Consider the following 72,089-nt stretch of genomic DNA (forward strand, 5'->3'; position numbering starts at 1 on the left):
GTAAAGCACAGTGATGCAAAATGCAACGCACACGGACAGATTTACGCGTGTTTTTTATGCATGTAAGGCCTAATTCACACGAGCGTGTTAAACGTCCGTGGGACGGCCGTTAAAACAGCAGCCGTCCCATGGACCTATGTAATTGAATGTGGCCGTTCACACAGCCGTTGTTTCAACGTGTGAAGGGTCCGTGGGATAATAGGACATGTCCTATCTTTTCATGCATCACTCCATAGACTCATTTATGGGGGATGCGAGACATTGCGTCCCGCAGCGCTGAGCACAGATGCACCTCGGACATGGAAAACTGCAGTTTTTCACGTCCGAGATGCGCCACGCTCGTGTGAATTAGGCCTAAGGGCTTATTCAGACGAACGTGTAATACGTCCGTGCTACGCGCGTGATTTTCATGCGCGTCGTACGGACCTATGTTAGTCTATGGGGCCGAGCAGACTGTCAGTGATTTTCACGCAGCGTATGGCCGCTGCGTAAAACTCACGACATGTCCTATCTTTGGCCGTTTTTCACGCATCACTCACCCATTGAAGTCAATGGGTGCGTGAAAATCACGTGCAGCACACGGACGCACTTCCGTGGGACGAGCGTGATTCGCGCAACAGCAGTAAAAACTATGAATGAAAACAGAAAAGCACCACGTGCTTTTCTGTTTACAAACATAAAAACAGAGTGTCATAATGATGGCGGCTGCGCGAAAATCACGCATCATACCCTGCTGACACACGCAGCTGTTATGTACCTTTTGCGCGAGCAAAACGCACACGCTCGTGTGAATCCGGCCTATGTCTGTCATGCTCGTGTGAATGTAGCCTTAGATACAGGGCCCCAGCAATAAGTATCCTTGTACTAACATATGTTCACCCCCCCCCCAAAAAAGTGTGTGTGTGTGTGTATATAGCATACATATCTAGCAGAATATCTATAACACTACGACCCCATAGCTATGGATAGGATTAGATACAGTGGCTCAGCAGACAGTATCACACATGATAGGATTAGATACAGTGGCTCAGCAGACAGTATCACACATGATCGGATTAGATACAGGGCTCAACTCGCTGACATTGCGGCTCCAGTGCTGGACCCAGGAAAGGTAAGAATAATAATTGTTTTGCTTTTTTATGTGTTACTAATTTTTTTGGTGTATTTGTGTTTTTTTACAGGTTCGGTCGTTGGACTACGTCGGATTCGAGGACTACTTCGATGACGGCTTTTTTTATTCTCAATAAAATTGTTAATGAGGGTTGTGTGGGTTTTTTTTATTTCAATTAAATATTTTTTTCTATGTCCTTGTATTTTTTTAAGCTTTATTACTGCCGCCTTATTAATAGCTGCGGGCTGATTATGAAAAATGGGGACGACAATGTTTATTCCATTTAAAAAAGAAAAAAAATTGATGTGGGTTCCCCCCCCCCCATTTTTGATAACTAGCCTGGTACAACATAGCAGCAGGCTAGCATTACCAGGGTGGGAAGGGCCACTGTTTTTGGCCTTTCCCAGCAAGGGAAAACAGCTCCTGATTTTCAGCCGTTTTTTATTCAAAGTTGCGTTTTTTAAAAATGGCTCCAAAAACAGCTGAAGAAGTGACATGCACTTCTTTTCTGCGGCCGTTTTTCCCATTGTTCCCAAATCAATGGGCAGATGTTTGGAGGCGTTCTACTTCCAATTTTTCGGCCCGAAAAACGGACGAAAATAAGCCGTGTGAACATACCCTTAGCCTCTGCATCGGCTAACACTAACCCCACTTTAGTAATGGACGCTGTCAATCAACCAGCGGCCATTACTAAGGCGGTAGTAATAGAAAATACAAAGACAAAATATTTTATTTAAATAAGCCCCCCCCCACACAACCCTCATTAACCATTTTATTGGAAATAAAAAAAGCTGTCATTGAAGTAGTCCTCGAATCCGACGTAGTCCAACGACCAAACCTGTAAAAAAACACAAACACAAAAGAAAAAATATTAGTAACGGTCTGATACTGTCTGTTAGACCATGTATCTAAGCTTACCACATGTTAGGCTTAGATACAGGGCCCCAGCAGACAGTAATCTTATACAGTATAAGATTACTGTCTGCTTGGGTCCAGTATCTAAGCCTGCCGTGTGGTAAGCTTAGATACATGGTCCAATAGACCGTATCACACATGGGCCCTGTATCTAAGTCCATGTGTGATGCTGTCTGTTGGACCCTGTATCTAAGCTTACCACAGCAGGCAGTAATAATGTGATACTTACCCAGCTCTTCGGTGCAGCGGATGTCCCGACACCATCCAGCATCATGACGCGAGAGGACGTCAGGACTTCTGCTGCGCTCAGGAAGGAGGGTAAGTATAGTGGTGTTACTATAGTAACAGGGGCCCGTGTATTTTATGACATAGTCCCCAGTTACTAGAGTAAATTTGTATAGACGCGGTGCGAGGGCTGCGAGCCCTGTAGCAGCAGTCGCTCGGGGTTCCGGGCCACAGATCCGGGGCTCGGGCCCTGGAGGTCCGGTGCTAGAGATGCCCCTGCCTCTGACGTCATCCAGTCCGGCCTCCTGGGATGATGTTTCTGGACGAAGAAACACAGACTTCTGGGTAAGGCCCCATGCACACAACTGTAAAAATAGTCCTCAATTACGGACCCATTCACTTCTATTGTCCACGGACACCTCCCCGATTATTTATGGGAAGGTGTCGGGACCGTAGAAAGCCGCGGCAAAAGATAGGACATGTCCTATCTTTTGCTTTTCACAGAACGTGATCCCATACTTTATATGGGAGCACGACCCGCAAATGCGGATGGCTGTCCGCAGCCGTCCGTGCCTGAAATTGCGGGCCGTGATTAGCAGCACGGCCATGTGCATGGGGCTTTAGTATGTTTTTTTTACTTTTTCCGTAGTTGCGATTTTTGCGGCGCAATCGCTGCAAATATGCAGCAAAAGTCGCAACACATTGCTCTCTGTTGAATTCAATGGGGAAAACCTGCAACGGAAAACAAACTAAAACGCAGCATAAATTGACATGCTGTGGAATTAAATAATGTTCTATAGCAGTGGGCACACAACTGTATAATACGCACTGCAGCTGCTAAAGAACCTCTTTTTTTTATCAGGAGGGGGTGCTCTAAATGTTAGGCCCCTTTCACAAGAACGTGCTTTTGCGGCCACAATTCTCCCGAAAATCCACGGGAGAATTACGGCCCCATTCATTCCTATGCAGCCATGCACACAACCAGGCTCATCAAAAATAATGGATAATGTGCACGGCCCGCGATTTGTGGGTGGCTCGCGGGTGACACTCCGTTGCCGGCCAACCCGAAAATCATGGCTGTGCACATGGCTACGGTCGTGTGCGTGAGGCCTAAGTCAGTGGTTGACACAGGAGAAGGAACTTGCTGCAAAAGTGACAGACTGTTTATGTAGGAAGAGATGAGCAGCGCCTATGTAGCACCGCTCATCTCTGTATAATTGTCCGCTGATAGCTATACAAATATTATGCACAGATATGTCAATGGAAAGTTTGCAATGCAGTACAATATATTATAACATCATATTTGACAGTACAATTCTAAGGCTGGATTCACACGAGCACATTAACGTCCGTAATGGACGGACGTATTTCGGGTGGAAGTCCCGGACCGAACTCAGTGCAGGGAGCCGGGCTCCTAGCATCATACTTATGTACGATGCTAGGAGTCCCTGCCTCTCCGTGGAACTACTGTCCCGTACTGAAAACACGATTACAGTACGGGACAGTTGTCCTGCAGCGAGGCAGGGACTCCTAGCATCGTACATAAGTATGATGCTAGGAGCCCGGCTCCCTGCACTGTGTTCGGTCCGGGACTTGCGGCCGAAATACGTCCGTCAATTACGGACGTAATTAGTGTGTGTGCACATACCCTTAGGCTATGTTCACACGGAGTATTTTGGGGGAGGAATATCTGCCTCAAAATTCAGTTTGGAACTTTGAGGCAGATATTCCTCTCCCTGCACACCGATTTTCGCGCCGTTTTTCGCCCGCGGCCATTGAGCGCCGCGGGCATAAAACAGCGAGAAATACGCTTTCTCCTGCCTCCCATTGAAGTCAATGGGAGGTCAGAGGCGGAAGCGCCCGAAGATAGGGCATGTCGCTTCTTTTTCCAGCGAGGCAGTTTTACTGCTCGCGGGAAAAAGACGCCGACGCCTCCCATTGAAATCAATGGGAGGCGTTCTCGGGCCGTTTCTGCCGAGTTTTGCGACGCGGTTTCCGCGTCAAAATACCCCGTGTGAACATAGCCTAAGAGTGAGACTGGCGTCTGAAATGTCAGTTTTAACAAATCCCCCGCCCAATTTTAAGACATGCGCAACTCCTTAAAGAGGACCTGTCACTAGATCGAGCAGTGAGTTACTAGACTCGTGTAATCGCCGCTGTGTTTGTTCCTGACTTGCGTCCCCCCATTGCTGAGATATTGCCCCCTCTTTATTTATTAAACAATATGTAAATTAACCGCTGGCTAGCCAAGTGGGTTTGGCTGCCAGTGATTCTCAATGGGCGGAGCTAGGAGAGAGCCTCTGACGTTGACCTATCAGCATGAGGCTGTTTCCTCCAGACACTCCTAGGCCATCGTTTACACAGGGAGATGTGCCACTAAGTAAAACGATACGATCAGCAGATGAACCAGCGTTTGCTCGTTCATCAGCTGATCGTTGCCCTGTTTACACAAGGCAATGATCGGGAACGAGCTCTGTAAACGCTTGTTTGCCCGATAAATGGTCAGTGTAAAAGGGGCTTTGAACGCATAAACTTTTATCGTTGTTGGCAGCAAATATCGTTGTGTAAATAGGGAGACGTGCTGCCGACACGATACCACTGTAGGGGGACGAGTAACTACATAGGTCCTTGTGAAAGGAGCACAAGCAGCGATCAACGCGTTGTCTCGTTGATCGTTCACACGGCCCACCACCTCTACACCTGACTGGAAATGCTTACACGACAGCGCAGCAAGGACCCTCCCACCGACAAAGGCGCAATAAAAAGAGTGAATCAATGCACCCGAGGGGCGTGGCTTAATCCACAGTTGTGTTTCCTGCCTCACAGGCAGGGCGGAAGTCTGTGCATATTTGGAAGTTTTCATTTGTCAGCACATATCACGTGATCGTCCCAAGTTGCAAAACACGCATGTACGGCGGCTGAGCCCGCAGCATTGGCTGCGTGGTTAATAAACTCTGCCAATAGGAGCGTTGCTGTGCTACTGCTTAGCCAATAGGAGATCTCCGCATGCTGGCTTAGCAGCGAGAGGTTTGGTGACGTGTGTGGACACTTCCCTGTATATCAGTGTGCGGGATGGCGCCGGTGTTCGGGGTGTATTGATGGTCTGTACCCTGGGTGGGTGTGATGGCGGAGGAGAAGCAGGAAAACCGGGGGGCTTCCCCGCCATTGTTGGTGCTTCTGGAGCCATCTGCTGAGGCTGAAGGGGCGGCAGCGCCACATACTCCAGTCCCCACACAAGCGGGCAGAGCGGCACCGGGAAATGCAGTGAGGTTTTTTCGGGAAGACGCAGGGGAAGAAGAGCCGCTGCTTAAGAGGTCTGGTGTAACTTCACCGAAGTCTGGGAGGAAGGGGAGACCACGTCTCAGCTCATCCTCAGACCGAGACAGTCTGCTGAGTAGTGCCGGTAAGTGCGCTGCTTCTGTGTCCGCCTGCAGCGCGTCACGTAGCCGGAGTACACAGCGCTGTGGAATATGTGGGCGGGGCGCCGACAACTTCCCGGCGAGACATGGAAAGTTGTCACACCTGTCTCCACCTAGCCCTGCCGTCACTTATACAGACGCTTCCTATACCGTCTCTGTACAGCTCAATGCGGGTTTTCTAATGTAAATGCCTCACGTTAGTAAGCAGCAGAGCGGTCCGGCTGTGTTCACACGTTAGTTTCCATCGGTAGACCGAGTAGAGCCTCCTGCGGCGCTATTATATCCAGATAACGCATGTTATAGGCTCTGTTCACATCTGCGTTTTGGCTTCGGTTTATAACTGGATCTACAACTCTGACGGATCTGCTGCTTGATAGATCCCAGCTGTGCTGCCGGCCCCCGTTTACTTATAACAGGGTCTGTTTGAGGCTCCCACCTGACCAGAGTTTTATATTGGGGTCTGCCAGGTTTACGGGATTTCTGATGACCAGGATAGTGCTGCAGACTACGCTGCTCTTCGGGTAAGGCCACGCTGAGCGGCACGGAGTCGGTCGTGATGTGGCCAACGACTGCGCCACGTTCGGCGTGGCTGTCAAATAGCCTGTCCGGCCGTGCGTTGTTGCAGGTAAAGCGTCCCTTTAACTGCAGAATTGTATGGTATACCCTCTGTCTGCACGATTTTGGAGGCAAAGGGCCATTTTACCCACAACACATGGCCACTAATTCCGGTTTTCTGTTCTGAAAAATTAGAAAAACTAAATTTAATGTTGTGACAGATCCGTCACATGACATAAAATAACGGCACCTGACGGATACTACTGACTTATCGGTTCTGTCATGGTGTCCGTAGTTTTACTGGGGGAAGAAAAAAAATGCAGCAATCTGCACAATTTTTTATTTTTTTTTAATAAGCAAATTTGACCAAATTTACTACGGCGTTCAAGTCGGTGGCATTGAATAGAATCTGCTAGAAATAAAATCATTGATGTTGGTGCGTCCAGGACCTGATCTCTGCTCGTCCGGCCGGTCACGTCACTAGTCCGTAACCAGGATCACCCCGACACTTCATATACTGCGCTTCTTTCACATGTACGGTTCCTCGGTCAGGGGTACGTTTTTATGAACTTTTTTTAGGATTTGTTGAATGTGTATGATAAAAAAATATGTGCAGAACTGACGCCACTGTGTGTATACGTAAGATTTTGGGTCACATGTCTAGTAATGATGCTAGCCGTATACAGGGTAACTATGATCTCGCCTGGTGAACATATCACTGCTTGCTGTCTTACTTTGACGTTTTTACACTGGTCTCAATATCCGCTGACGTTTGCAGAACTCCTAGAGAATCTCGCTGCCAAACACGGCGGCAGAATGTGCACTGGCGAGGGGGAACTTCTAGGGTATTTTTGCCTCTTACATAGTTGTATGGGGAGAGGCTGACTGTAGTGTTTGCCTTTGAGGTTACTGACCGGAAGGCCAGACTGATGCCGCCACCGCCATCATACTATATTATCTCTAGAATTCCATTGAGTATTTGCAAATATTATATGACCTGCACTTTCAACCTTCATTGTATAAACTAAAGCGGATAAATGAACATGGGTGACTTGTAGCTATGGGCGGGGAGGGTGATGATCTATACGTTTTGTGCTGGTATAAAGGTCTGCATGTTGTCGTCCGCAGTATACGTTTTCTTAAGCGTAAGATGGATGCCACTTGTCAGCGGTATATGTTACACACGTACCTTGGATAGCTTTCCCAGGGCCCGGCGTATACCTCTGACGGACGGCAACCATGTATCACACTGTATAGGCGTAGTGCTGGGGCCGGGGAGTTCGGGTGACGTATCCCGCTGTTTGATGTATACATTGGGACTCCTCCGAATTACGACTAGGACTTCAGACTGGGGTCAGAACACTTGTCAGACTCTGAAGTGCAGATCAGGAGAGGGCTGTGTACTGCAGATTATGGCCTAGTCTGACAATCTCAATATAAAGACTGCTCTGGAGTAAGAGGTGCGCTCAAATAATTAGGCACATCTGCTGTCCGCGCTACAAGCTGTAGAAGGCCGGGTTCCCACGTAGCGTGAACGCTGCGAAATTTCCACAACAAAATTGTGTGCGGACATTCCGCAGCGTTTACAGCAGCAGCAAAGTGGATGAGATGTTGAAAATCTGACGCCCGCGCCGCGGAAAAAAAAAGAAGCGGAACCGTTTATTGACCTGCGGTGCAGAATTGAATTCCACAGCAACTCCATTTATGCTGCATTTTTCTGTTACGGGTTTTCCCAACTGAATTCAATGGGGCCGCAACAGAAAGCAAAGTGTTGGCACTTCTGCGGCATAATCACAACAAAAAACTCCTGCACATGTGGACGGCCCCATGGAAATAAATGGGGTCTGCGTGCGGTGAGCGATTTCCATGTGCCGCACACGGACCAGTTCTACGCTCATCTGAATGAGCCCTTAGACGTCTGTATGAAATGACTGCGTTTCGGTTACGTCATGGAGGACACCACGGGTCTGCGTAGTTCCATCAGGACCAGGGGGGCTTGGCATCCAAATCGGTGACTACAAAGAACATACTTGTCATTTAGTAAGTAAAATATCGTCTGACCTTTTAGTTCATGTTACTATGTAGTGGCCGTAGACCTTACATAACCAGTCACGAGGAGCGGATGCGTCATTATAACCGGTCACGAGGAGCGGATGTGTCATTATAACCGGTCACGAGGAGCGGATGTGTCATTATAACCGGTCACGAGGAGCAGATGCGTCATAACCGGTCACGAGGAGCGGATGCGTCCTTATAACCGGTCACGAGGAGCGGATGCGTCCTTCTAACCGGTCACGAGGAGCGGATGCGTCATTATAACCGGTCACGAGGAGCGGATGTGTCATTATAACCGGTCACGAGGAGCGGATGTGTCATTATAACCGGTCACGAGGAGCGGATGTGTCATTATAACCGGTCACGAGGAGCGGATGTGTCATTATAACCGGTCACGAGGAGCGGATGTGTCATTATAACCGGTCACGAGGAGCAGATGCGTCATAACCGGTCACGAGGAGCGGATGCGTCCTTATAACCGGTCACGAGGAGCGGATGCGTCCTTATAACCGGTCACGAGGAGCGGATGCGTCCTTATAACCGGTCACGAGGAGCGGATGCGTCCTTATAACCGGTCACGAGGAGCGGATGCGTCCTTATAACCGGTCACGAGGAGCGGATGCGTCATTATAACCGGTCACGAGGAGCGGATGCGTCATTATAACCGGTCACGAGGAGCGGATGCGTCGTTCTAACCGGTCACGAGGAGCGGATGCGTCATTATAACCGGTCACGAGGAGCGGATGCGTCCTTATAACCGGTCACGAGGAGCGGATGCGTCATTATAACCGGTCACGAGGAGCGGATGCGTCGTTCTAACCGGTCACGAGGAGCGGATGCGTCATTATAACCGGTCACGAGGAGCGGATGCGTCATTATAACCGGTCACGAGGAGCGGATGCGTCCTTCTAGCGTCATATAACATGTCGGGTGGATTGTCTCTGGTATCGCCTTCTCCTTCCTCCCGCAGGTGGCGGACAGCGTTACTATTACACCTTTTTACTGTGTGAAATGTTAATCAGGATTCTGCTACAATCCAGGATGACGTCTGACACACCGGGGAGAATTGGGCCTTTTCTCTCTGAATATATCAATTCTTCTACTCGAGAGGAACGCTGTTAATTATAAGCTATTAATAAGATTCCTTCTTTCCAGCCCCCGTGTTGCCCCCATGGCTTGCGTTGGCTTCATTGCAGGCTTTTTTGTGACATTTCCATTAAGTCGCATTTCTGGTGATCGCAGCTAAAAACTTTTCTGGTCGTAGCTGTAAATCGATAGAATCTGCACAGTGACCGGAGGAGTCTAAATCCCCCTGCGTGCACCTGCCGCCTCTATCACTGAACTACATTTCCCAGCATGCTTAGCCACTAGGTGATTCACTAGGGAGCCCTGAGTGCGCACGCTCATGATGTACTCGGTTTGTTGGCGGTTCCTGAGATGGTTTTTATAAAGTTGCAGATGTTGAATACACTCGTATTTCTGGTCTCGTGATTAGGGATGTCACGATACCAGGATTTGGACTTAGATACCGATACTCCGTGTAGTATTTGCGATTTCAATAGCAAAACGATACTTTGCCAACTGTAATAAAAAAAAGTTCTTCCGTTTTCTGATGTGAAGCACGTGGTGTGATGATGAATTTAACCTCCACGTGCCTCACATTAATAGTAATTCACCCCATCATGTTTCTCAGTCATAATGGGTTAATATGTGAGGTACATGATGGGGTTAATTACTATTAATGTGAGGCACATGGAGGTTAAATTCATCATCGCACCTCGTGCCTCACATTAATAAGTGATAGCAGTTTTTATTTTATTTTTTTTTACAGCGCACACGTCATAAATGATGCAAAAAAATTGTTGTGCAGGTTATTACGGCCGCGCCAATACGGAATGTGTATTTTATGTATTGAGACTTATTTTAAAGTTTATTGTAAAAGAAAAAAGGTGTCTGTGTATTTTTTTATTTTTATTTTTTAAAATGTTACTTTGTTTTTACTTTTATTTTTAAACTTTAATGTACTGGCATATATCAGATATACGCCAGTACATTAACCTGTGTACGGATAGTACACAGGCAGTTGTTAGGACATACCTCAGTATGCCCTAACAGGAAATATGGTAAGACAGCCCTGGGGTGTCTGTCCATATATGGTATGGCCCTCCATCGTGTCACAGGGATTCGTGTGATGTGATCCAAGGGGCACACCCCCCCCCCCTTCTCACTTCCTCTGGAATGCTGCAGTGGTGGTCAGCTTTGATCGCAGCATTTGGGAGAATAGCAGCGGAGATGAGCGGTTTCTCTGATCTCCGCCGTTAGAGCGGGGCTGCGGCTGTGTAATACAGCCATTGCCCCGCTCCTGACAGCAAGTGCGAGCGGTCAGCCTGAGGTGACTATAATAAGCGGGGCGCAGGCACTGAAGACAGAACATGGGGGTGTTTTGCAGCGCGCGCACTTGGTGTCAGGAGCGGGACAATGACTGTATTACACAGCCACAGCCCGCACTCGTGTTAGGACACTGAGCTGTGCGGCGGCACAGCTAAGTATCGAAATACGTGAAACAACGTTATCAAACCGTTTGGGGATGAACAGTATCGAAGTTTCGATGCATCGTGCATCCCTAATCGTGATTAGGGTGGAAGTTTTTATTCTTCAACTAACAGGTTAACCAGAATCTGAGAGGTAGGAAGGTTGTCTCGGTGACTGGTTGCTGGAGTGAGGTGGAAGATGAAGTCCCATGTCGGCTCCTCACAACGACTATCTGCATCAGGAGAGCTAATATGGCGGACAAGACACGGTGTAAAAACTGGAGGCAGACGTGCGGAGTCCAATGGCTGAGCGTATAAATGGCAGAAACCATCATTTAGGTGATGACCAGTTTTATAAGGGACATCGGGAATGTGAAGGTGATTAGAATATGTTTGAAAGATGACCTTTTGCGTGGACTCCATCTTGTACAGTTGGCGTCCATTTTGGATGGTTGGAATCCATCTTGTGGCCGGACGGAGCCATTTTGAGATTAATTAGTTGTTGCTTTAAGGCTAATCTATCTGTCCGCGCTGTCTGAAACCATCCTTGGTTCTTTGTTTTTGAGATGAATGTTTTTTATTTAGTCTCTCTAGTATGGAGAATACGCACGAATATTTACCTATTTTTGTGTGACAAGGAGCCGCTCTACCTTGAAGCCTATGGAGAAAGATCATGTTTACTATAAGGGGGGGGGGGTAGTCTGACTCCTGGTATGACGTGGTGTATTTTGGGAATTTATGGTTTACATTTGAAACTCCTCCTGAGCTTATGATTGGTTCAGGACAAAACATGTTGTCATTCTATGCTATTGGTTAAAGGAAATCCAAATTAACGTCATATTGTAAACCATTGGCTGGAATTGCGCCGCTCCTACTGCTAAATCTATCTTTGTAATGGTTTGAATAAACGCCAGAGGATTCGAGCATACAAAGCATGGTCTCTATATCCATCTCTATGAGTGAAAAGACTACAATCGATCACCTATGATTTGGATCTGGATAAAGGGCGGGTATCGGTTGACGTACCCAACGCAAATTTCAGTCTAATATATTTTGGCCCATGATTGCGTCAACTGAGAACATAGCCATTCGTCTCAAGCTTGGAGGGGGTACTAGACTGGCCAAGGATTAGACCAGTCCAGACAGTTTTTTTTGTCCCCCCCAATGGGGGTGATACAATTTAGATGTCCCCATAGACCTCGGTGGACTTTATGGAAATAAGTAGGGTTTACTGAGAAATCCTGTCTGGGCAGGTAGGACAGAATGCAGCTCAAGGGGTTTTTCCACCATGGTTTGTCATTTACATGCTAAATAAATATGACATTTACATCTTCATGGGTTTCTTTTTTTTTTTTTTTTTTTTTTTCTTTGCTTGGCATGTGGATTTAGATGCACATTTTCCCTATCAAATAAAATGGGTTAAATCCACAATGATGACTGTAAAGTGGGTGTAATATCTCACTTCTGCTACTATCCTATCCTGCAATGGCCTTTGGCGCAAAGTCCAGACTTAAAGAAAATGGCTTATTTTAATTAACCCCTTAAGTGTCCACCAATACGCCTTTTCATGGCGGTCACTAACGGGCCTTGGGCTAGGCCGCCGCCTTTCATGGCACCCTAGTGTAAGTTTTGCACGGATGTACCGTGCAGGCTGGAATGGGTGCTCAGCTGTCTGACCGCCGGACAACTGCTCTAGTGATCAGTTTCCTTGGATCGTGACCGTTTAACCACTTCAACACTGCTGTCAATAGCAACTGCGGCATTTGTGGTTTACAGAGGGAGGGAGTTCCCTCTGTCACCCATCAGCGGTCCGCAAATGCAATCGCGGGCCTCCAATGGGTTGCCATAGCAGCCGAGGTCCTAACAAAGTCCCCCAGGCCTACTCTATTATGCTGCCTAAACTATACAATCAGACGGTGAATGAGCATTTGCCCGTTCATCGGCAGATCGTTGACCTGTTTATACATGTAAAAGGGCCTTAAAGCGGATCTGTCCCTAGTGTAAATCCCTATCGCCTAAGGGTATGTTCACATGGCCCATTTTCAGCCGTTTTTCGGGCCGTAAAAGTCCTGAAAAACGTCTGAAGACGAGGGCTGAATGCCTCCAAACATCTGCCCGTGGATTTCAATGGGAATAACAGCGTTTCGTTCCCACGGGCGTTTTTTACGCGCCGTTTCTAAAAACGGCATGTAAAACGCCCTGTAAAAAAGGTGCATGTCCCTCCTTCAGCCGTTTTTTGGAGCGGTCTTTCATTGTCTCAATAGAAAAATATCCGTAAAAATCGCACCAAAAAGCACTTCATGCATAAACGCCTGAAAGTCAGAGGCTATTTTTCTCTTGAAAACTGCTCCGTGTTTTACAGCCGTTTTTGGTTTGCCGTGTGAACGGACCCTTACTAATCTAATAGACGATATGATGATAACTACAGTGTAATCTTTTTCAAAAACGTTTATTTGCAAGGTTATGAAAATCTTTAGCTATACTTGCCAAATATAAGGTGGTTCTTTCTTTTCACTCTGGGCGGTGTAATGTTTTCTGTATGACGCTGTCCAATCAGCTTACAGCTTCTCCAACTTTCCTGCCCAGCAACACAGATGATCATATAGTATACGGCTCCCATTCCCGACTGTGTTTTCCACTGGTGATTATCTCCGGTTGTGTCACAGCTAGAACTGCGATCCCGGTGTCATAGGAAAGATTAGAATCGCCTCTTTCATATGGCACCATATGACTGTTCTAGGTGGTCCACAGCCTGAGATGAGGCTGTTTGAAGTGATCCCTCCAGCCTCAGTCTCTCACACGGTGTGAAGCAGCTTCATGCTGATAGGTCAGGGTCAGAGGATGTGAGGAGGCTCCACCTCAGGAGAATCGCTGGTGTTGACACCCACTTGTCTGGTATAGCCTCATTTACAGATCTAGAAAAAAATCTCATTTTTAAAATCTTTTTGGGACACAATTTTCACTAGTATTATCAGTGTGACCGCGCCTATTAGATTAGCGAGGAGATAGGGCATTACTAAACTATGACAGATCCTCTTTGAGGCTTAGTTCACATCTGCGTCATGGCTCCGTTCTGATGGAGCTTTCCGCTAGAACGGAGCCCTGACTGAAACCGAAACCAAAAAGGTTTCCGTTTGCATCACCATTGATTTTAATGGTGACGGAACCAGTGCAAATGGTTTCTGTTTGTCTCTGTTGTGCAAAGGTTCTGTCGTTTTGGCTGAATCAATACTGTAGTCGACTGCGCTATTCATTCCGACAAAACTGCGGAACACTTGCACAACCGAGACAAACGGAAACCATTTGCACTGGGCAATGAGTGTTCTATGAACGCTCGTCTACGTGATAATCGTCATGTGTAAAACCCCCTTTAGTCTTGTAGGCAGGCTTTGTCCCAAATGTCTGATATCCCGGGGAGTGGGTTGTATTTATGACCCTACTTAAAGAGGCTCTGTCACCAGATTTTGCAGCCCCTATCTGCTATTGCAACAGATCGGCGCTGCAATGTAGATTACAGTAACGTTTTTATTTTTAAAAAACGAGCATTTTTGGCCAAGTTATGACCATTTTCGTATTTATGCAAATGAGGCTTGCAAAAGTACAACTGGGCGTGTTTAAAAGTCCAAGTGGGCGTGTATTATGTGCGTACATCGGAGCGTTTTTACTACTTTTACTAGCTGGGCGCTCTGATGAGAAGTATCATCCACTTCTCTTCAGAACGCCCAGCTTCTGGCAGTGCAGACACAGCGTGTTCTCGAGAGATCACGCTGTGACGTCACTTCCTGCCCCAGGTCCTGCATCGTGTCGGACGAGCGAGGACACATCGGCACCAGAGGCTACAGATGATTCTGCAGCAGCATCAGCGTTTGCAGGTAAGTCGATGTAGCTACTTACCTGCAAACGCTGATGCTGCTGCAGAATCAACTGTAGCCTCTGGTGCCGATGTGGCCGACACGATGCAGGACCTGGGGCAGGAAGTGAGTGACGTCACAGCGTGATCTCTCGAGAACACGCTGTGTCTGCACTGCCAGAAGCTGGGCGTTCTGAAGAGAAGTGGATGATACTTCTCGTCAGAACGCCCAGCTAGTAAAAGTAGTAAACGATGTACGCACATAATACACGCCCAGTTGTACTTTTACTTTTCAACACGCCCACTTGGACTTTTGCAAGCCTCATTTGCATAAATACAAAAATGGTCATAACTTGGCCAAAAATGCTCGTTTTTTAAAAATAAAAACGTTACTGTAATCTACATTGCAGCGCCGATCTGCCGCAATAGCAGATAGGGGCTGCAAAATCTGGTGACAGAGCCTCTTTAACAATAGCTGTCCATTCCAAGCTCCGGTATGACCTTCATTGATATTAGTGAAATGTTTGATACCACAGGGGCTGTTTCTATGGCCCTTCCAAAACAATAGCTGTCCCTTCTACGCACAGATATGCCCTCCATTAGCATTATTGACAATAAGGTACAGTAACCTCCAACACCTCAAAGGAAAGCAAGATTATCCTGCTGATGATCAGATACCATTTACAACAGGCAGCTGTCCGTACAATTGATATTCCAGCAATTGAGTTATAGATTTACTTTCTGATATTACGATTGCTGCCCATGTTGGCTTCCAACAGGGTGGGGGAGGGGTCAGATCCGGCAATGTTAGAGGCTCTGTCACCAGATTATAAGTGCCCTATCTCCTACATTATCTGATCGGCGCTGTAATGTAGATAACAGCAGTGGTTTTTATTTTGAAAAACAATTTTGAGCAAGTTATGAGCAATTTTAGATTTATGCTAATTAGTTTCTTAATAGACAACTGGGCGTGTTTTTAGTCAGTGACCAATCAGCGTCATACACTTCTCATTGCTCCAGCCCGGCTTCTTTCACTGCACAATCACACTGGAACAATGGGCTGGAACAATGAGAAGTGTATGACGCTGATTGGTCACTGACTAAAAACACGCCCAGTTGTCTATTAAGAAACTAATTAGCATAAATCTAAAATTGCTCATAACTTGCTCAAAATTATCGTTTCTAAAAATAAAAACCACTGTTATCTACATTACAGCGCCGATCAGACTATGTAGGAGATGGGGCACTTATCTGGTGACAGAGCCTCTTTAAAGGGGTTTTACACTGGATGATTATCGGGCAGACGAGCGTTTACAAAAAGCTTGTTGCCCATAATTGTCATGTGTAAATAAGAAACGATCAGCAGATGAACGCGCAAACGCTCAATCATCTGCTGGTCGTATCGTTTTTGAAAAAAAAAAAGTAAAATATCGTTGTCGGCAGCACATCTCCATCATAAGGAGTGGCGCTGCCGACATGATTATGTATGGGGGCGAGCGATCGGGGTAATAGCCGCTCATCCCGATCCATAGCTCCATGTGGCAGGAGCAAACGAGCGCCCATCAATGATGTCTCTTTGATCGGCGCTCGCTTTATCGGACGGTGTAAAAGGGCCTTTATAGGCCTGTCTCCAAAGATGTGTTTTCAGGGCATGCTTAACCCCTTAAGGACGCAGCCTAGTTTGGGCCTTAAGGCTCAGAGCCCATTTTTCAAATCTGACATATTTCACTTTATGTGGTAATAACGTCGGGATGCTTAAACCTATCCAAGCGATTCCGAGATTGTTTTCTCGTGACACATTGGCCTTCATGTTCGTGGTAAAATTTGGTCGATATATTCAGTCTTTATTTGAGAAAAATTGCAAAATTTAGAAAAAATAGAATTTTTATGAATTTAAATGCATCTGCTTGAAAAACAGACGGTTATACCACCCAAAATAGTTACTAGTTCACATTTCCCATATGTCTACTTTAGATTGGCATCGTTTTTTGAACATTATTTTATTTTTCTTGGACGTTACACGGCTTAGAACATAAACCGCAATTTCTCATATTTTTAAGAAAATTTCAAAAGCCTTTTTTTTAAGGTACCTGTTCAGTTCTGAAGTGGCTTTGAGGGGCCTATTTATTAGAAACCCCCATAAAGCACCCCATTTTAAAAACTAGACCCCTCAAAGTATTCAAAACCGCATTTAGAAAGTTTTTTTTAACCCTTCAGGCATTTCACAGGAATTAAAGCAAAGTGGAGGTGAAATTTGCAAATTTCGTTTTTCTTTCTGAATTTCAATTTTATTCTATTTTTTTTTCTGTAACAAAGAAGGTTTTACCAGAGAAACACTACTAAATATATATTGTCCAGATTCTTCAGTTTTTAGAAATGTCCCACATGTGGCTCTAGTGCGCTCGTGGACTAAAACACAAGCCCCAGAAGCAAAGAAGCACCTAGTGCATTTTGGTGGTGCTTTTTTATTAGCATATATTTTAGGCAGCATGCCAGGTTTGGAGAGGTGTTGAGGTGCCAAAACAGTAGGAATCCCCCAAAACTGACCCCATTTTGGAAACTGCACCCCTCAAGGAATTAATTTATGGTTATTGTTACCATTTTGACCCCGTAGTTTTTTCACAGCGCGTATTTGAATTGGGCTGTGAAATTAAAAGAATGACAATTTTTCCAGTAAGATGTAGTTTTGGCTCAATGTCTTATTTTCACAACGAATAAAATACCCCATTTTGTTGCCAAATTTGTCCTGAGTGCTACAATACCCTATTTGTGGCCATAAACTGCCGTTTGGGCCCATGGGAGGTATTAGAAGGAAAGGAGCGCTATGTGTTCTTTGGAGCCCAGATTTTGCTGGATTGGTTTTCGGGTGCCATGTCGCATTTGCAGAGCCCCAGAGGTATCAAAGCAATGGAAACCCACCAGAAGTGACCCCATTTTGGAAACTACACCCCTCAAGGAATTCATTTATGGGTGTTGTGACCATTTAGACTCCACAGTTTTTTCACAGAATTTATTTGAATTGGGCTGTGAATTAAAAAAAATTTTATTTTTTCCAATAAGAGGTAGTTTTGGCTCAAAATTTCTTATTTTCACAAGGAATAAAATACCGAATTTTTGTTGCCCAATTTGTCCTGAGTGTGGCAATACCTTATTTGTGGTGATAAACTGCCGTTTGGGCCCATGGGAGGGCTCAGAAGGAAAGGACCACCATGTGGCCTACTGGGAATTTTCTGGTGCTAAGTCGTGTGTGCAGAAGCCCCTGAGGTATCAGTACAGTTGAAACCCCCGAGAAGTGACCCCGTTTTAAAAACGACACCCCTTAAGGAATTCATCTAGAGGTGTAGTGAGCATTTTGACCCCACAGGTATTGTGTAAAAGATAATGCGCAGCAGATGGTGCAGAGTGAGATTTGCAATTTTCTATACATATATGCCAATTCAGTGTCCGATATATTGTGCCCTGCATGCGCCACCGGAGATATACACCTCATAAACTGTAATGTTGGCTCTCCTGGGTACGGCAATACCCTACATGTGGCTGTTATCAGCTGCCTGGGCACACAGCAGGGCTCAGAGGGGAAAGATGAGGGGGGATAAGCTGTGCGAAGTGGATCAGAGCGAGTAAAACTGGGGTAAAATTAAAAATAAAGGGATGGATGATAAATTTTAAAACACTTTCATACAGAGCTCTGGTTTTTCGGGACACGCGTCACATTGATATATTGTGTCCTTCCTTATCCCCCTCTTATAGCAGACTCTGCACCTCTTTTGACTTTTTCCCTTCTTGCCAGTTTGGGGAACTTCTCCTGGAAAGTGTTGCCCTGGTACGATGCGTGTGGCCTCGCCTCCAGAAGTACTGTAGGGCTTCAGGACTTGATCTGACAAGTCCACCCCTCCCATGTACCTATTGTAGTCCAGGATACAGTCTGGTTTGGGGGTCTCTGTACTGGTACCTCGTACAGGTACATGGGTACTGGTGTGGCATCTCTCTTGTCCTTGTACTTGACACACAATATGTTGCTGCTAGATTGTGCCCTGCTCTCACCCCTTCTGAGTGTTTGCCCAAGCAGAGTCTTAGGGAGGCCTCTCAGATTTCTTCTAGCAGTGGCGCATGCCGCAGGACTTCTGGAAGTGAGGCAGTTGAAGAGTGGGACGCCGGTATAAAAATTATCCAGGTAGAGGTGGTGACCCTGGTCCAGCAGTGGGTGCACCAAATCCCACACAATTTTTGTATTAACTCCCAGTAAGGGGGGGCATTCTGGGGGCTGAGAACTGGTGTCCTTCCCTTTATATATCCTAAATTTGTACATATACCCTGATGCACTCTCTCACAGCTTATACATCTTCACGCCATACCTTGCCCTCTTACCCGGCAGGTACTCGCGGAATTGAAGCCTCCCTTTCAAATGTACCAGGGATTAATCTATAGAAATACACTTCTCGGTGGTGTATGCTGGGAAAACCGGGCACTGAAATGGTCTAATAGGGGTCTCCGTTTATACAAACGGTCAAAACTGGGGTCATCTCGGGGTGGGCACGGCTCATTATCAGTATAATGTAAGAAGCGAAGTATTGCCTCATTTTTATTTTATTTTTTAGTTTCCAGCTCAGTTCTGAAGTTGCTTTGAGGGGCCCATATATTAGAAACCCCTATCAAACACCCCATTTCAGAAACTAGACCCCTCAAAGTATTCACAACAGCATTTAGAAAGTTTATTAACCCTTTAGGTGTTTCACAGAAATTTAGAGCAAAGTAGAGGTGACATTTAATTAATTTAATTTATTAGGCACCATGTCCGGTTTGAAGAGGTCTTGGGGTGCTAAAACAGTGGAAACCCCCCAAAAGTGACCCCTTTTTGGAAACTAGAGCCCTTGAGGAATCCATTGTAGTTTTCTTGGGGTGCATGCGACTTTTTGATCAGTTTTTATTCTATTTTTAGGTGGCGTGGTGACTAATAAACAGCAATTCTACTATTTTTTATTCAATTTTTTTTACAGCGTTCACCGTGCGCTATAAATGACATATTCACTTTATTCTGCGGGGCGATACGATTACGACGATACCAGATGTTTATAGTTCTTTATGTCTTATGGCGTTTGCACAATAAAATACATTTTGTAAAATATAATTTATTTTTTGTGTTACCTTATTCTAAGAGCCAGAACTGTGTTATTTTTCCATCAGGAAAGCCGTGCGAGGACTTATTTTTTGCGTAACGAACTGTAGTTTCGATCAGTACCATTTTTCGGTACATGCGACTTTTTGATCTCTTTTTATTCCATTTTTTTGGGAGGTGAAGTGACCAAACAATTGTGATTGTGGTACGGTTTATTATTATTTTCTCTTACGGCGTTCACCGCGCGGGATAAATAACAACATCGTTTTGTAGTTCAGGCCGTTACGGACGCGGCGATACCAATTATGTATAGTTTATTTGTTTATATATTTTTATTAATAATAAAGAACTGATAAGGGAAAAAGGGGGACTTTTAAATCTTTTATTTTCTTATTTTTTCACACTTTTTTTACTTTGTCCCACTAGGGGACATGAGGGCAGGTGGCTCTGATCGCTATTCTAATACACTGCACTACATACGTAGTGCAGTGTATTAGAGCTGTCAGCTGTTCGCTGACCGCAAGCATAGTGGGTCCTGATTTTGTCGGGACCCACTAGGCTTCCGTCGATGGCGTAGCCAGAGTCCATTGTTAGGATTCTGGATTCCATAGTAGCCATCACGGCCCGCTATCGTGTAGCAGGCCGGCGATGGCAGCTTAACCCCTAAGAAGCCGCGATCGCTATTGAACGTGGCTTCTAAGGGGTTAATCGGAGGGGACCACCGCGATCGGTCCCTGCACACTAAGCTGTGATAGCCTATCACAGCTCAAACACGCGCCGGGATTAAATGGCGCCGTGTTTACTCAGGTCAGTACTATTACTGACCTGAGCGCTAATGATGTACTTAGCGCGACGTAATAGTACTGACCTGAGCGCGAAAGGGTTAAGGCTTCATTCACATCTGCGTTGGGGTCCCGTTATGACATTCCGTCAGATTTCTGTCAGAACGGGACCCTGAACAGACGCAAGCTGACACAAACGGAAACCAGAGGTTTCCATTTCCATCACCAATGGTGATGGAAACGGAAACCTCTGGTTTGTTTCTGTTCAGGGTCCCGTTGTGATGGAAAGCTCAGACGGAATGTCCGAACAGGAACCCAATGCAGATATGAACGAGGCCTAAATAGGATCTGTCACTAGATTAGTAATGCCCTATCTCCTAGCTAATCGAATAGGTGCTGTCACACTGATCACGCTAGTGAAAATTGTCTCCCTAATTATTTACAATTATGAGCTTTTTTCTAGATATGTAAATGAGGCTATACCAGACAAGTGGGAGGTAACAGCAGCGATTCTCCTGAGGTGGAGCCTCCTCACATCCTCTGACCCTGACCTATCAGCATGAAGCTGCTTCACACAGTGTGAGACTGAGGCTGGAGGGAAGGGGGATCACTTCAAACAGCCTTATCTTGTGATGTGGACCACCTAGAACTCCGGTTCTGAGGGCCTATGGAAGATAAGATTCTAACACCGTTCTAGTTGTGACACAACCGGAGATATCCCCAGTTGAATACAGTTCGGAATTGAAGCTGTATACTATATGATCACACTGTTGCTGGGCAGGAAAGAGAGAGAAGCCTTATGGCTATTAGGGCCACATTAGCATATTTAGAAAAATGCTCATAAATTTGCAAATGTTTTTGAAAACCAATCACACTGTAGTTATCAGCATCATAGATTAGGAGATAGGGCATAAATAAACTAGTGACAGATCCTCTTCAAAACTGTGGATGTTGGAAATAAATCTGATTTGTTTGGGGTAGTGCATTCCAGGGAACTGGTGCAGTGTGAGAAAAATCTTTGGAGACGGGAGTGGAAGGTTCGGATTATGTAGGATTTTTAACGTTGGCAGAACATAGGGCATGGGTAGAGTGGTAGACAGAGATGAGGGAGGAGATGTAAGGAGGTGCAGCACTGGGGAGAGCTTTGTGGGTCAGAGTAATACGTTTTAATTGAGTTCTGAAGGGAATGGGCAACCAGTGCAGTGACTGGCACAGGGTAGAGGCACTGGTGTAGCGGTCTGGTGCAGTGACTGGCACAGGGTAGAGGTGTTGGTGTAGCGTTCTGGTGCTGTAGCTGGCACAGGGTAGAGGTGTTGGTGTAGCGTTCCGGTGCAGTGACTGGCACAGGGTAGAGGTGTTGGTGTAGCGTTCCGGTGCAGTGACTGGCACAGGGTAGAGGTGTTAGTGTAGCGTTCCGGTGCAGTGACTGGCACAGGTGTTGGTGTAGCGTTTCGGTGCAGTGACTGGCACAGGGTAGAGGCGTTGGTGTAGCGTTCCGGTGCAGTGACTGGCACAGGGTACAGGTGTTGGTGTAGCGTTCCGGTGCAGTGACTGGCACAGGGTACAGGCGTTGGTGTAGCGTTCCGGTGCAGTGACTGGCACAGGGTAGAGGCGTTGGTGTAGCGTTCTGGTGCAGTGACTGGCACAGGGTACAGGTGTTGGTGTAGCGTTCCGGTGCAGTGACTGGCACACAGGGTACAGGTGTTGGTGTAGCGTTCCGGTGCAGTGACTGGCACAGGGTAGAGGTAGAGGATTTTTAACGTTGGCAGAACATAGGGCATGGGTAGAGTGGTAGACAGAGATGAGGGAGGAGATGTAAGGAGGTGCAGCACTGGGGAGAGCTTTGTGGGTCAGAGTAATACGTTTTAATTGAGTTCTGAAGGGAATGGGCAACCAGTGCAGTGACTGGCACAGGGTAGAGGCACTGGTGTAGCGGTCTGGTGCAGTGACTGGCACAGGGTAGAGGTGTTGGTGTAGCGTTCTGGTGCTGTAGCTGGCACAGGGTAGAGGTGTTGGTGTAGCGTTCCGGTGCAGTGACTGGCACAGGGTAGAGGTGTTGGTGTAGCGTTCCGGTGCAGTGACTGGCACAGGGTAGAGGTGTTAGTGTAGCGTTCCGGTGCAGTGACTGGCACAGGTGTTGGTGTAGCGTTTCGGTGCAGTGACTGGCACAGGGTAGAGGCGTTGGTGTAGCGTTCCGGTGCAGTGACTGGCACAGGGTACAGGTGTTGGTGTAGCGTTCCGGTGCAGTGACTGGCACAGGGTACAGGCGTTGGTGTAGCGTTCCGGTGCAGTGACTGGCACAGGGTAGAGGCGTTGGTGTAGCGTTCTGGTGCAGTGACTGGCACAGGGTACAGGTGTTGGTGTAGCGTTCCGGTGCAGTGACTGGCACACAGGGTACAGGTGTTGGTGTAGCGTTCCGGTGCAGTGACTGGCACAGGGTAGAGGCGTTGGTGTAGCGTTCCGGTGCAGTGACTGGCACAGGGTAGAGGCGTTGGTGTAGCGTTCCGGTGCAGTGACTGGCACAGGGTAGAGGTGCGGGTGTAGCGTTCCGGTGCAGTGACTGGCACAGGGTAGAGGCGTTGGTGTAGCGTTCTGGTGCAGTGATTGGCACAGGGTAGAGGCGTTGGTGTAGCGGTTGGTCAGATAGATGAGCCTGGCTGCTGCATTCAGGATAGATTGGAGTTGGAGAGTTTAGCAAAGGGGGAAGACAAATTAGTAATGAGATACAGTAGTCAAGACGAGAGTAAATTGGTGACCATGAGAGTTTTGGCTGTTTCCTCAGTAAGAAAATGGCGGATTCTGGAAAGTTTGAGGTGAATGTGAAAGTGATTGAATGTGTGAAGATGGACAACTAATGATTTCCTGAACTATGAAGCATCTATACAAGAAAATGTGCTTTCTTTTCGGATTCACGCTTGTCTGTCTGATCGCTGGTATATGATGTGAGCCTTCCCACCTTCTCACACCGTTGCCTAGAATAGTTGTTTTACAATAGGTTTGCGCCTGAGGACACTGGTCACTCCATTTTCGTATGGCAATGCCAACATATCTGTCCGGCAGTGCCGCTATTCAGTGCTTTATTCTTTCTTGTAGGTCACGGTAATGAGGAGCTGAACGTCATCCTGGATGATATTGAATTTGCTGATATAATTCACAGAGCGGAGCAAGCCACTGACAGCGGGGTCTTTCCAGAAAGAATCTCCCAGGGCTCAAGTGGAAGTTACTTTGTTAAAGATTCAAAGGGGGTGAGTACTTCTTGAGCGTTCTCCTGGAAACCGGTTATTTAAGTGGTCAATGGTAAAGACATGAAATAAACTTCAGCTCACCTGTGACCGCTCTTCTGGCAGCTGAAGGTGACGCACCTGGTCTCCCTTACCTGTCCAACACTTCTTGCATACGGGAATAAGGTGTTACTGGTGTATGGGAGACGAGGCAGGTTACCCTCAGGCCTTAGTCACAAGCGTTGAAACAACAGCCGTCATATGAGGACTCGTAATTCAGTGGGGCCGTCATTTCAACGTTGCTCATGTTTGAGGTTTGCGATGGCTGTGTGATTCTAGCATTAGGGTACGAGCACACACCGCGTATTCAGGGTGAATACGGTGTTAATCTCCGCAGCTTGTCTGCCCTGAACACAGAGAATGCCGTCTGAAAAATCGCACCACACCATGGTGCGTTTTTCTGGTGGAATTTACGCTGCGTAAAGCCGTGCCGGGGGAAAAAAAAACGTTCATACTTGCCCCCACCCTCTTCTCTTCGTGCAGTCCGGCCTACTGGGATGACGTTGCAGGTCATGTGACCGCTGCAGCCTGTAATTGGCTGCAGCAGTCACATGGGATGAAATGTCATCCCAGGAGGATGGACTGGAGAAGCAGCAGGGAGCTCTGGGTAAGAACTATTTTTTGTAATTATTTTTTTTTTTCTTACTTGCGTTTTTTGCGGCGGAATCGATGTGATCCCGCCGCAAATGTCGCAACACACACCGTTTTGTTGCAGGTTTAAGCACCCCATGTAATTCAATGGGGGAAAACCCGCAACCGAAGAGCTGCGATTCTGCAGAATTAATTGACATGGTGTGGCTGAAGAAACCGTGCCGCAGGTCAATTTATTGAGTGTATTTGACGCGCTTTTTTGCCGCGTTTTATGCGCCCAAAAAATGTTTACGCTTGATTAAGCTTCCCATTTACCTCAATGGGAAGCGTGGCGTTAGCACAAACAACGCACTGTTTTACGCAAGCGGTTTTGAAAAAAAAGTGTTGGGTCAATTCTTTGGCACGTAGAAGCGCTAAATGTTACCATAGTCAATGGGAGTCCTAATTACGCGCAAAACAAAACGCGCACAAAAAAAGCTTGCTTAAGCTGTGCCGTTCGTACATACAATGTGCCTTTTCACACAAGCATTTTTTTTATAAAACGCGTTGCGGAAAAAAGCGTTTGTCAATTCCTACTGTGAATCGCCCTCTAGCGGCGGTTCACAGTATTACAAGTCTTCTCCCATTCACTTGAATGGGAGAAGGCTGTGATACTGTGAGCCGCCGCTACACAGCGTTTCACATTAGGAACGGGGTCTGAAGGGTGCAATGGCGTATTAGAGCTGCTGTTCCTTCAAAACATGAATTCCCGGGTGGTGACTGCAGGCCGCTCTTTGTTATAATGGCGCCTCTTCCCTCTTTAAACAAGGGTCACTGTGTACTGCGCATGCCACAGAGCATAGGAGGGCACCAGCATAGGAGATGGGGTGGGCTCCCGTCCTTAGTCTCCTATGCTATGGGTATGCCGTGTAGCACCTGTGTATGTGTCGTGAAGACGCATACACAGATGCTAATAAAGATGGCCGCCCCCACAAAATTAAAAATGCAAACATAAAGTTAGAACATTAAAATAATTTTGAAAAAATAGGCCCGTAAACACAACAAATTAAAATAAAAATTGACGCTTTTCCTTTAAAATGGAGCGGCGGTCGAGCATGTGCACTGCTGCTCCATTTAGAGTATGAGGAACTGACGCAGATAGCGGAGTGCAGCGCTCTTTACAACCTCTTTAATGGGCAGAATGCTTTGTATCATCACTGTTTATTACAGTTTAGCACTCCTAGCCGTGTTCACATGTGACTTGTGTAACATATGTAACGTGACTGCTGCCGGTTTCCTGTGTGATGCCCCATCTTACAGACCTGTTGCGGTCGCAGACCATAATTTACGTGGGGGCCTGGTGAAAGCATACGCAGGGAGGTTATACCGATTAAGGTAGAAGCAGATATAGAAGATGGATCATGTAGGAGATTGCATGCCAGGGAGTACTATAGCTTTAGGGTACGAACACACTAGGCGTAAACACTGTGGATTTTCCACAGCGGAGTCATTGCGGAAAATCTGCAGCGTATTGAAGTGTGGGTGAGATTTCAGCAAATCTCATCCACACGCTGCGGAAAAAAGCGCACAAATTGACGTGCGGTTTCTTTAGACGAAGCATGTCAATGCTGTGGAATTGCTGTTCTTCTGTTGCGGGTTTTTCCCAATTCAATGGGGTGCTTAAACCGGCAACGCGTGTGTGTTGTGAAATTTGCGGCGGAATCTCAGCAATTCCACCGCAAAAATCACAAGATAAAAAGAAACAAAAAAAAAAGGAAAATGTTCTACTTACCCAGCGTTAACCGCTTCTTCAGGCCTGCCTCCTGGGATGAATTTTCATCCCATGTGACTGCTGCAGGCAATCACAGGCTGCAGCAGTCACATGGCCTGCTGCATCATCCCAGGTGGCCGGACCACACACAGAAGGGAGAGAGTAAGTATTTTATTTCTATCGGCGCTGCTTTCCGTACGGGAGTTCCGCCCAAATTTCTGATGGCATTCCCTGCGGTGTTCAGGGTGGATACACTGTGCAGCTTGATGCAGCGTATCCGCCCTGAACACGCCGTGTGTCTTCCTACCTTTTTAAGGAGGTAATGTGCAGAGAATAAGGAGTTTTGTGCAGGAATTGGGCTGAGAGCATCCTGTTTATTTAGAGATATTCTTGCCTTATGAACAAGATATGTGGAAATGTCAAAATCCAGTTCAAAATGCAGATTCTTGTTGGGAATGGAGTCTCTTGTAAATGGCTTTTTTTGTATTTTTATTTTTATTTTTGTCATTTTTAATCTTGACTTTTTTTTTTTTGACCAGAAAATAATTGGAGTATTTAAACCAAAATCCGAAGAGCCTTATGGTCACCTTAACCCAAAATGGACCAAATATTTTCACAAAGTCTGCTGTCCCTGCTGCTTTGGCCGTGGTTGCCTTGTTCCAAACCAGGGATACTTGTCGGAAGCTGGAGCTTATCTAGTAGATGAAAAACTTGGATTAGGAGTTGTACCCAAAACCAAGGTAATGGCATTTGTGAGTCCGTTCACACATTGCATAAATACGGCGTATACCTGTATGATAATACCTGTATTATGCTGCAGAAAATCTGCAGAATACAGTAGCAGCAAAGTGGATGAGATCAAACAAATCTCATCCACACGCTGCGTAAATACTGGCGGGAAAATCGGCCAGAAATGGACCTGCGGTGCAGAATTTTATTCCGCAGCAAGTCAATTTTATCTTCCCCCTGTTGAATTCAATGAGGAGGTAAAATCCACAACAAATGGTAGCAGGGGCGTAGCTAAAGGCTCGTGGGCGATGGTGCAAGAATTCAGCTTGGGCCCCCCCTACCCCACCCCAACACCTCCAAACTAATGCCCCCCCTTAGCTGCCCCATACAGTAAAATGCTCCCACAACTGCCACCATATCGGCCCCCCTCCCATACCCAGTATAATGCCCCCATATGTGCCTAATAAAAAATAACATAATTACTTAACTATCCCCGTTCCCATGACTGGTGGAGGATCCTTCTGCTCTGTGCTATGAGTGACTCGGCGCAGACAGGCGCGATGACTTCAGTACATTCTCCTGCCTGCGCCAAGCCGCTCACGGAAGAGTGAATGCTGGGGCGGGGCCGTCACTCCTTGCTCCAGCATTCAATTGAACTGTGTCTGCATCCTAAGGATGCAGATGCAGTTGGAACTGGGACCAGTGGTGGTCATATGGGATGAAACCTCATCCCAGGAGGCCGGCCTGGATGACGTTAGAGGGCCGGCCTCCTGAGATGACGTTTCATCCCATGTGACCACCGCTGCAGCCAATCACAGGCTGCAGCGGTCTCCTGGGATGAAACGTCATCCCTGGCGGCCTGCTCAGCAGTTTTCTGCAGCGGACATTCCCGGTGGAAAACTGCACCACAGTTTGGTGCGGTTTTTTGCCCAAAATTCCCTGAGGCCACTAGGATGGATGCCAGATAATGCGGCCCGGTACCAAATGATCCGTGGCCCGGTGGTTAGGAATCACTGGTTTAGAACACACAACACACACCCGTGTGCTGTCCGTGTCTCACGGAACCGTCATTATTTGCCGACGGAAGTGTGCATGCAGCCTTACGAGCAGCTGACAGCACAGGCTAAAGACAGTCCGTGCTGTATTCAGAAGCAAAATCGCTAATACAAGTCAATTAGGATCAGTATAACTGGGGGTAGGGCTGGGGAAGCGGCATTGTTGTCCTTCCCTGTGTACGTGTCCTGCTAGCCCTTGCGTTCGTCTATAATTGGTTGCCTGTAGTTTTGTTTAGCGGCTCTCTGCAGAGCCAATGAATACTTGGTGGTGTAGCCGGTTTCCCAGGTGGCCAGGTAGGAGAAGCGCAGCCTCAGCTCATTTGCAGCCCGGCACTGACGTGGTGGGTCAGGGGGTGCAGTGCTATTTGGCTTTATTTTAGATGCCCTAATGTACATGTGATTGTGCTGGTGACTGATTCCCCCATAACTGGCCCTGCTTTACACCACATAGAAATTGGAATTTTGCTTAATTTGATCTTTAGTAACGTAGCCTGGTTTTACCTGTTCTTTGTTTTCTTTGTTTTTTTTCTTAAGGTAGTCTGGCTTGTCGGTGAAACGTTCAACTACAGTGCAATAGATCGTGCAAAGTCACGAGGCAAGAAATACGCTTTAGAAAAAGTGCCAAAAGTTGGTCGCAAGTTTCACCGTATAGGTTTACCACCTAAGGTAAGGTTCTCTCCTTAAAGGGAACCTGTCCTGTTGAAAATGCAGGACAAACTGCAGGCAGCGTGTTAGAGCAGGAGGAGCTGAGCAGATTGATATCGTTTTGTGGGACAGGATTCCGTATAACCTGTAATATATTTATTTTCAACCTCTGCTCAGTCTGGGATTAGGAGTCCAGTGGGTGGTGCTACTCGGTGATTGTATACGCAGAAAAGGCTCTCAAAGATAGCTGTCAATCACTGAGTAGGACCGCCCACTGAACTCTGAGCGGAGGTTTCAATGAATAAAATTGCACGTTTAGGGTATGTTCACACGATGAGAGGCAGTTACGTGTGAAAAGACAGACTGTTAACAGCTGCCTCGTTTCACACGTAAATGCTCCTCGTAATTTACGAGGCATCTGAGACGCTCGTAAATATTGAGCTGTGCTTCATTGAGTTCAATGAAGAACAGCTCAAATTACGTGGCAAAGAAGTGCCCTGCATATAATGTATATAAGTGTCCTGCATATAATGTATAGAAGTGTCCTGCATATAATGTATAGAAGTGTCCTGCATATAATGTATAGAAGTGTCCTGCATATAATGTATAGAAGTGTCCTGCATATAATGTATAGAAGTGTCCTGCATATAATGTATAGAAGTGTCCTGCATATAATGTATAGAAGTGTCCTGCATATAATGTATAGAAGTGTCCTGCATATAATGTATAGAAGTGCCCTGCATATAATGTATAGAAGTGTCCTGCACTTCTTTGCCGAGGCAGTCCATTTACGTGTCGTCGTTTGACAGCTGTCAAACGACGACGCGTAAATTACAAGTCGTCTGCACAGTACGTCGGCAAACCCATTCAAATGAATGGGCAGATGTTTGCCGACGTATTGTAGCCTTATTTTCAGGCGTAAAACGAGGCATAATACGCCTCGTTTACGCCTGAAAATAGGTTGTGTGAACCCAGCCTTATACTAAATCCTTTCCCACAAAACTATACAGATTGGATTGCATGTTCAGTGGGACATGTTCCCTTTAGAGTGGTTCTAACTTAATACGATATGACTTTTAAATAGTCTGGACTCCTATGTATTAAAACCTGCCTGTTATCATTTCGCAGACCGAAAATATGTCCGTATGTGTCCTGTGATCCATATGTTCTTATTTAAAAAAAAGTCTTCAACATTTTAGGCCAAATCTAAGTTTCTTTTGCTGTCTCCTACTTTGTGAAGGAGGATGGATGGGAGGATGGATGGGAGGATGGATGGGAGGATGGATGGGAGGATGGATGGGAGGATGGGTGGGAGGATGGATGGGAGGATGGGTGGGAGGATGGGTGGGAGGATGGGTGGGAGGATGGGTGGGAGGATGGGTGGGAGGATGGGTGGGAGGATGGGTGGGAGGATGGGTGGGAGGATGGGTGGGAGGATGGGTGGGAGGATGGGTGGGAGGATGGGTGGATGGATGGATGGGAGGATGGATGGATGGGGGGATGGATGGATGGGGGGATGGATGGATGGGGGGATGGGGGGATGGATGGATGGGGGGATGGGGGGATGGGTGGATGGGAGGATGGATGGGAGGATGGGTGGGAGGATGGGTGGGAGGATGGATGGATGGGAGGATGGATGGGGGGATGGATGGATGGGGGGATGGATGGGGGGATGGATGGATGGGAGGGTGGATGGATGGGAGGGTGGAGGGAGGGTGGATGGATGGATGGGAGGGTGGAGGGAGGGTGGATGGATGGATGGATGGATGGGAGGATGGATGCTTACTTGAATTTCTAGGCCACCATTCCTGTCCTTTGTCACACACCAGGACATTCTTGCACAGGATACATTAGCATGTTCTGTCCGCTCACTTACTACCTATACAACATTGCTGTAAAATTCTAATTATTGTATAATTGTTTGCAGGTCGGCTCATTTCAGCTTTTTGTGGATGGATATAAGGAAGCGGATTACTGGCTGAGGAGGTTTGAAACCGACCCTTTACCTGAGAACACCAGGAAGCAGCTTCAGTCCCAGTTTGAGAGACTAGTTATTTTAGACTATGTCATTAGAAATACTGGTAAGTCATGCAAAGCCTCACCATTAAAGGAGTTTTCCCATCGGGGACATTTATGACCTATCCACAGGATGTCATGAATGTCCGATGCGGTTCCCACCTCTGGAAACCCCTAAACCCTGTTCTACTGCTGTGTTGTAGCTGAAAAATGTTATTTCCGACTATGGAAACTGGGTAGCTCGCTGAACTACGCTGCTTCTGTAACTACTGTTCAGTTCTATAGGACTTGTAGAAACGTTGTAGCTCAGCGAGTTGCGTGGTTTCTGTAATTCATGGTCGGAAATCACACTTTTCAGCTACAACACGTAGCAGTAGAACAGGGTTTAGGGGGTCCCAGAGATGGGACAGGCATCTTTCTGACACTTATGACATATCCTGTGGATATGTCCTAAATGTCCCTGATGGCAAAACCCCTTTAAGATTTAAAGTGCACCTAAATTTTCAGAATAAGCTGTCGTGTGTGTACATGAGGAATAACACTATTTCTGGGCATTATGACTTGTATTCTGCATATTCCAGCAGTAATGAGCAGTGTAGCTAAAAATCCAGCACTGGGGGGGGGGGGGGGGGGGGGTCTCTCCATCTCTAATCTCAATCTCTAAAATACGGACGCATATCTTGGTTGTGTGGAGTCACATGGAGCTCTGAAAATAATCATGTCACATGCTGCATTACCTCGTATTCAGAACTGCTGAGGGATTGTGTGAAATCCATGTGACCACAAAATCAGGAAGTGCTGAGGGGATGTTCACACGGCTTATTTTCAGGCCATAAACGCCCCGAAAAATGGCTGAAAATACGGGAGCTGAACGCCACCAAACACCTGCCGACTGATTTCAATGGGAAAAACTGCATTTCGTTCCGACGGGACGTTTTTTTTTTACGTGGCCGTTTGAAGAAAAAAAAAAAAAAACCTTCGGAAAAAGTGCTTGTCACTTTTGAGCCGTTTTTCATTGGGGCAATAGGAAAACCACTCCAAAAAACGCTTGATTAAAAAGCGGCTGAAAACAGGCTGTTTTCCCTTGAAAACGGCTCCGTATTTTAGTCTTTTGTTTAGCGTGTGAACATGCCCTTATTCAGCGCCATGTATTGGGAAGGGGGTTTAGTTGATGTAATTCTATTATCATACTAATTACCTTAAAGTAACGGGTCTGTCATACATCCCTCATACTGGACTTCACAAGGAGATTTTTATACTAACTCTTTAAAGTGTCCCATGATTTCAGAGTGAAACATTGGTTAGTGTGTTCGTAGTCTAAGTATAAACCTTCTGAATGTTTATTTGACTTTATTTTTATTATTTACTTTGTAGACCGAGGCAATGATAACTGGTTAATTCGATATGAAACCCAAGGGGATTACATTGAAGGCTCTGAGAAGGCCAGCGACGGCCCCGTGTCCAAGGCAAGACGTCTTATCGTTCTTTCTATCACCTTCCAGACCTGCCCCTCCCCCTTCATGCCGCTGTTTTTTACTTCTGGTTCAGCCACTTATTTCTGTGTTTTGATTTTAGGAGTGGACTGATAAAGAACCAATAATCCAAATTGCTGCAATTGACAATGGTCTGGCATTTCCATTTAAACATCCCGATGAGTGGAGAGCGTGTAAGTAGCAATTATTTTACGATCTCGTGCTCAAATAATATCTATACTCTGTATATTCTGTAATACAACAGTTGATGGGTTGGACCCTGCTCGCTCTCCACTATATACTCCACCACGACCGTGGCCATGTTTCCTCCGGGATGAGGTCCTCTTGACTCTAACCGCACATGCCTGATTTGATGTATTGATCACAATCTACATCCCGGCTCTAGTTTTAGCCAGTGTGAAGGTTTTTTTTTTTTTTTTAAAGTCTCCGTTTTATAAATGCTTGCATGGCGCACAATTTTGATGCAATCGGTTAATACATATGTTGCACAGCAGATAAAACACGGTTTAGTAAAACGTGCAAAAAGTTGATAAATTTGTCCCATTTTCTCCTTTTGAAGATCCGTTCCTCTGGGCTTGGCTTTCTCAAGCAAAGGTTCCCTTTAGTCAGGAAACCAGAGATCTGATCCTTCCTCGCATCTCTGATATGAACTTTGTTCAGGACCTTTGTGAAGATCTGTACGAGCTGTTCAAAGTAAGTCCATCCTCTTTATCCGGAATAGAAAGCCCTTTTCTGATGCGCTGACGGTGGATAACCTGCCCTTCTCCGTGTCTTTACATCCATAGACTGATAAGGGATTTGACAAGCCAACTTTTGAGAAGCAGATGTCTGTAATGAGAGGACAGGTATGTAGTGTGACTTTATTTTTTTTTTTGAGGGGGAAACTGCTTTATACCAAATGTTTAAAAAAAAATAAAAAAAAAGGTTGTTTTTTTAGCACTAGAAATCAACTAAATGCATTTTAATCAATCTTGCCAACTATAAGGCTATGCTCACACAGGGCAAATATGATGCGTAAAGGTACACGGCGTATCCGCCCCGGAGCCCGCAGGGAAAGTTGTGGTGCAGTTCTTCAGCCAGAATGTCCGCTGCTGGAAGCAGCATGTAAAAAAAAAACTCCATTCTTAGACGTAGACCTGGTGACGTCTTGCAGCTCGACCTCCAGGGAAGACGTTTCATACCTGCAGCAGCCGCATGAAACGTCATCCCAGGAGGCCAGGCTGGCGTGTTTTTGTGGTTAAAATTTTTTGCGACGGAAAAACTGATTCCTGTGCAAAAAAACGCAGCCTCTGCATTTTGTTGTGGGTTCTACTTACGCATCGGGGGAAAACCAGCGATTCCGCTGCTTAAAGAGGCTCTGTCACCAGATTTTGCAACCCCTATCTGCTATTGCAGCAGATCGGCGCTGCAATGTAGATTACAGTAACGTTTTTATTTTTAAAAAAACGAGCATTTTTGGCCAAGTTATGACCATTTTTGTATTTATGCAAATGAGGCTTGCAAAAGTACAACTGGGCGTGTTTAAAGTAAAAGTCCAACTGGGCGTGTATTATGTGCGTACATCGGGGCGTTTTTACTTCTTTTACTAGCTGGGCGTTTTGACGAGAAGTATCATCCTCTTCTCTTCAGAACGCCCAGCTTCTGGCAGTGCAGACACAGCGTGTTCTCGAGAGATCACGCTGTGACGTCACTCACTTCCTGCCCCAGGTCCTGCATCGTGTCGGACGAGCGAGGACACATCTGCACCAGAGGCTACAGTTGATTCTGCAGCAGCATCGGCGTTTGCATGTAAGTCGATGTAGCTACTTACCTGCAAACGCTGATGCTGCTGCAGAATCAACTGTAGCCTCTGGTGCCGATGTGGCCGACACGATGCAGGACCTGGGGCAGGAAGTAAGCGACGTCACAGCGTGATCTCTCGAGAACACGCTGTGTGTCTGCACTGCCAGAAGCTGGGTGGTAACGAACAGAAGTGGATGATGCTGATTCGTCAGCATCATACACTCCCATTCCTAACGCCCAGCTATTAAAGGAAGTAAAAACGCCCCGATGTACGCACATAATACACGCCCAGTTGTACTTTTACTGTAAACACGCCCAGTTGTACTTTTGCAAGCCTCATTTGCATAAATAAAAAAATGGTCATAACTTGGCCAAAAATGCTCGTTTTTGAAAAATAAAAACGTTACTGTAATCTACATTGCAGCGCCGATCTGCTGCAATAGCAGATAGGGGTTGCAAAATCTGGTGACAGAGCCTCTTTAAATCGACATGCCGAGGATTAAAAAACGCACCGCATGTCAATCTGAAAGTTTTTTTTTCCCCCGCAGCATGTGGATGAGATTTTTGCTTTGCTGTAGTGTGATATGCTGTAAGTTTTCCGCAATGAAATTATTTGTGGAAAATCTGCAGTATTTATGCTACATGTAAAACCAACCTTATAGGTGAGCCCTTCACTGGCCACACAAGCGCGGCTTAGCCAGTGTATGCCCTCCGTAATACAGCTGTACGTCACGTGCTCACTTCATCCAATAGATCTGACACTGCGCCAGTATGGGTCAGTTTAGGAAGGGAAATCGGTTTGGCTTTGATCAATGTAGACCCCACTCTCGTGGTAGGGATGTCTTGTCTCAAACATTTAGGCCCCATACACACGAACGTGCTTTGCAGCCGCAATTCCCCCGAAAATCCACAGGAGAATTGCGGCCCCATTCATTCCTATGGGGCCATGCACACGAGCGTGGTTTCCACGGTCTGTGCATGGCCCAGGAGCCCGGATCGTAGAAAGAACGGACATGTCTTATTACGGCCGTGTTCTGCGGTCCAGGCTCATAGGAAATAATGGATGCGGCCATGTGCACGGCCCGCGATTTGCGGGCGGCTCGCGGATGTCACTCCGCTGCTGGCCAACCCGAAAATCACAGTTGTGTGCATGAGGCCTTATATCTATTCACACCACAGTCTACCCTTAGAGCACAATAACATTTTATTTCTTTTACCTTTCAATCAGATCCTGAATCTGACTCAAGCGTTAAAGGACGAGAAGTCTCCCATTCAACTGGTACAGATGCCTAAAGTAGTGGTGGAGCGAAGCCGTAGTGGAAGCCAGGGCAGGATCGTTCACCTGAGTAATGCGTTCACACAGACTTTCCACTGCAGAAAGCCGTTCTTCTCCTCTTGGTAGCCGGAGGATGGGATCTCGCGTCTTAAATACACAAAGCTGCTGTTTTGCACAAGCACTGCAAAGGTGAAAACTGCTGTCATTCCTGAAACCGCCGGCCTCTCAGAAGGAAGTCATGAATGTAATTGAGTTTACAGATCTGTCATATTGTGAAGTTGTTTTGTCAGGGATTCTGGTAGGACTGCATTGACATGTACTGTATTTTTATATATATTTTTTTCCCCTTAAGATATGACTGCCTTCCACAGGGTTTCTAGATTCTGGAATGACACCTCCTGAATTTACAAATTGCCATTTTGGGTTATTTATAATTGTAAAAATAACTTGTAGAAAGAAAAATAATTCTATATGCCAATGTAAAATAACATGTATGTCTGGGACTTTTCTCACTATGTGATGCACTTTTTTTTTTCTTAAGTTTCTTTGCATTTTTCAAAAGTGCCCTGTACAATTGTCAAGGTAGCAAAAATAAAACCCTTCTTGTATCTACATAGCTTGAGGAGGTTTATGCCTTGGGAACGTAATGTGTCAGTGTTTAGATTCAGACTTTGGACAGCCATTTGACACTTAAAGGGGTAGTCTCAATTTTAGCCATTTATGCCATATTTACAGGCTATGCCATAAATGTCTGATCGATACGGGTCTCAGCATGGTGCATGCGGGTGGCTTTCTCCATCCTATTCTACTGGAGTTGTGTAAACAGCCGAGCAAGCGCTGCTCAGCTGTTTCCATTACTCGTATAGAACAGAATGGCTAGAGCTGCCTGGAATCTGCAGTCAGTGACCACCTCACCATGTGAATCGGGGGCTGGGAGACCCCTGTTCTAATAGGTTCAGGTCCCAAAGCTGGACCTAAACCTATATCCTGTGGATGGGCTATAAATGTCTCAGTTGGGAATACCCCTTTAAACTCCTACCATACAACAGGCCCCATGGTTCCCAATTGCTATTTGAAAAGTGACTTTTACATGCTGTAATTGGCTTAAAGCGGCTCGTCACATTCATGCTGTCGCGTCTCACTACTTTATGCTGCCCCCAGCGTGTTATCCGTTTAGTAATGTTCTGTAGTTTGACTCATTGGTTGCATTGTTGGCGGTGCGCTCTAAATTCTCAAAGTATATATTCACGTGCTCCCCCTGCTGATTGACACTTTTCTCCCGATTACTGCTCATATTGAGAAGTGTCAATCAGTGGGGGTGGGGGGGTCTTGTGTGAATGTATTAATATACTTGGACGCATCTGCTGACTACTCGTAAGTATAGGATTTAATTTCTCAAACTACAGAACGTACAAAGTGATCACCCACTGAAATCGGCGGCTGTCACTAGTTTACGATGCCCTCAGACAGGACGGCATAAATGTGACAGATCTGCTAGAAGTAACTTTAAAAGTCAATAAGACTTTAAATGGATAAATGCTGTTTACTGTATATTCTTCATGCTGCACATATTTTTCTAGTGCTCAGGGTCCACAAGCCCTTTTTTTTTTTTTTTTTTCCCATAACTATACATTAGAATTGTACAGGCAATCTGGATTTAAAAGTGAATGTCTTCTATTGAAAACCACTGATTTTAATCTAAATGGGTTAAAAATGTTGTGCTGATTGACTTCTTAAGACATGGTCATAATGGTCGGAGCTCCGTATTTCAGATACAGAGCCCCAAAACCCATATATATATATATATATATATATATATATATATATATATATATATATACATACACAGTGGAGGAAATAAGTATTTGATCCCTTGCTGATTTTGTAAGTTTGCCCACTGTCAAAGACATGGATTTTTATGCTAGGTTAATTTTACCAGTGAGAGATAGAGATATATATATATATATATATATATATATATATATATATATAAAAAAGAAAATCAGTCAAAATTATATATATTTATTTGCATTGTGCCCAGAGAAATAAGTATTTGATCCCCTACCAACCATTAAGAGTTCAGCCTCCTCCAGACCAGTTACACGCTCCAAATCAACTTGGTGCCTGCATTAAAGACAGCTGTCTTAAATGGTCACCTGTATAAAAGACTCCTGTCCACAGACTCAATTAATCAGTCTGACTCTAACCTCTACAACATGGGCAAGACCAAAGAGCTTTCTAAGGATGTCAGGGACAAGATCATAGACCTGCACAAGGCTGGAATGGGCTACAAAACCATAAGTAAGACGCTGGGTGAGAAGGAGACAACTGTTGGTGCAATAGTAAGAAAATGGAAGACATACAAAATGACTGTCAATCGACATTGATCTGGGGCTCCATGCAAAATTTCACCTCGTGGGGTATCCTTGATCTTGAGGAAGGTGAGAGCTCAGCCGAAAACTACATGGGGGGAACTTGTTAATGATCTCAAGGCAGCTGGGACCACAGCCACCAAGAAAACCATTGGTAACACATTACGCCATAATGGATTAAAATCCTGCAGTGCCCGCAAGGTCCCCCTGCTCAAGAAGGCACATGTACAGGCCCGTCTGAAGTTTGCAAATGAACATCTGGATGATTCTGAGAGTGATTGGGAGAAGGTGCTGTGGTCAGATGAGACTAAAATTGAGCTCTTTGGCATTAACTCAACTTGCCGTTTTTGGAGGAAGTGAAATGCTGCCTATGACCCAAAGAACACCGTCCCCACTGTCAATCATGGAGGTGGAAACATTATATTTCGGGGGTGTTTCTCTGCTAAGGGCACAGGACTACTTCACCGCATCAATGGGAGAATGGATGGAGCCATGTACCGTCAAATCCTGAGTGACAACCTCCTTCCCTCCACCAGGACATTAAAAATGGCTCGTGACTGGGTCTTCCAGCATGACAATGACCCAAAACATACAGCCAAGGCAACAAAGGAGTGGCTCAAAAAGAAGCACATTAAGGTCATGGAATGGCCTAGCCAGTTCTCCAGACCTTAATCCCATCGAAAACTTATGGAGGGAGCTGAAGATCCGAGTTGCCAAGCGACAGCCTCGAAATCTTAATGATTTACAGATGATCTGCATAGAGGAGTGGGCCAAAATTCCATCTAACATATGTGCAAACCTCATCATCAACTACAAAAAAACGTCTGACTGCTGTACTTGCCAACAAGGGTTTTGCCACCAAGTATTAAGTCTTGTTTGCCAAAGGGATCAAATACTTATTTCTCTGTGCACAATGCAAATAAATATATATAATTTTGACAATGTGATTTTCTTTTTTTTTTTTTTATATATAATCTATCTCTCACTGGTAAAATTAACCTAGCCTAAAAATTCTAAACTGTTCATGTCTTTGACAGTGGGCAAACGTACAAAATCAGCAAGGGATCAAATACTTATTTCCTTCACTAAGTTAAATGGACACTACACGAACTCTTCAAACAACTTATGCTGATCTAATAGTAAACCGGATATAGATCAACTTTGTAGCTTACTGTTAAAATGTTATTTTATCCATGCAAATTCCATGTGAAGTTACTGCCACGAGGTGTCTCCCTTCCTGTAATCTGCTGTTAGGCATTGGCTGTCCCTGTTTAGACTGGCTGCAGAAGGTGGGGGATGTGCCCTTCACTGCCTGGCTATAACTTACTATGGAAAGGGAAGCAGAGCATGTGACTCAGGCTGCATGTGACTCAGGCTGCATGTAAGTCTATGGAGGGGTGAGCAGGGGGACAAAATTAAAGTAGAGAAACTCAGACGTGCTGGCAAGATTTCTATGTCATCCCAGTGCTGGATTCACAGCTACACTGCTCATTACTGCTGTATAATCTCCTCCATGCTGCTGCTGCAGCTTTATATATATATATATATATAATATATATATGCGATAGGAGAGCAGGATTCTCCTGTGTTTGCGGGGTTTTGGAGCTCTAGCAGTCAGGGCACCATTTTTCTTATACTTAGATTAGACAGATCAGCACAGAACTATAAAGGCTGAAAAAGGTGGACATTCACTCTACATTAATGAAATACAATCAAATACATGGTCTATTATATTAGTCATTTTACGGCCCATCATCCCAGAAATGATTAATATATAACTGGACGTTTGTTTTTCTTTTCTTCCCCATGTGAATAGTAGCCTATTGCCCCTTGTTTCACATGTCCCTGCTGATGTGATGCTCAAGAATGTATCTGAAGGATTAAAGAGACTGTCACAAGTTTATCAATTTCCTTTCGCCTAACTAATCTAATAGGCACTTTGCTGCTGATAACTACAGTGTGATTCGTTTTAAAAAAATTAGTATTTGCGAAGTTATGAACATTTGGACAGAGTCATACAGAAAACATTACACCGCCCAGAGTGAAGAGTCACATTAACATACTTAGAAAAATGCTCAGAATTTTGCAAATATTTAAAAAAAATAAATAAAGAAGTCACGCTGTAGTTATCAGCATCATAGCGCCTATTAGATTAGTTAGGAGATCAGGAATTAATAAACTGGTGACCGTCTCTTTAAGCAACTTAATGCAGGCACCAGTCCTGTAGAAGAGGTAGTGGATCAATGTCTGCATATACTGAAGGTTCTACCAACTTCACCTGTACAGTATAAGAATGTCATTCATGGAAATTACTTAAGCCTTTTTCTGTTGTGCTTTTTGTTTCACACAATTCTGTGTAAAAAGATTTTATTGTTAAATCTAAAAAAGTTACTTTTTATTTTTGTTATGTAGTACTTGAGGGAGAAAAAAAATAAAACCTTTTAATTATGTTTCTGTACTTGTGTAATATATTGTTAAGCTTTTTCAATTAACTAGCGGGAGTATCTAGTGGTTGGTGTAAGTGACATCACATGTACGCCTATCCTTTCTCCTGGATAGGGGAGTCCCAGGGATTGTTTACATGCAGGCAGCATGTGACTGCTGCAGCCAATCGGAGGGCTTAGAGGTGACCAATTGTATTCCTGACATCATGCAAGGAACACGTCACGTGTTGCCTGCATGTAAACCATCACCAGGAGGACCACCGGAGCATCAGCACTGGACCGCCAGGTGAAAGGCTAGGTGAGTATTGGTTGATTGTTTCAGGAGATTTGAAGCCCTTTGTTAAAAAGGGGGTTATCTGTTACAATTTTTAAACTAAATCGCCGGGCTGCTGGATTGGAAAGGGAACAATACTGGTCTGATCTTGGCAGGTACATTCTGGTTGTGGCAGAGACTTTAGATTATCAGTGAATGATCTGTCAAATATTGAATGTGTATCGCCAGCTTAGTGAAGGTCAAACTTTTGCTGATTTACAAATTACGGAGGTGCTTTAGGGCCCTATTTGCATAATGTTATTTCCCTACGTTTTATCATTTGTCAGGAAAGCTATAAACCAACATGTTCATAGCGATCCATTATGCCAAGGCCTTCTGGTTTGAGTCAGGCCGGTATACATCTGAATATTTTTTTGCCGATGGAATATTGTTGTAGACTAAGCTATTCCATCCTTAGGGATCCCACAAAAAAAAGGTATAATGTGCAGTATATTTTCAACATGAGAGGCTATGGTGAATGATAGCCACTGTATGCAATCAGTCACAGGTACACATTGAACGTATACCGTGGGCAGCTTTTCGAGGGTTGGCGATCCCAGGCAGAACATCTGCTAGCACTTGGCCCGGGAATCCGACCCTGGAAAGGCCCCTCAAGTCACTGTCCATATATGGACATATCCGGGGCTCCCTCCAGGAGTGGAATCCCCAGCCAGAGTGTTGCCGATGCTCTGGCCGGGGACACCGGCTTTGTGAAGCTCCTGCTGTCACTGACCCAAAGACACAACCTGGTGTGAATGGGGTCTAACTGGAACAGTCATTTAAAGGGTGCTTACAACTAAACACTATTTTGACAAGGGTCCAGTAGGTGAGGCTCCATCCAGAGGACAGGCCAGTTTCACTTTTACCTTGGGCAGGCTCTGCTCTGTAAGAGTAGAACAAAAATACCAGTAGCACCAGTCCTGTTGTACAATGGACACCACCATTGCCTTTTTAATGGGTTTCGGTCAGGGTGTCTGTGGTTTTACCAGAAACAATAGCACAGCATGTGCTATTATTCCCAGCAATCTGACCACCACCGATCAGTAAGTAATGGCATATACCATTAAAAGATCAAGAAGCGGTATATGTGAAGAAGTGGAATCTGCAAGTTAAAAACTAATACTCGAAATATTCTTAGAGCACAGTAGAGCCTAGTCCACATGCTGTATCAGAGATGGAGAAGAACCACCGAGAAACATGACCTATGTGTAGTAGTAAACTCTCGAGTGAAAAACAAAATAGACCAATGTATCAGAAATAAGGGCCTGTTCACAGCATGTTTTTCACTTCCATCTAAGGTATAAGTTGGGAGGGGTCCTGACGGAAGGCTCAAATGTATCCCACTGTATAGGAATACATTGGGATGTCACCTGAAATCCCCGGACACCATGCTACATTTAAGTGCCGAGCCCAGGGAAGCCCTTGATGTCATAGTCAGGGGCTTTCAACTATGGATGGAGTCCCTGCACCTGATGGTTTTCCCGGGTAGTCTGGCCCTGGGAAAGCTCCCCAAATTACACGGTTAACGTATACCTGTGACGGATGCCATACAGTGGCATCCGTCACACATAGGCTCCCATGTAAAACCAGAAAAAGTAAATAAATAAATGTATAGCTAGCAGTATGTGTTTTTTTTTTTTTTTCTTACCTCCAAGACTGCACCACAGAAGTTGCCTATTGGTCCTAATAGGAACAGGAAAAGTTGAGGTTAAAATCCCCACCCTGCCTTCACCAGTGTCTTCCTGTCCCCACATAAGGATTATCATGAGAGAGGTGAGGGGGCTGAGGCTTCTCCTTACTGCTATTAAGAGTCAGTAGGTCGATCAAGTCTCCTCCTTCCGAAAATAAAAAAAAATACAAAAAGGGGTAGAATGGCATCAATCACCCAAGATAATTGGCACTACAGATGACAGTCCAAGAGGCTGGGGGCCCCAGGTGCTGAACTATACCTTTCAGGGAAGGTGGCCACAAAATATAAAAACACGCTTGTGAAACTTTAGAGAAATAAGGGCAGTATGGCAGACCCTAAAACAAGCAGGACGTTTACTGCAGGGAAAACATGTCCTAGTATCAGACAACAGGACGACAGTAGCTCATCTGAAACATCAGGGGAGCTCAAGAAATGCTTCCGTTTAACTTCTGTCTACACAAATCTTTCAATGGGCAGGTCAACTCCTGCCTGTCGGCTACACATCTGAAAGGTTCGGAAAACAGCCAGGCAGATTTTCTGGGCAGGAAGGATTTGAATCTGGGAGGATAGTGTCTAAACGAAGGTGTCTTTCAGTCATTAAAGAGGCTGTCACCAGTTTATAACTGCCCTATCTCCTACCTAATCCAAAAGGCGCTTTAATGTAGATAACTTTTTTTTTAAGTTATGAACATTTTAAGATTTATGCAAATTTGTTCTTAATGCCCAACGGGGCGTTTTTTTTTTACTTTTCACCAAGTGGGCGTAGTAAAGAGAAGACCAATCAGCGCCATACACTTCTCTTCATTCCAGCCCAGCTTGATACACTTGAAACGCTGAACTGGTTTTGGGAGAAAGGGTTCTCCAGGCGGTTGTACCTCCCTAAAATAATTGGGTATTCTCCTGTGGTGCAGTCATGGAGGTGAGGGGATAAAAGTAGAATTAGTCTTACCGGTAATACGGGCTCTACGAATCCTCCATGACTCCCCCCCTACGTCTTTCTGGAAATTCATCTTCCTGAACATCATATAGGTGATCGGGTAGTTACTTATTAAACACTGGTGAAGGCGGAGTGGGGAGAGGCTTTTAACCTCTCTCGTGTTTTCCTGTTCCTATTATGACCAATAGGCAACTTATATGGTGCTGTCATGGAGGATTCGTAGAAACCTTATTACCAGTAAGACTAATTCTACTTTTTTTGTGGGATCCCTCAGGATGAAATAACGTTGTATAAAACGTTATTCCATCCTCCCAAAAAAAAGTTACCGACGTATACCAGCCTGACGGAGGCCAAAAGGACATTGTTTTGGGCTCTGTCAGGCTAAAGGAGCCCTATAGACATGTTGAGCACGTACATAGGGTGCTTTCCCAACGTGAACGCTAATGGTAGGGCCATAACGTGATGTCGACAGATGGGTCTGCACCAAAATATCTCCAAGAATAGAAATGGCTCATGGCAGATGTTTACTGAGAGAAACAAACACCGATATGCGCAGAGATAATGATTACTACATCAGCTTCATATAATCAAAAGTGCCGAGTTCAAAGCTCACCAGAACCTTATACCATGGAAACAACCAGATAAAGAAATACATGACATAATCCCATCTGCTTGTTTTTATCTATCAGAGATTATTGATTTTTGCTAATTGACTGAAAAATTAATAATTTGAGAAACGGCAGCAGCCATTACAGTGCCAATAGGGCAATGAATCTGCATTTTTATGGAATGTTACGTGGCATAACAATACAGCTACAGTATATATGCCATTAGTGGTGGTGACCCATGAAGGGGACAACTCCAACAGCTGATTAGAATAGGAGGACGTAAGTGGACCATGGGAGGTTGTATTTTCAGGAAAATAATCTTTAAAAGTCCTTTTTAGGCCAGGGCTCCACAGCGACATATAGCTTGTGCTGCAGTGATAAGAGCGCAAAGCAAAAACTTTTGTACCCTATGGGGAGAGAAATCCTATACGCTTAGAAATCATTGAAAATAATTCCAACACTTGGATTTTTTGGTTTACTAACGCATATACATGTAAGGTGTAATGTAACCTCAATGACTCACATTAGAGGCGATATTGCGCTGCGTTTTAACTTGAACGCGTTTCTGCGATGATTGGCCACCATATTTTGCCATAGAGCCCAGGACTAAGAGTTGCATTACACTTGGTGCCTCCATTTCACTTTATAGATTGGATCTAAGCACAATTTCCTTAAAAGGATTAAACAAAACTACAAAATATTAGGATTTATTACTGACTGTTATTGTTAAATCTCTGGTACTGAACAGGTAAAGTCCATTTGTGGACACTTTATATCCTAACCCACTCCCACATGTAGCAATAGCCTTAAAGAGGCTCTGTCACCAGATTCTCAAATCCCTATCTCCTATTGCATGTGATCGGCGCTGCAATGTAGAAGTAACGTGTTTTTTTGTTTTTTTTAAACGTTCATTTTTGGCCAAGTTATGAGCTATTTTATATATATGCAAATGAGGCTTGAAATGGACAACTTTCGTTTCCCTTGCTGCAAATCTCACAGAAAAGAGTCAGAAGTGTCAGGATTCTGAATACACATGACGTCCAGGCTGGATTTGATGTGTATTCATTATCAGGACACTTGATTAACGTTAATCTCTGTGTATGCGGCTGCACATCGCTGCTGTGTAAATCAATGGAGAGGAGTGTATGATGCTGACTGGTCACTGATTGGTCAGCGGCATACACGTAAACACGCCCAGTTAAAAACACAATACACGCCCAGTTGGACATAACGAAAAAAAAACGCCCAGTTGTCCATTTCAAACCTCATTTGCATATATATAAAATAGCTCATAACTTGGCCAAAAATGAAAGTTTTTAAAAAAAAAAACAAACGTTACTGTTCTCTACATTGCAGCGCCGATCACATGCAATAGGAGATAGGGATTTCAGAATCTGGTGACAGAGCCTCTAACAGTCAGGCACTGAAACACTCAAAAGAAGTTACTTTGGCACTCTCTTGAAAGAGACAACAAAGTTTCACAGGCTATAGCCCCTATTACACCGGCTGATAATCGGCCGGTGCAGCGAGCGCAGATCAACGAGAGATCGATAATCGGCGCTCGTTTGCTCCTGTCACACGGGGCTATGTATGGGGGCAAGTGGTCATTACTCTGATCGCTCGTCCCCATACAGTATCATGTCGGCAGCGCGTCTCCCTGTTTACACAGTGAGATGTACTGCTGACAACGATAATATTGAACTTTTTTAGAACGATACGATCAGCAGATCATCGAGTGTTTGCTCATTCATTTGCTGATCGCTGGGCAATTATCGGCAACGAGCGTTCTATGAACGCTTGTCTGCCCGATAATCACCCGGTGTAAAACCCCCTTATGGCTGTAGAGAGGCAGATTGAAGACAAAAGGCGCTCTTTGTTCTAGCTCAATTGGAGGTCCCATCTGGAATTAGTTTAAAACATTGGAGCCTTTCTGCCCTGCGGAATATGTGAGGGCTTCATACAGCCAGACCCATAAAACATAAGAGCACCAAAAACAACAGCAGATGACGCAGAGTTGCCTCCTAGGGTTGGTCCAAGTCTTCATAGTATATACTCAGTAACATTGTAGACCGCAGCTTCCAGAATCTGACTTCTTATTTAGCCAATATCCTTCACAAATGTGCAATATTTCAGCCATTGGCCTTTTTTTTTTGGAGCCTGTTGTCTACACTTTTAATGTTCATATAGACTGACACGAGGTCTCTTCACAAACAATCAGAAGTCCAGGCTTTCTTCTGTAACATCTGCTGCTTCCAGGCCATTGTTCTGTGCATTGTCTGTAGAATGATCCAAGTCTTCCTCAGTTACATCATGAGAACGAGATTCTTCCTCCTCCTCATCAGCTTCTCCGTCATCTTCCACATCCATCTCAAACACTCGCACGTGTCGCAGATTGGAACTTAGCTGCACAATAAAGATATAAACCACTTAAAAATAGCAGACCTTTATATTTGGAGTCAATGATTAAAGAGACTCCGTCACGGTCTGAGGGCAGTATACAGTAGTGACAGACCTGATTATAGCGCTGTGTCACTTATTTTTTTTTTGCAGTAGTTTTTATAAAATTGGCATCATGAGCTAAGCCAGGAGTCCACTCAATGATGTGCGCACGCACGCACGGGAGTCCTCAATATTCATGAGCTGCCACCTGCCACTGATTGACAGCTTTCTTTCTATGCACAGAAGGGCAGGTGGGTGGAGAGAGACCACTGCTCATGAAAGCCTTTTTTTTTTTTTTAGCAACTCGCGTTTTTCGCTGAGTTTTTTACAGCCGTTTTTGGAGCTGTTTTTCTATAGAGTCAATGAAAAACTGCTCCAAAAATGGCTCAAGAAGTGACAAACACTTCTTATTCGCGGGCGGTTTTTTTACGCGGCTGTTTGAAAAACGTCCGTGTAGAAAACGCCCCGTCGGAACAGAACGCTGTATTTCCCATTGAAATGGGCAAAATGCCCCTGAAAATAGCCCGTGTGAACATACCCTAAGTCACCATCTTTGACCTGAGAGTTAACTGAGGCAGAAGCAGAATAGTACAGATGGGTGAGTTATGGCTGGCGCATGTAAATTTGTAAAGGGAAAGAACACCTTTGCAACAATTTTGATTTGTTTTTCAAAAGATAAATGAAAAAAAACTTTGCAAATAGTCTTAGTTAAAAATCGTCTATTGTTTTGAGTTTACGACTCTTAAGCAGACCTATGTCTCCATAGTAACAGACTACAAACAAACCGTAGTCCAAACCTACTTCTTGCTAACCTGCCAAATGGACGTTAGTTAGAAGTAGAAGGTTCAGACTATACAGGGTTTTCTTGTAATCTGTTACCACGGAGACAGATAGGTCTGTATAGGAGCTGTAGACACCAAACGGTAGGATATATTTAATTAAGACTATTTGCAAAGTTGCTTAAAGGGGTTGTCTCCAGATTAAAAGTTATCTCCTAACCACAGAATAGGTGATAACATGCTGATCGGTGGGGGTCTGACCGCTGGGACCCCCACAGATCACGAGAACAGGGCTCCCGTTCCTCTGAATGAATGGAGTGGCAAATCACACTTGTGCCCTGCTGCTCCATTCATTCTCTTTGGCAGAGATAGCAGAGTAGAGCGCTCAGTTATCTCTGGCAATCCCATAGACAGTGAATGAAGCAGCAATGCGCATGTGCGACCTGCTGCTCAGTTCATTCAGGGGAACGGGACCCCTGTTCTCGTGATCGGTGGAGGTCCCAACGGTCGGGTCCCCATCCATTAGCATGTTATCACCTGTCCTGGGGTTAGGAGATCACTTTTAATCTTGAGATAATCCCTTTAATTATTAATTTTAGATGCTTGGGAACAATAAATAAAATTGGTTACAAAAGTGGACCTTAGAATTTATTATTCCGTATGCATGGCTTCACACAGGTACAAACATAACGGTACTTACCACAGATGCCACTTTGCGTATACCGTTTACAGACGCATAATGAGCTTTGATATTCTCCAGCAGGCGCCACTGACTTTCCAGGTGAACGGTGCGTGAGGGGATGTCGGCGCACTGCTCTTCCAGCCTGTACAAAATCACAGGAGTAAAACATGACTGAATCCTGAATCACACAACAAGCAATGGACATCTGAAATAAATTCATCTCAGTGGAAATGATTTTAAAAAGTACAATATCTGCTCCTCGTGTATGGAAACGAGTGCAGCCCATAGCAAGCAATCACATTCCAGGTCACGCTGGGAAATGAGTGACCAAATTTGTTGCTAAGGGCAACTGCTCCACTTTTCTGCATTAAATGTAATGGAAAAAAATATTAGGCATCAAAAGGGGCGTGGCTAAACAACTTGCGATTATAGTGCCAAATTTAGTATTGAGCTGCGCCTTTGGGTGTCCGTGGGCTGACGTAGGTAGGCGTGCCGTGTGTATGTAGTATGTATAGCGTAGTATGCCAAATTGGGGCCCCCTTTACACACACTTATTTTTTCCATTGTGTTAAAACGCATGTGAAAAAAACGCTGTATGTTTCTTAGGACTTATTCACACGAGCGTATGTCACATCCGTGTTACGCGCATTAATACAACGGACGTCACACGGACCTATGCAATTTAGTGGGTCCATTCAGACAACCAGTTTTTTTCGCGCAGCGTGTGTCCGCTGCGTGAAGCTGACTGCATGTCCTATACTTGTGCGTTTTTTGTGCATCACGCACCAATTGGTCAGTTTTCGTATTGTGGACGTAAAACACACGCGACATACAGATGAGATACGCACGTAAAAAACGCAGACGCGCCCCGTACACGGATATCACACGGAACTGCAACGCAGGAAAAACGCTGCGTTTTTTACGCGCGCAAAACAGACTCGTTTGTGTGAATAAGGCCTAATGCTGTGTTTTACATGTGTATTGGTGCTTTTGTTTTTATCGTTTTGTACATGCCAAAAAAAAAAAAAAAACATGCTTCGTTTAAAAAAACAAACCCACTGACCCCAAAAAACGCAACAAAACAATGGAGAGTCTTTCCATACATATAGCACCGCTTAAAGGGGGTGTGCCCAGTGCAAACACCCCCTGTAGATAGCGCCACCTAAGCTCCCTCTAGGAGCGGGGATTTCGGTCCTAGAGGGAGCCCCCAACGTCTCTCCATCCCTTGTGTAGATAGCTTGATCCCCCCTGTAGATAGTTCCACCCCCTGCATATATCGTCACCCCTCCTGTAGATAGCACTCCCCCCTGTAGATAGCGCCACCTAAGCTCCCTCTTGGAGTGGAATCCCCCGGTCAGATCGCTCCGACCGTGGATTCCACTCCTAGAGGGCGCTTAGGTGGCGCTATCTACAGGGTGGGGGTCTGGTGCTATCTAGATGATGCTACAGGGGGGGGGGGGGGGTGAAGCTACTTGCATAGGGTGGCGCTAACTACAGGGGGGATGGTGCTTTCTACAGCAGGGGTGGGGATATCTACAGGGGGTGGCACTATCTGCAGCGGGTGTGGTACTATTTAAAGGGGGTTGCTATATACAGGGGGTGCTGCACTATCTACATGGGAACTGTGGCACTATATGGACACTACCTACAGGGGACACTGTGGCGCTATCTACATGGGCATTGTGTGTGGCACTATCTACATTGGCTATCTACAGTGGGAACTGTGGCACTATGTGGGCACTGTGGCACAATCTTCAGTGGGCACTGGAACTATGTAGAGTGGGAAAATTGGCACTACCTACAGGAGTATTGTGATACTATCTACATGGGCACTGTGGTGTTTTTAGGGGGTTGGGACAAAAAAACCCTAACAAATAAAATGTATCCATTTTTTTTTTTTTTTTTAACAGCCATGAAAAACGGATGGCAAATAGAGGTTAACCCCTATGTGCACCAGGACGCAACTGTACGTCCAGGCGGGAAGTTATATTGCGCACCAGGCCGTACAGTCATTGAGTCTCCAGCAGCTAACATTCCACTGTTGCCGGCCAGTGGTTCATCGCCGCTGATTTTGGCAATTAACCCCTTAAATTGCAATCGATCGCCGCATTTAAAGGGGTTTATAGCAGATCGGCAGCCCCCACAATGCGATCACGGGGTGTGCCGATGGTTGGCATGGCAACCGGAGGTCAGACAATGTCCTTCGGGTCTGCCATGTATGGAAGTCTATCAGGACCTCCGGCTGATCCTGACAGGCTTCCTGTAAGAGTGACGGTCAGCAACACAATGACAGTTAGCATACATTACACTACGTAGGTAGTGTAACGTATTATAGCAGAGATTAGCGCTGCAGGTCTTTAAGTCCCCTCGTGGGACAAAAAAAATAAAAAAAGTTAATAAAAATGTTTACTAAAAGTGTAAAAATAAAAGTTATAGGAAGAAAAGCAGTGTTTTTTTAATGTCTTTTATTCTAGGGAAAAAGTGCACATATTTGGTGTCACCGCGTTTGTAACGACCCAAACTAGAATGTTATTTTTTTACTGCACGGTGAACACCGCAAAAAAACAAACAATGCCACATTCGCTATTTTTTAGTCACCATCCCTCCCAAAATATAGAATAAAAAGTAATCAAAAACTTGCATGTACCAAAATATAGTACCAATAAAAACTACAACCCGTTCTGCAAAAAACAAGCACTTACACGGCTTTTTTTGACTGAAAAATTAAAAGTTATGGCTCTCAGAATATGGTGACACAAAAAATGTATTTTAGGTTTTTTAAAAAAGTGATTTTATTGTGCAAACACTGCAAAGCATAAAAAACTGTAAATATATGGTATCGTGTAATCGTATCGACCCGTGGTCTATAAATTGACATTTATAGCCCACAGTGAACACTAAAAAAAAAAAAAGAACAAAAAACAATGTCAGACTTGATGGTTTTTGGTCACCTTGCTTGCCAAAAAATGGAATAAAAAGTGATTAAAAAAAAAAATTAAAAAATCGCATGTACCCCAAAATGGTTCCAACAAAAACGACAGATTGTCCAGCAACAAAAAAGTCCTCACACAGCTCCGGTGGAGAAAATAAATAAATAAATGAATATGGTAACACAAAATGTGCAGTGTCCAAAAGCAGATAAGATTTGTCGGCATTTATCAGTGCGACACCGGCCACATATCTGCGGATTATTGTTTTATTACTCCATTATTATACCCTCTTATTATGCCCTGATGTACCCCGCACAGATTACATATACCCCTGATGTACCCCGCATAGATAACATATGCCCCCACATTATAAACTGAAATACCAGCAAAACCCAAAAACAGAAAAACTACCAAGCTAAATCTGCGCTCCAAAAGCCAAATGGCGCTCCCTCCCTCCTGAGCAGTACACGGTGCCCAAATAGCTGTTTACTTCCACATATATGGCCTCGCCATACCCGGGAGAACCCGCTTAACATCAGTGGCACAACATATTGTGCAATAAAATGGCACATCAGTGGAAAATTGCTATTATCACCATCCGCTGCGCATTAACCCCTTTGCGCACCATAACATAATAGCACGTTGTGGTGCGGGGGGTGATGTATGGAGCAAACTCACGCTGCGGGTGTCAGCTGTGTATTACAGCTGACACCCGGGACTAATGGACAGGAAGAGCGATCGCGCTGTTACAGGAGCCTGTAAAAATGACAATGTACTGCCTTACAATAGTACTGCAGTGCATTGTACCAGCGATCTAACGATCACTGGTTCAAGTCCCCTAGAGGGACTAATAAAATGTGTAGAAACAAAAAAAAAAAAAGGGAAAAAGGGTAATGACATGGGAGACATTTATGACATATCCACAGGAAACAGCATAGCTCGCAGGCTACGTTGCTTTCCTAGCTGCCATTAACTGCTATGGAAACGGGACCACTTTGGAAAACGTAAGTATATTACAAATGTATTTACATTTATAAATTACATGCATTAAAAGGGGTTTTTGAAAATATGATGGTATCTCGGACATCCCCTTTAAAGGACCAAGCATTCTTTTTAGTTTTTCCTCCCCGCCTTCCAAGAGTCATAACTTTTTTATTTTTATGTCGATATAGCCATATGAGGGCTTGTTTTTGCGGGATGAGTTGTATTTTTCACAATTTTTAATGTATATATTATTTTGCTTATCTTTTATTCATTTTTTTAGGGAAGGAATTGAAAAAAATACCAGCCATTCCAGCATTGTTTTTTCAAATTTTAAATTTACGCCGTTTACTATGCGGTGTAAATAACATGTTAACTTTATTCTATGGGTCGGTACGATTACGGCGATGCCAAATATGTATAGGTGTTTTTTATGTTTTGCTACTTTTGCACAATTAAAACACTTTCAAACAAACATTATTTGTTTTTGCATCGCCGATTTTCAAGAGCCGTAACTTTTTATTTTGTATGTCGATGTTGCCATATGAAGACTTGCTTTTTGCGGGACAAGATGTAGTTTTCATTGGTATCATTTTGGGGTACATGGGACTTATTGATTAACTTTTATAAAAAAAAATTGGGGGGGGGAGGAAAAAATAATAATTTTCCCCCGTTGTTTTTTTGTGCCACGTTCACCTGGCAGTGTAATTAATGACTTGACTTTATTACTCGGGTCATTACGATCGCGATTATACCATATATGTGTGTGTTTTCAGTTTTTTTGCACTTTCAGTAAATAATACCACTTTTTATGGGAAAAAAAGTGGTTTTATTTAAATTTTTACTGTAATGTTGTCTTTTCTTTTTTAATAAACTTTATTTAACTGTTTTTAAAAAAAATTTAATAGTCCCACTAGGGGACTTTACCATGCGATCTTCTGATGGCGTATATAATGCTTTGGTATACTTCGTATACCAAAGCATTATTGCCTGTCAGGCATGGCCTAATAGGCATACAGCCAGGGCAGGCCTGGGGGCCTTAGTTAGGCTCCTGGCTGCAATGGCAACCCGTCGCCAGTCGGCGATTGCATTCGCGGGCCGCCGTTTGGTGACAGGGGGAGCTCCCTCCTTCTGTCAAACAACTTAAATGTTGCGGTCGCTATTGACCGCAGCATTCAAAGTGTTAAATGACCTGGATTGGAGGTTTCTCCAATCCTAGCCGATGCAGCGGGAGCCCGGTAGTCAGTCACAGCCAGGCTCCTGCGGCAATCATGTGGGCCCTGCTTCTGTGCCCGCACGATCTCCTTCACGTACATGCACGGCGGAATGCGCTAATGGCTGCATTCTGTGCCATGCATGTACGCGATACTGCGCCAACGAGTTAAAGTAATCTAGAAAACGAAAGCCTCATAAGTCTTTTAAAAATAGTTATCAAAGCGGTTGAAAAGATATTATTTTTTAAAGAAGTGCATATCTAAAATGGAAAATTTGGCCCTTGGTCATGAAAGGGTTACGGAAGAGAGACTGGTGATTGGGAGCATGCTGCCTGACATTCACAAACTAGGGAATGATCGTACGTGCTTGGCAGACAACACCATAGACGTCATTGCAGATGATGATATCCCCACAAAAAAACAGGAACTTTTTAGAAGAAATATATTGTACATCACGTATTGGCAGCTTTAGGCGGAGTATCACCAGACCCCCTCTTGACAGTAGAAGTGAAAAGCACTAAACCCTCAAAAAGAAATAAATGAATATACTAATATATTTTAATAGAGTGTAAATCTCTGTAGCTCAGGTTCTTTATTAAGGCTTCGTTCACATCAGTTTTCTGTTTTTCCGCTGGTGGACCCCAATGGCACCCAACGTAAACCATTGACTTTAAATGGTCCGTCAGGTTTCAGAATACTGCGCATCTTTGTTTAGAATTTCTCTCCGGATCTGCGACGTAGGTTCCTAATGAAGTGACCGTCGCAGATGAGAACAGAGCCTTACGTTGCCTGTCGACAGATGTCTTACGCTTACTCTTATCCATGTATACATCTTCCCCATGTAGATTACATTGTGGCTACATAAAGGACATTATTATCATTATTAGAACGTCTCCTTACCTCTTACTTGTATCTCTAATGAACGGATCTTCTGCATCTTCATCAGAATATACTGAAGACAATGGAAGAAGAGCCAAAATCCTGTCTTTTCCCTCTTGCTCATTGTGATCTCTCAGTACCAAAGTCAAAACTTCGTCGTCATAAAAACGAGCATCGAGAAAACTGTAACGCCTGAAGATCGGACATGACACACTATTAATAATGACAACCATAACAGCATATTCACTAAACCATTTTATATTCGTCTTAGAAGTCGGACTATACGCCACCATTCTCTTTTTTTCTGTTAAAACCCCGAAAGATAATGCTGGAAGGCAGTTCCATGTGGAATATAATACCGAATTGACACTGCAGACTGACATCCCCGACGGATCTACTTGATGTTAATACTGGTCACAGGTTTTGTCAATTGCGGTTACCTAGATAAATAACCAAGAGTTGCCAAAAGCCATGATGGTTACCAGATAGGCAGGAGACGAAACTTTCCAATCCCTGATTTGTAAAGCTCTACTCACATGTCACCATCAAATCCGACATGTGTCTCCGCAGCTAATCCTCAGCTTTTCTGCCCAGAATAAGTAACATAGGATGTGGATTGTCCTCGGATTTGACACGAATTTCAGTATGGAATACACGTCAAAATCAGTATCAAATCCGACGTGTGAACAAGGCCTAAAAGGACAATAAAAATCTGGCCTTTTTTTTATTTTTATTTTTTTTAAAGTAAGTTTAATTGATACTGAGGATAGAAGGAAAAATACATGGATGAGAGAGCCGGAGTATATGAGACTGGTTGAAAATAAATGTACACCCACAGTTTAGTTCAGTATTCAACTCAAATTGACGGTATAATGTGTTTGGGGAGAACTGTACTGGAGAAATAAGCGCTTACCATTTTTAAATGAACCCCTTTATTGCGAATTTAGTTAATTTAGGATACCGGGCACAGACCATACTCACAATGATTCTTGATTTTCACTTGTGCTACTTTTTAAGGAACCTGCAAATTCCACAGCAACAAAAGCTTCATTCACAGTTCTAAAATTAAAATGACAGAAATATTAATATGCAGCAAACAATAAATGTCTGATGACGTCGTCTAGCAGCTCGTTCCTCTTATAATGACCTCATACTTCTATACGTATGAAGCACAGTAAAGGTTTATATTCTGCCCTATGTAATGCAGGTCTTACTAAAGCCAATGCTACGGATCATGCGTTCATATCATCGGGGGACACAGACCGTGGCTATATGCGGTTGCCACTAAAAGGCCTGACCTTAAAAAAGTGCTAGCCCCTCGTACAGGATATACTCTGCCCACACATTATTCAGTCTTAGCTCAGTGTCCGTAGGAGGCAGATGATCCTGCTGGTCTAGCAGGTTGTCAGCTTTTTAAGGTTAATTTTTCTTTCCACTATGGGGTGGAAATGGGTGACGCTATCCCCTGCTTTCCCCTCCTGGCGGGCGCACAGTTTCAACCCCACTGTGCCATTGTACCCCTGCCAATGAACATAAAGGGGACAAGAGCGCATGCTCTTCTGTCACCCTCCAACCTAATGGGCACCTCTCTTTTACTGCTCACCACTACACCACTAGTGCCCCTGCTAGTCTCAAAATTGGTGGGAGCAAAAATGGACCTGGAGCAGAGGGGTAACTAATAAAACCGTGCCCCCCGGCTTGCTCAGCCTACGGGCTCCACCCATCAGTGGCCATGCCGCATTTACAGCCTACTATAGTAGATTCAGTGTTGATAATATAAATAAAGTTTACTCTACACGCGACTATTTTTCAAACCACCATTAGGCCCTGTTCACACAAATTTCTGCCTGGAAAAATCAGCTCCGGTTTATTTTAAGTGGTTTTGCACCACACGTGTTTTTGACGCGTTTTTTTTTTAGCTATTTCTTAAACAGGCAGAGTGAATATCTGCCAGAGTTTTTGCAGAAAAACGTAAAAAATCGCGGCAAAAATTGATTTCAATGGGGTTTTTGAGGTGGAAAACGCCTCAAGATAGGGCATGTTGCATCTTTTTCCCGCAAGCGTTTTTTTTTTGCTCATGGGAAAAAAACGCTTCCACCTCCCGTTGAAATCAATAGGAGGCAACTTCGGCAGTTTTTTGCTGCAGTTTCCCCGGCAAACAACTCTGTGTGAACAGGGCCTTCCGATCTTTGCTGCCAGTAGGAAAGAAAATCCTCTCCACCAGGCAAGGAGCGTGATCGCTGCCTACCAACGGATTTCACGAGCTATGTGCTAGGCCACGATATCTATTGTAACTCTTTCTAAGAGCAGCAGTAACATTACAGTCGAATTTAGCAGCTGAAACATGGACTAAAATGTTTCGTTTTGTGGCAGCACCCTGATATGGGACGGTCCTATTATGCAGAAGAATGTAAAAGGTTTGTTTGCATATAGAGCACCAAAGCATCTAGTGATTTAGTACCAGCTTTACAGGAGAACAGGCCTCCAAATAAAGAGAACTCATTTCCTTGTGATGTTCTTTTCGAACACTTATTTTACTTTGTTATTCCTTCCTTTAATACCTAGAAACATCTGTTGGCTGCCTGAAAATGAACAGCTTGTTTTCACAGCTTTCCATCATACGGAACATGACATAGTGCAGATTCTGTGATTTATCATTCCAGCTGAAAAACAAGACAGAAACCGTGGCTGTAAGCTCGAGGTTCAATCCAATATTCCAGAAAGATGTGGTTTTAAAATAGTAAAGAACTTACAGGGATGGTAGAGAAATCAGCCGCGGACAAGACTCCTCACTGCAAGAGAATCGGAAAGAGCAACGAATACAAATTCTCAGTCAAAGCTACTCAGTCATTAAACTTTACTACTACTATAGAACTAACCCAACGTACTACAGAACAGAACTGAAAGGCAACGTCGGCTGCTTTCAAAATTGTTGATCAGGTACAAGGAGCCCTACAAGGTGTCAAATGAGTCTGTTCCGGCTGCCTCCGGGCACCAGATGTTATGCAGTGCCAGAAGCAAAAGGCTCCGTACACTGCACAGCAGCCATGCTGCAGTACTGCAACGCTGCTCCTATTCACTAGAATAGGAGCAGAGCTGCAGTACTGCAGCACGGACGCTGTACCGTGACCGGAGCGACTTGCTTCCGGCACGGACATCTAGTAGCTGGAGGCAGCCAGAACAGCTGATTGGTACGGAGTCCAGGTGTTGGACCCCCACCGATCATATACTGATGACCTATCCTATGGACAGGTCATCAGTATAAAAAACTGCTCCGTGCCCGGACAACCCCTTTAAAGAGTACTTCTAGAGGTAGATTTGTATGGAAGTCTATTAACTGGTATGATCAGTGTTAGGCCTTATTCACAAGAGCATGTAGGTCTGATTTGCGTCAACAAAAAAGAAACGATCCGTTTTACATGCATATGACTGTCCGTGTTGCATCCGTGTTGTTTCCGGGTCTCATCTGTGTTTCTCCTCTGCAAGCACTTTCAGGTCTCACTTTTTTCTTCATCTCTGCATTTCGCAACGGCCACACGTACCATGAGAAAACACGGAGGTGTGAATAACCAATTGAATCGCATGGGTCAGTTTTCTGTCCATTGTTAAAACGGACAGAAAACCGATGGGAAACACACTCGCGTCATGAACACCTAAAAGTAAATTTGCTACTTTCTGTAAACCATTCCAGAAAAAAACCCTATATCACCTCTATCTGTCTGTTCCTGAAATATATTGCATATTTTATTGTTCTACAAATAAAGCACAGAATGAATATGAAAAAAAGTTACCTTTTTGATGCAGAATATAAAGGAATACAAAGTTTCTGTTGTACAGATTTCCCTATTATGTCCTGCAATATAAAGTACACAAATAAAATACACACTGAACAAAATGTCAATTGTAAAAAAACAAAAAAAAACCAAACAAATAAAAGAATAGTCTTACAGCAGGTTTTGCCAGGCATTGGTCAATAACACCTTCCATCTGTCGTTTCATGAAATGAAGTGATTTTTCTTGATAGTAAGGAAACAGTAATGGGCTTTCTATGGAGGAAAGAAGCCAACATTAATCCTTCTGCTGCTGGGACAATTCTCACACTTTCGACACACACAAATAACACCTGCATTATAAAATGTAAGAAATCGTATTAACAAAAAGCATATATTCACTCTAACTGGTGAGAGGGGTGATAAAATGAATAAATGTCCATGTATCAACCCGCCCTGGGGTCACTGGAAGGCTGCATAGGCTTCGATTCTTCCGGATGTCACTTGCAGCTTCCCCCTTCTATCCCTCTATTGCACAAAAAACAAGAAAGAAAAACTTCTCAACCCCAAAAGGCATGAAATTAGCCCATAGCTTATGGTGTTTTTTTTTTTGCCTTCATCTGGATCAATAAGGGGGACAAAGTTCTAAAATTTACCCCTACTCCTTTCCTTCATCCACTTCCTCTCCCTTTCCCTGGACGAACTTGAAAGACCTATGTCTTTTTTTAACCTTATTACCTATCTAACCATATATTCTGCTCCCGACTTCAAAAGAGTGGCGTACCTTGGTATAATTTGAAAGCTATTGAGATTCTGTGCTTTAATATGATACCAAGATCTAGCCTATATATTCTAGTCATGGCAAACATTTAAATTCATGACATATTACATACTTTTTGGCAGTGAAATTGTTAAATCTGCATGTTTCTTGTATTACACCCCCATAATTAGTATAATTATTTGCACTGCTCCTTTATATGGTGATATTTTGTATAGGTCAATATTCATGTGTTTCGTTGTTCTGTACATGCATCTACATCTTTACGTTATATTTTCCCTTTATAGAAACGACACACTTGTAGGACTTGAAAGCCTATAAACATCACTTACATCAAATATGGTTTAACCTGTACCCATTATTAGGTCCTAAGGGTTTGGCCAATAATTATCTAATGTGTATGGCCAGCTTTATACATCAGTCGGGAAATCAGTCCTAGAAGTGACACTAATCCCTCCAGTATTCACCTGCCCTCCTTCCCCTAACAGTCGCAGCAGTGCCTCCACTTCCCTCTATTCACAGCCCAGGCTCTTCAGCTTTCCTAAAAATAGTCACAGCCTGGCTTAAAGAAAAGGTCCACCTTCACAATTAATTTTCTAAAATCTAAAAAGGGGATTTTTCTTATGTTAGTATAAAATCATTCTCTTGTCAAGTTTATTGGGGACACAATAGACCTTGGGTATAAGATGCTGCCACTAGGAAGCAGACACTAAGCGAAAAGCGTTAGCTCCTACTCAGATTATACACCTTCCTGCAGATACTGAGCTAACCAGTCAGTACACAAACAGGAGTAGAAGAAAGAAGTATGCAAACATAAACAAACATACAGTGAACCAGAAGAAAAGATAAAAGAAAAAAACTATCCAGATAAGACCCCTGAGGCAAATAGAAACCGTTCAGGACGTGCCAGTAGATACCCATAAAACAAAAAATCAATTGGGTAGGAACTCTGTCCCCCGAATGAACTGGATGAGAAAAGGATTTTACGAGGAGTACCAAAAACCCCCTTTCATGTCATTGAGGGACACACTACACCTTGAGATTTTCAAAAGCAGTCCCCATAAGGAAGGGAACTAGAACCAAAAGAAGTAGCAGTCAATTTGGACACCCTCTGAATGGAGGTTCCGCCAATAGAAAGGTTAGCTTCCAGGATAGAAGGCGAAGATGGATGTCTCACAAGGGTTTAAAGGGGGATGATTGCGTAGCCTCGAGGACCACTTTCAAGTCTCTAGGAGCTGTAGGGTACCGGTATGGAGGAACTGCATGGGCAACGTCTTGAAGAAAATTACACTCACCTGGTTTAGCAGCCAAAGGACTTTAAAAAATAAAGGACAGAGCTGAGACCATAGTTTTAAAAGAACTAAGTCAGAGACCGAGGGGTTTAAACCCCCTAAAAAGGATAGAGGATCCTAGACAAGAAAAAATTAGAAGGAATTTGCACCTTGCACCAGCTAAAAAAAGGACTTACAGGTCCTATAGTAAATCTGAGAGGAAGATGGTTTTCTGGCCTTTAGAATGCTGGGAAGAAGAGGATGGGCATGCAGCGTAAAGAGGCTGAACCGGTCTCTAGGAACAATTAGAGCGTCTACTGTGCAAGCGAGGAGGGTCCCGTGCTTGTTTCACAAAGCAGACTTTTTTTGTTATTGAAACTAGAAGCCATTAGTTCTACGTCCATGGTCCCCCACCAGGTGCAGAGTTTATCAAATACATCTTGGTGTATAGACCAATTTTCCTGGGTCTAGACATTCTTGGCTGAGGAAGTTGGCAACTCCAAGGATGTTAACCGCGGAAAGACCTGGGACATTGCACTCAGTCCACGGCAGGATCCTGTCTGACTCTGACGTCACGGTTGCGTTGCAGGTGTCGCCCTAATGGTTCAGATAGGGGACCGCTGTGGCACTGTCCAACTGGAGGGCAGTCCAATAGAGGAGGGACAGATAGATTGCCTGAAGCTCCTGTAGCTTTCTCCGGTGAACATATTCCCTGAACGGTCAGGTGTTGGAAGACACCCCCAGAGCTCAAGGCTGGCATCTGTTGTCAGGACCAGCCAGTGAAACGGGACGAAGGAGCAGCCTTGAAGAATGGTAGGAGGAAAATGCTGCCACTGGATTGACACTCTTTCATTAGGTATGAGGATTAGACTGTCCAGCAAGGACAAGGACTGATCCCAGCAGGCTAGGATCGCCCTTTGAAGCGGGCAAGTGTGCAATTGAGCATATGCATTGCCACGATCGAAGATACCATGGAGCCCAGATTGTGCTTACAGGAACGGAGTGGGAAGGGGTGTCTCTTTCCGAAGGATTTGATGTTCCACTGGAGGGAGGAAATTTATTTTTGTGGGAGATAAAACTGGGCCAAGGCAGTATTGAAAACAATGTCTAAGAAAAATATCTGTTCTGACAGAGTGAGGGAGGACATCTGGTGATTTATCCCCCAACTAAATCACGTCACGCCAAATTGCATCCAAGAGGTTTGAAGGCTATCCAAGTTTGTGGCATGAGATGGGGTTTTCACCAAAATGTCGTCCAGAGAATCGTCATAACTGTGGAAAGCCATGAAACTTTTTATCATAAAGAACAGGAATGATTGCCCCTCAAAGGTGTAGAGCAGAGGTAGGCAACTTTTTTTTGTATGGTGTGCCGATAACAAAAAATAATCAAAGATGAAGTACTCAGTGTGCCATGCAACATGAAAGCTGTTTAACACAATCTGTTATCACGTATGTGACACAAACCAATTAATCAGTTAATTCAACTTACATTTCATTGTGACCCTTATCCCTGAATTTTTTGGAGAGATGAGCCATCTGTGGTGCATACGAGGTGACTGAACACCAGATGAGGGGGTGAAAAAAGGAGAGAGCGCTACTACTGAACACCAGCTTGGGGGAATTGCACACAGGAGAGACCGTGGCTTCTGAATACCAGCCTGAGGTGGGTGCACATAGGAGACACAGAAACTAATAAACACCAGATTTGGGAGGTGCACATAAGAGAGACAACCAGCTAGGGGGAATTGCACACAGGAGAGACCGTGGCTTATGAATGCCAGCTTGAGGTGGGTGCACGTAGGAGAGACTGAACGCCGGATTTAGGAGGTGCAGAAAGGAGAGACCCCGGCTACTGAACACCAGCTTAGGGGGGAACTTACAGGAAGGAGAAATGCCAACTTTTGCTTACTTTTCTTTTACAGAGCGGTTACTCAACTTTAGGAAAGAGAGCAGCGCTGCATTGTGTGCTTGCGAAGTGTTCAACAGCGACAAACACAATGAAGCAATGCCCTCTCTCATGATCAGCGCCGCCAAGTGCATAATGAAGTCCCGCTCCCACTCCGTGTTCCCGGCCAGCAAACACACAACAGCGCTGGACACCAGGAGAGGGAAGTGTGCCAGCAAACCATGCCCAGTGTGCCGACTGTGGCACCAGTGCCGAAGGTTGCGGATTCCTTGTATAGACCGTCCACAGCACGAAAAAGATGTAAGGGCCTAAAGCAAGACGCAGGGAAACGCACTGAAAGAAGCGATTGAGGACATGGTAGCAAATTCTATTTTTAAGTCCGTACAAACCACCTTGCAGACCCAGGCATCTAAAACCAGAGGATCCAAAAGTGCAGTAAAAGGAGTAGGCCTGAGTGGGAGCTCACCTTTAGACAGAAGTTCATAGTTGAGCTGGCCATACACATATGAAATCGTCCGTTGGTATGAATGATTTCACTACCAACATGCCGAACTAAACTGGCATATTAAACACATAATTAAAAAAAAACATTGTGTTTGCACAAAGTGGCTAATGATCAGCCGTAATTAGAAACATCTAGTTTTAGCTAACAATAGATGAAAATTGCCAACCTGACAGATCACATTCCTCGGCAGACAGAAGAAGGCCATCACAAACTAAATTTAAGAAGATGGTCGGCTGAAATTGTAAAAACCGGCGGCAAACTTTTATGTGTATGGCCAGCCTTACTCAGGTTAAAAAAAGACACGTCCATCAAGTTCAAGCTTTTCTATTAATTTTACATCATTCATTGCTAAATTATTTATAATCCTTATTTTTCATTAGATAAGCATCTAGCCCTTTTTTGAATGCGGTCATAGTATCTGCCATTACTTCATCTTGGGGTTGGAGATTCCATAGTCTACACGTAATAAATGTCCCCTTGTCCTTTGTACAGTTCTTGGAATAAATAAATCATGTGCCAGTTCTATGTATTGAGCACACATATATTTATACATGTTAAGAGAGTCCCCCCCCACCTCTCTCTAATTTGAATCCTCTCCAGCTTCCATATCCATTTACATGTGGAGCCCAAGACTGAATGAATATTTGTGATTTCGTCTTACAAGGGATTTATAAAGGGCAACATTACATTGCGATCACAAGATTTTAGTTGTCCTTTATACCCCCCTAAAATCACATTTTCTTTTGCAGCTTCTGCTTGACATTGAGTACTGCTGCCCAGCTTACTTGTAACTAGGAGCCCTGCTTGGAGGAGTGGGGGACTACAGGAGGGACGGGGCTTAAAAAAAATCTGGCTTCCTCTTCTGGTCAAAAGACTTTTATGATGAACAGGGGCTGACAAAGCGGTGAAAGGAGTGAAAACCAAGACCAGACTTCTTGAGAAGTCCAGACAGATCACCAGGGTTTATTCAGAAACAAATAAGAACTTTTGTCGCCTCCAGCCTCTGAAATGAACTCATCCAAATGGGGGGGGGGGGGGGCAAAGAGGCGTGAAAAAGCCAAGGGAAACCCCAGGAGAGAGCATTTGAATACTAAGTTGGCAGACCAAGTCTTTAGCCAAAGAGTATGGCGGATAGATACAGTAAGAGTAGTGGAGAGTGCAAGCAGTTTTCTGGCGTTCAGGGAGGCCTCAGATTTTTTCTGGTATTTGCCTGCATAGGAGAGCTGGGTGCTCCAATTCAACCTTGGGAGCCCCTGAAAGGATAGCCTGGTGGAGGCGCCAAGCCCACTCTAGAACAGCCTTGCTAATCCAGGCTGATGCAAAGACAAGTATGAGGGCAAAACCGGCCGCCTCAAAGGAGGACTTGGCAAAGGATTCAAGGTGTTGATCCAGAGGATTACAGAAGAAGGTGGCAGGAGAAAGGAAAGATGATCCAGCGCCAATGGTGGTGTTTAAAAGGGAGGAACAATTCCCATGTTTATTGAAAAAATATTTAAAATCTGAGGAGCGAGACGCAGTCTCAAGGCAAGAGTAAGCAGGGAATGTACCCAAGCCTATGCGTTTCGAACGCACACTGTGATCTTAATCATGGCAAAAGAAGAAGGTGGCGTCTGCTATAGGAAGGGTGGTAGCCTTGGCCAGGTGGGAGACTGCAGGGTGTGCCACGGGGAGGGGGCCTCACGGAGTGAAGTCATCAGGTCTAAACGTTTTGTTAGTGAGAACGTTTGTCTGGATGCTCTTAATCTGGAAAAAAGAAAAACCTTCATGACTGGAGGAAGGTTCAGGGTCCTTCATCTGAAGAGTCTCCCAGACTGTGGCGATAAGGCCGTTTACCATCGTAGCCAATTTGGAACTTTGCTAAAGAACTTCTCAGTCGGATAAAACCTTGGTAAGGTCGTTCACAGCCAGAGGAAGTGAACATGCGTATTCTAGCTCAGGATAGAAAGGTAGAAGAAGGCTTAAAAAAAAACCATGTTGGGTTAAAAATTGCATAATTTGGTAACTAGAGCCATAAACCTTTTTTGCAAATTGGACGAGTGCTGTGGTTTCGTCTTCCTTTCCATGTTTGCACAAGGGGCTCTTGGGCTGGAGCCTGACATTGCCCGCACCGCCTGGAATTTGAAGATATGGGGATGTTTTGAATACTTGTTGGAGTGCTGCTGACTTCCATTTATTTGCATTCTAGGTCAGAAACATCAGTGTGTAGCGACCAACTCGGAAAGCAGAAGGACCATGAATCGCTGTCTCGGGGCTAAGCAGACAGGACAGAGGGCCCACACTGTAATGCTGAGCTGTACCGGGCGCAGGTGAAATAGGTTGCCACTTTCGCCATTTGGCGGGACAGTTTGCCTGAAGGGTCTGACATAAGTGTGGTACCGGATTACTTCAACTGGAAGAGCGAGTACTCTATTCCACCAGCATTCACTGTAGAGCCCCACATCTTTCACCAGTGGTCAATGCAGCGACTCGTCTCCCCCTCATCCACCAGGGTCAGCAGAACCCACCTCTTTCCACGTGTAATCACAGCAAGACCCCCTCCCATCCTTCCTGTGGTCACAGTAGGGCTTAGTCCCCTTTCCTTTACATTCCCCTCCAGTAGGCTCCTGAAATGTTTACTCTGCTGGAAGGAAGCTGGAGGTCACTAGCCTATTCTCTGCTGCATGTAGCTTCCTGCATCCATCTCTGTTAACCGCGATTGATCTAGGAGTACACAGCTAATTTCAATTTGGTATGAGGAATAGACTGTCCAGTCAATGATGGTCCATCTCTATGCATTCTGTACTGGATGGAAGCGCCCAGCTGCTAAACGCATGTAGCACAGGGAACAAGACTTACTCTCTAGGCCTAATTCTCTAGTTGCAATGGCAACATGTTATGTCCTGCCCTGAACAATCCAATATATTCTCATGGGTGTATTCAATTATGTCCAAGTTTTAGTGTCCTTGAGGGTGTTTTTTTTTTTTTTTTTCAATTATGAGTAAATGCATCTTAGGGGTTTATCTGTCCGAATGTTAGAATATAGGCTGAAGCTCCAATGAGGGATTGACCAGTAAAGGTGACTGTTACTCAGCAGTGCATGTGAGGACATATGAAAGGCCAATTAGCTGTCTGTATGTAGAGGAAATTGTAAAACTACATATTCTAAGGCTGAACAAGGGTAGATTATCTACTGAAAATATTATTAACCCCTTCTAGCCGCAATACTTTTTCGATTTTCTCATTTTGGTTTTTCCTCTCCATCTTCCAAAAGCAAAAACATTGATATTTTTCCATAGATCTAGCCACACGAGGGCTTGTTTTTTGCGGGATGAGTTTTCGTTTTTCACGGCACTATTTATTGAACCATATAATGTACTGGGAAAACGGAAAAACATTTATTTGTGGTGTGGAATGAGTAAAAAACCCTGTGAATTCTCCATTGTCTTTTGAGTTTCATTTTTACGGCATTTACGGTGAGGTAAAAGTGACATGTTAACTTTATTCTGCGGGTGAATAAGATTACGGTGATACCAAATTTATATTGTTTTCTTTTTTGTTTTACTACTTTTATAAGGAAAAGACTAATCGTTAAAAATAACATTTGTTTTGTGTCGCCATATTTTGAGAGCAAAAATAAAAATAAAAATTCTGTCAATTGAGTGGTGTGAGAACCTGTTTTTTGGCAGGCCGAGCTGTAGTTCTCATTGGTACCATTCTGAAGTACATGAGACTTATTGATTGCTTTTTATTCAATTTTTTATGAGGGATGAGGTGACCAGAAAATAGCGATTCTAATGTTTTAACTTTTCTTTTTTTGCGTTCACTGTGCGGGTAAAATAATATAATATTGTAATAGTTCTGACTTTTACATACGCAGCGACACCAGTTAAGTTTTTAGGGCTTTTTTTTATATTGCTTTCGGGGGAAAATGGGAAAAGTTATTTTTTTTCGAATATACAAAAAAAAACAAAAAAAAAAACCTTTAACTGTATTTGAATTTTTTTATTAGTCTCCCTAGGGGACTTGAAACGAGCGATCATTGGAACACTTGCACGATATACTGGAATACTAATGTACTGCAGAAAAATCATATTTTTTACGGCGCCCAAAGATGGCAGTCCTGTATGCCTTCATTAGGGCCCCCAGGTTGCCATCGGCACCTTACAATCTCGTTGCGGGGAGGGGGGGGGGGGGGGCGATGGGCCATTGGAGGGTGACGCCCCTTTTTTCTAAAGGCTTAGATGCCGTGGTCGCTATTGACCACGGCATCTAAGGGGTAATCTACAATCCCGCTCGTTGCACTGAAGTGTTGGCTGTAACAGCCGACACGCACATCTTATGGAGTAGGATCTGCCCGTGAACCCGCTCCATACTTTCCCTCCTGGCGGGAAGGGGTGAATAATATTAATATTTTCCTGCAGAGGCTAAAAACCAAACAATTGTGCTGTGTTCCTCTTCATAACTTTCTACTTTATATTGTAGATCTGAGTGATCCAGCAGCACTGGAAGAATCATGTTAATAAATATGAAATACCTTTTAGAGGTGTACTGTTCTGCAGGAAGTTAAACCACTGGTTCCCTTCTGTGCTAGGGGGTGAGATCAAGTTGTCATCTTCATCTTTCAAATACTACAAGAGATATCAGAGAGAAGGGTCTCACCTTTACACATCTTAAGACATGCCACGGATTTGCCACATTTCAGAGGACTACACTCTGTGAACCCCACCAACCACTTGCTCCCCTGAGTGATGATCTTATAATGCATGCAAATGCAGCCCAATGAGAGTGAAAGGACGGTAATAAAAGAAATACTTTACCTGACCAACATGTTCTACATTGAAGTATTTGCCTTTCTGGTTATACAGTTCAGGTGCCTGCAATAAAGTGGACAGCATGACTACAAAGAGACAATATTCTATGCAGGTTGTGTATAAACCGTCATCTAATTATCATGAAGATTTACCTCATTAAAATGTTCGGTTAGAAAATCTGCCACAAAAGTGATGTCTTTCTGAGTCATCTACACACAAAGCAAGGAACCAAGTATGAGAAAATATATCGACCCTACACACCAGTCATTTGACTTAAAAAAATAATAATATTTAGACATATTCAAACATTAACAATGATATGTTACCTTATTCAATTCAGGAAGAACATGATCTTCTGACATCCGCAACATGGCTACAAATAAAATGCAATGTTATTTTTTTTAATAAACATTATAAATGGTCCCTTAATAACATGTATTCATAAATGGCTTATAAATCGTATTGAAATTAGCCCTAAGTTGTCCTATGTAATTTGCAAAATGTATTATCCCCTGGAGAAAAACGGATTGTCCTTCTTACCTACATACAGCCATCGAAAGAATGCTTTGAAGTTTTTCATACCACTGTCTATGACTCTGAAAGCAAGCAGAAAATCTGTCAAGTAGGGGGCGATAGTAGTTCTATTAAGAATGTACATTGTGCATCAAAACTACAGCTTAACCAGCCAATTATACGCACTCTAGACCTTACTAAAAGCAAATGTACAGGTAACTTTTAGTGACACCCAGTAAAAAAATACTACAGATGGGATGAACTCCCCAATGTCATAATTACAATGTGACGTTACCATAAAATAGCTTATCAATACAATAAAAAATATCAATACAAATACATGTTCTTACTGAAGCAGCTCATTTGCTTTAAGAATGAAGGAACCAACAGACGTTATTGCATCTGAAACAGAAAGAGTTACACATTAAGTAACGCACTCCAAATGGGTTTTATCTGATCGGTAACTCATTGGGCTTCAAAATATTTTTGTCTTTATTACCAAAATAATGACAGGTTTCTCTATTTATTGTACTCATAATTTTATCTTCCATATAATTCTTAAGAATCTACCTTAGATTCCCTTTATACAGATCTCAGAACAAATGGGTGAGGGGCTGTATACTGCATCAATCTTCCAGCTGAAAAGTAGAAGCACTATGAGAAGATATAATGTTTGGCTGGCTGCTAGGCAGAGTATACAATTTTCAAAGCTTGGTTCTGGAAGCTGTACAGTAGGAGATCTTAGCGACTTCTATGGGCAACTTATATATATATATATATATATATATATATATATATATATATATATATATATATATATATATATATATATATATAGATGCCCTTGCTAAAGTGCATTTGTCTCAGGACAGAGATGCATTAAAAGAGGTCTACTTTTGTGTAATCTGCAGCAATGACATTTAAAAAAGATCTGTTACCAGATTTCACACATTATTAAATAGATCTCTTAGACCTGATGAGGCTGATGTACTAACTTTGAAAATTTGTGTAAAAATAGCTGTATAATCCGGTCTCAACGTTTTTCTGCCTGATAATAAAAGGAGAATTTTATGAGTATATGTATATGCAAGATATAATCCCAATCTTCTCCCACCTAGAGCTGACAAGCTCCTATCAGTGCCCCCGCACTATGCTGAAACCTCGCACATACTCAGTACAAGCTGCAGTCTCCCTGGCTCTGCAGTAAAGAAAGCAGCAGATGGAGTTATAATCTGTCATTCTACACTAAAACAGCTGCTGAAAGACAGGCTTCCCTCTTACTGCAGAGCCAGTGAGACTGCCGCTTGTACTGAAGTGTACTGGGGATGTGCAAGATATCAGCATTGTTCGGGGGAGGAAGGACAATGATGGGAGCTTGTCAGCTCTAGGTGGGAGAAGATTGAGATTACATCATGCATATACTTGGTCTCATAATATGCTAATTTTAATATCAGGAAGGAAAATTTTGAGAAAGCATTATTCAGCCATTTTGGCACGGATTTTCAAAGTAAGTACACCAGCCCTATCAGGTCTATGAGATCTTTTTATTAATGTATGCAATTTGTTTAGTGAAATCTGGTGACAGATCCTCTTTAAAGTCCTTGGAACATGCTGTTTTTCCACTCAAATCCTCCCTTTGTGATGACCTCCTCTCCAGCTATCGGTGACCACACTATCTATACAGGTAATAAACACAATAGCCCTCATACATAAAAGCCGTTCTAACAAATATGTTGCCCATAATAACCAATGAGATTCGTGTTCTCGTTTTTTAAGGGGAGGGTTTGAAGCACCTAGTGACTATATAAGACAAAGTCAGTCATCCATTAACGCACCTTTGATTGCTTTGGCATCCAGGCCAAGTGGCTCATATTTCTGCTTCCACAAGGCCATCCCTTTTAGTTCACTTAGGTGGTACAGCAAAGCCTCCGAACCACTGCAAGTACAGAAACATGGTTTATATAATGATTTCATCTTGGCAGAATTTATGACAGTTTTTTGTTGACATACTTCTGTACTATAGGGACTATTGATAAACCGAGATCACTAGAATATGTAATTATCATGTATCATAAACTGTCATTTAGTTTCTATAAACGGGAAAATAGCAATCACACAAAAAAAATTCCTATATTAATCTGTTTGCACATGTGGGCGTACCATTACGTCCTAATCGTGGACTTTTGACCACAACAGGATGCACGGATACGCCCAGTGGATGGTACGAGCACAGGAAAACAGAAAAGTGTCCAGTTAAAAATGTAAAAAAAATATGAAACCATTTTGTTTGTTTTTTTACCATTCCTCCAAAGTTTTTTGTTTTTTTTTTAAATAAAAGTGTGGTGAACAGCGTAAACTTAAAACACGAAAAACAATGGCAGAAATGCTGTTTTTTTAAATTCCCCCAAAACACGTTAATAAAAGTTAATAACTTATATTTTTCCTCCAAAATGATGCCATTGAAAAATCAAAGTTGTCCCACAAAAAACAAGCCCTCGCACAGCACTGTCAACAATAAAAAAAAAAAAAGTAATGGCTCTCAGTATGTGGGGACACGAAAAACAAATGATTTAAAAAAAAGTTTTTATTGTACAACCCGCAGAATAAAGTTAACTCGTCATTTTTACCGCATGGTGAACGCCATAAAATTGAAACCCAAATAACAATGGCTAACGTGCAGTTCTTTTTCTATAACCCGTCCCAAGTTAATAAAAGTTTTTTTGATACATTATCTTCCCCCCTCCAACAATGATGTCATTAAAAAATACAACTCGTCCAGCAAAAAACAAGCCCCCATACGGCCATGTTATTGGAAAAATTGAAAAGTTGTGGCCCTCAGGACGCAGTGATGAAAAAAAGTCGCTGCGTCCTCAAGGCCCAAAACAATCTGTGTCCTGAAGGGGTTAATAAAACCTTATAAAAGCAAGGTGCAGATCTATATGCAACAGGGAATAAGGATTGCAAGATTGAGAACGAATAGAAATGTTCTTTGTGATTCGTATAAGAAAACATGACCCGATATGGGCCGTAAAAACGAGGACCGATCAACGAGGCAGCTGGTTGATTGGCGCTTGTTTGCTCCATGCACAAGGAAAAATGCTTGGTTATGTAATGGGACAAGCGGTCGTTATTACAATCGTTCGTCCCCATACATTTGTATCACGTCGGCAGCACATCTCCCTGTTTACAGAGGGAGATGTGCTGCTCACAACAATAACATTTATTGCTGCCTAAACTAGCAGATCAGCCGATGAACGAGCGTTTGCCCGTTCATCAAATGATTGTTGACCTGTTTACACAGGGCATTGGTCGTGAACGAGCCTTCATATGAACGGTCGTGTGCCCGAACATTGGCCCATGTAAAATGGTTCACAGGAAGTCTCAGCTAGAAGAAATTGCAGCTACCGAATCTTTTGACTGTTCTCCTAGTCATATGTTCATGTGCAGCTGGCCCCCCGAAAAGGCTAGTTCTGTCGGAGTCCGGTACTTGATATTTATTGATACGTGACAAAACCCTTTAAATAGTGTAAGTACATATACAACAGATATGCTGTAATTTTACTGCTGAAAGCAATTACAGGGGGGTCAGAGAGGGATCAGACACTGTGTGAAGTGGTGTTTGTACCCGCGATTAAGGACGGAGATGCTTACATTGATTTCTATGTAACCAGGGAGGTTCTGAAAGCAGCGATGAGCACCATAAGGATTCACACTATTTAACATATAAAACATTAAAATGCAAGACCGATAGATACACAGGACAAACTTGTATATGAAAAATGGTATAATACTGTTATTATTAAACATTTTTTTTTTTATATAAAAAGCAAATTGATAATGAAGAGAAGGAAGAGAACCATCAAGAACAAGTGGTAGGGCTGAGGTGCTATGTATATGCACTATACAGACTTAATTCCACGTGTTCAGATGCTATATCCCCCCCCTATGGAACATAAGTAATGGCTGTAAATCAATACATCGCCAGGATACACAATTATGAAGGGAAAGGATAGCAGGAAAATAGATAAAAAAAATACAAACCAACCGCAGCCCACCACATTGCCACAACGTACGTTTCGCCCAAGAGCTTCGTCCGGAGGAAGCTATTGGGCGAAACGTACGTGGAATTACAACTGAACACAAGGAATTAAGTCTGTTTTCTTTTATATTTGTATATTGCATATACATACCACCTCAGCCTTACCACTTGTTCTTGATGGTTCTCTTCTTTTATCAATTTGCTTTTTATATACAAAAAAATTATTTTTTTAGCATATGTATACAAAATAAAGGTGTTATACCGGTCCTGTGTATCTATCGGTCTTCCATTTTCCATTGTCACATGGGTCATGTTTACTATTGATGCCAGTATGCCTATAGGTCGTCTTGAACACATGACAGCTACATCCGTGGCGCTTACCTTTGTAGATGACTGATTACTAGTTTTTGAATAGTAGAGTATGAAGACTCAACAGACTGTCCAAGCTTCTTCAAGCCCTGACAACAATAAAATTCTATCAGTTTTTACTGTATATTTACCCTAGAGATTGGATTGAGAAGAGAGAAATGAAAACTCACTTTAACGGTTAGCTGATTCATCAGTAAAGCTTGAAGCTCAGGACTAAAAGTCGAAAAAAACACAAGTGCAGTTAGGAGACTGAATAGTCCAAACAATGAAAGTGTTGAATGGATGTGACCAATTTACTTTCCAGTTCATTGGTTTTATACGAGAACAGTAGTTTCACACTGAATGATATTGCAGACCCTAATTTAATCCCTGCCATGTATCAGTTCTCAGCATCTGTTACTTATCACAGTCCATTTGATTCTATAAAGGGTGATGCTGAATGTTGTGTGGGGCTCAAAACAATATGGTGGGAATTTTGTTGTGATCCAATAATATTTTTTATTAATGTGGTTTTTAAAGGATGGCTGAAAACCCCCGTCCACTCAATCTTTTAAAACACACAGAGCCCCTGCGGGCAATGTTGCTGTATGGTGGCTCCCATAAAAAGAAAGAAAGAAAGAGAGAATACCTACATAATACAGCATCTTATGAAGAATGCAATGGTTTGTTTTTTTTGCTGAGAAAATCATAAAGAATCTGATGGA

At 44.0% G+C, this 72,089-nt stretch overlaps 2 protein-coding genes across 4 annotated transcripts in view; one reads left to right on the forward strand and one right to left on the reverse strand.

The window, feature by feature from the left end:
• The first annotated feature begins 5,216 nt into the window (after positions 1-5,216).
• On the forward strand, positions 5,217-37,035 carry PI4K2B (phosphatidylinositol 4-kinase type 2 beta). Its single transcript, XM_075840140.1, has 10 exons — positions 5,217-5,654; positions 23,653-23,804; positions 26,721-26,921; positions 28,500-28,631; positions 30,538-30,691; positions 32,001-32,092; positions 32,202-32,292; positions 32,679-32,812; positions 32,905-32,964; positions 35,130-37,035. Exons 1-10 carry the CDS (start codon positions 5,375-5,377, stop codon positions 35,301-35,303), a joined length of 1,470 nt encoding a protein of 489 aa, XP_075696255.1. The 5' UTR covers positions 5,217-5,374; the 3' UTR covers positions 35,304-37,035.
• Positions 37,036-44,922: 7,887 nt separating this feature from the next.
• ANAPC4 (anaphase promoting complex subunit 4) overlaps positions 44,923-72,089 on the reverse strand; it is a 113,843-nt gene continuing 86,676 nt past the window's right edge. For all 3 annotated transcript variants that reach the window (XM_075840141.1, XM_075840142.1, XM_075840143.1), the window contains 17 exons: positions 71,556-71,598; positions 71,398-71,474; positions 68,813-68,913; positions 67,328-67,379; positions 67,005-67,060; positions 66,791-66,837; positions 66,617-66,673; positions 66,471-66,527; positions 66,188-66,281; positions 57,394-57,491; positions 57,237-57,298; positions 56,199-56,237; positions 56,007-56,108; positions 54,427-54,504; positions 53,467-53,637; positions 47,460-47,583; positions 44,923-45,944 (listed from right to left, as the gene is read on the reverse strand). In XM_075840141.1, coding sequence (XP_075696256.1) covers positions 45,756-45,944; positions 47,460-47,583; positions 53,467-53,637; positions 54,427-54,504; positions 56,007-56,108; positions 56,199-56,237; positions 57,237-57,298; positions 57,394-57,491; positions 66,188-66,281; positions 66,471-66,527; positions 66,617-66,673; positions 66,791-66,837; positions 67,005-67,060; positions 67,328-67,379; positions 68,813-68,913; positions 71,398-71,474; positions 71,556-71,598 — 1,447 coding nt within the window. In that variant the 3' untranslated portion in view covers positions 44,923-45,755. The remainder of the gene's footprint in view (positions 45,945-47,459; positions 47,584-53,466; positions 53,638-54,426; positions 54,505-56,006; positions 56,109-56,198; positions 56,238-57,236; positions 57,299-57,393; positions 57,492-66,187; positions 66,282-66,470; positions 66,528-66,616; positions 66,674-66,790; positions 66,838-67,004; positions 67,061-67,327; positions 67,380-68,812; positions 68,914-71,397; positions 71,475-71,555; positions 71,599-72,089) is intronic.

Source organism: Rhinoderma darwinii, chromosome 10, assembly GCF_050947455.1.
Source record: "Rhinoderma darwinii isolate aRhiDar2 chromosome 10, aRhiDar2.hap1, whole genome shotgun sequence".
Taxonomy (NCBI): Eukaryota; Metazoa; Chordata; class Amphibia; order Anura; family Rhinodermatidae; genus Rhinoderma; species Rhinoderma darwinii.

What these genes read in the sequence shown, in the direction of transcription:
- PI4K2B (XM_075840140.1), top strand. Translation starts at nt 5,375, where the DNA reads ATGGCGGAGGAGAAGCAGGAAAACCGGGGGGCTTCCCCGCCATTGTTG. An exon ending in ATCTGTACGAGCTGTTCAAA is followed by an intron (nt 32,813 to 32,904) that starts GTAAGTCCATCC and finishes TTACATCCATAG; the next exon opens with ACTGATAAGGGATTTGACAA. An exon ending in TGTCTGTAATGAGAGGACAG is followed by an intron (nt 32,965 to 35,129) that starts GTATGTAGTGTG and finishes CCTTTCAATCAG; the next exon opens with ATCCTGAATCTGACTCAAGC.